The sequence below is a fragment of the Nicotiana sylvestris genome, chromosome 6 (genome assembly GCF_000393655.2).
Source record: "Nicotiana sylvestris chromosome 6, ASM39365v2, whole genome shotgun sequence".
Lineage (NCBI taxonomy): Eukaryota > Viridiplantae > Streptophyta > Magnoliopsida > Solanales > Solanaceae > Nicotiana > Nicotiana sylvestris.
This window is the reverse complement of record NC_091062.1, coordinates 163,128,199-163,200,287: the sequence shown is the minus strand read 5'-3', so window position 1 is coordinate 163,200,287 and position 72,089 is coordinate 163,128,199. Positions and strand designations below refer to the sequence as shown.

General features: G+C 39.9%; 2 protein-coding genes across 3 annotated transcripts; one reads left to right on the top strand and one right to left on the bottom strand.

The window, feature by feature from the left end:
* Positions 1-27,064: 27,064 nt before the first annotated feature.
* Positions 27,065-33,169, top strand: LOC104221930 (ubiquitin carboxyl-terminal hydrolase 3-like). 2 transcript variants are annotated; one of them, XM_009773088.2, is made up of 9 exons: positions 27,065-27,209; positions 27,762-27,893; positions 28,008-28,046; positions 28,955-29,066; positions 29,533-29,591; positions 29,678-29,752; positions 30,075-30,123; positions 30,866-30,942; positions 32,871-33,169. In XM_009773088.2, exons 1-9 carry the CDS (start codon positions 27,138-27,140, stop codon positions 32,955-32,957), a joined length of 702 nt encoding a protein of 233 aa, XP_009771390.1. In that variant the 5' UTR covers positions 27,065-27,137; the 3' UTR covers positions 32,958-33,169. The 2 variants fall into 2 exon arrangements, with proteins under 2 accessions (XP_009771390.1, XP_009771391.1); XM_009773089.2 differs by having other exon boundaries at positions 27,081-27,209; positions 28,961-29,066.
* Positions 33,170-33,793: 624 nt separating this feature from the next.
* Positions 33,794-34,198, bottom strand: LOC104221931 (oleosin 1-like). Its single transcript, XM_009773090.2, has one exon. The coding sequence runs from the start codon at positions 34,196-34,198 to the stop codon at positions 33,794-33,796; it is 405 nt and encodes a 134-aa protein (XP_009771392.1).
* Positions 34,199-72,089: the final 37,891 nt, after the last annotated feature.

Sequence of the window (72,089 nt, the reverse complement as noted above, 5' to 3'; positions counted from 1 at the left end):
GCCATTTTGCTTCCTTACAGGGACAATACTTGAAACCCATGTTGGGCATTTAACTTCACGAATAAAGCCAGCTTCGATGAGTTTGTTAACTTAGGTTTCAATCAAGGGAACCAAGTCCGGCCTAAAACGCCTTTGAGCTTGTTTAACAGGAGAGCACCATTCTTGACTGCAAGGTGATAGACTGCTACTTTCGGGTCCAAGCCAGGAATCTCTTTGTAACTCTAAGCAAAGACATCCCCAAACTCCTTGAGTAACTCAATATAAGTGCTTTTTTCATCAACTTCTAGTAAAGAACTTAGGTAGGTGGGTCTTGATTCTGCATTGGTGCCAAGGTTAATTTCTTTTAAGGCATCAACTATTGTCTTCACCCTTTCTTCAAGTTCAGGTGGAGCATCCTTTGCATCTTCATCTTCTTGAGGGTCCACATCATTGAAGGATATGTGATAACACGATGAAACATCCTCTAATTCTGCATCATCCTCCATTACAGAAGGAACATCATTCTTGCTTTGTACAGTAACATGATACAAAGAACCCACACTTTCTTCATCTTTGTTACGTTCCTTAGTTTAGACCACAGTATATGGATTTACCTTTAGTAGTTCTTTTCATAAAACCACAAGTTTTGTTTGTCGCCTCGTTCTAGAAAGAACCAAACTTGGGAAATCCTTGGATATCTTCCGGACTTATGCTTTGATAATTTCTCTATAACTTGTTCCCCTTCTTTAATGGACCCAATCACTTGAATATGGAAGTCCTCATAGTTGATTTTCCAAGTCAATCAAAGACTGAAGGTCTGTTAGAAGCAGCAGATTCATCTTCTACAGTGATTGTCACGACCCTAAAATCGACCCAATCGTGATGGCGCTTATTGTGAAACTAGGCCAGCCGACACAACTCCCGAATTAATTCTTAATCAATAAGAATCATTTTTTAAGCCTTTAATTAATCAATATATCATAATATAAGTCTAAATGAACAGTGCGGAAATAATATACAAGCCCGACATCGGGGTGTCACAAGTCACGAACACCTACTAAGGTCTGAATACAACAAAAAGTCTGAAAATATACTAAATACAGTCTAATGAAAACAAGAGGGAGAAAAGCAATGTTGCGAACGCCGGACAGCTACCTTGCTAAACTCCGATGACTTTGCTTCTGAGCAATCTCAGAAATACCTGAATCTGCACACAAGGTGCAGGGAGTAATGTGAGTACTCCAACTTAGTAAGTAATAAAGGTAAATGAAAGCTGAGCAGAAAGAAAACACGTAAACCACGTAAAAAGGCTACAATAAAGGCAAGATAGTTCCAACACAGTACAGAAATCATTTACTTTGTAAATCATGCTCAGTTACGGTAAAAACCTTTTAAAAAATATTTTCAATAGTTTCAAACGAGTGATAAAACAGTGAGTAAACATGATAGAAATGTAAGCAGCCCCTCGGGAAAAACATGTATCATAAATCGCCCATCGGGAATAATATCAACAGAACCAGCCCCTCGGGCTACCTCACAATCACCCGTTATCAGCCCCTCGGGCATAATATAAATGAAGAACCACCCCTCGGTCAATAACATGGAACAACATCAGCCCCTCGGGCTATATCACATATCACATTGGGTACCCGCGCTCAATGGAGGTGTACATACTCCGGAAGGGGCCCCTTACGGCCCAAGCGCAATATCAAGCCATCTCGTGGCATAATCAATATATCACTCACTCAGGGTACCCGCGCTTACTGGGGGTGTACAGACTCCGGAAGGGGCCCCTTACGGCCGAGCGCAATATCAAGCCACCTCATGGCATAATCAAACAGGCTCTCGGCCTCATATCAAGCCACCTCGTGGCGTAACAAATCACGCCCTCAGCCTCATAATCATAAATCGGTACCGTACTACTGCGGCGCACAGCCCGATCCTATAATATACTCACAACACATGCCCTCGGCCTCTCTCGGTCAGAAATCTCTCAAGCCACTCGGGCAACAGTAACACATAATGCTCAACCCAAAATATCATTTAAAATGTCAAAAACAAAGTAAAAATGGTTGAGTTATGAAAATAGTAGATTATAGCATGACTGAGTACAAGTATAAAGTCAAAACGGTGAGGAATAATAGTAAAATCCCCTAAGGGTCCAAAACAGTTGGCACGTGGCCCAAATATGGCATTTAGCCCCAAACATGGTAATAATTTCCAAAACACAATGATATCAAACAGTTTTCAATCAACTACGCAGTAAAACAATCATTCGGGATGGACTAAGTCTCAATCCCTAACAGTGCACGACTCCACGCTCGTCATCTAGCGTGTGTGTCACCTCAATATAGCAAAACGATGTGAAATCCAGGGTTTCATACCCTTAAGACAAACATTAACAATCATTACTTACCTCTATCCGGTCCAATTTCTAGCCTGCAGTGCCTTTGCCTCTCGAATCTGTCTCCAATTACTCCGAATCTAACCAAAATCAGTTCCACATAATTAATACACGCTAAAGGAACAAAGCCCAAGCAAAAATAATCGAATTAACTTAAAAATACTGAAATTGGCCAAACCCTCTTGGAATCCGATAAAAATCACATCAATAGAATCCCCATTCTCCCACGAGTCTATATATACCAAGAACATCAAAATCGGACCTCAAATGGCCCCTAAAATCCCCAATTTACACTCTCCAAATTCAAGCCCTAATTCCCCAATTTTAGGCTTTAATTTCCGCATTTTCATGTTTAAAAAAGTAAGAATCAACATAGGATCGAGTATTGAGTTCAAAAATCTTACCTACAAGTGTTTCTCTTCGATTCCCTCTTCAATTCTTCTCAAAAAGCTCCAAAATCACTCAAAAATGGTGAAAGTTAGACCCAAAATCGCGGACAATGGTTATTTAAACATTCTGCCCAAGCCAAAAATTCCTTCTTCGCAAATGCGGTCAAAGCCTCGCGTTCGCGAAGCACAAATAATTCACACCTCAAATTTCCTCTTACGCGAATACGAACACACCCTCGCGAACGCAATGCCTTACTCTACTTAGCCTACGCGAACACGTTACCGCAGTCGCGAACGCGATGCTCAATCGGACTCAACCTTCACGAACACGGTACCAACATAGTGAATGCGAAGGGCAACTGGCCTGCCTCACTCAACATCTATTGGCAAACGCGTGAGCCCTCACGTGAATGCGAAGAGCAAAACTCTACAATACTGATCTGAAGAAATCTGCAACATTCAAAACAAGAATTTGATCCGTTTAACCACCCGAAACTCACTCGAGGCCCTCGGGACCTCAACCAAATATGACAACATATCCCATTACCTCATTCAAACTTGTTCTAACCTTCGGAACTCTCAAAACAACATCAAAACACCAAAAACACATCGGATTCAAGCCTAAGAATTCCAAGAACTTCCAAATTCCGCTTTTAATCAAAAGTCTACCAAATCTCGTCCGAATGACCTGAAATTTTGCACACACATCACAAATGACACAACCGGCCTACTCTAACTTCTAGAATTCCATTCCGACCCCTATATCAAAATCTCACCTATCAACCGGAAAACGCCAAAATTCCAATTTCGCCAATTCAAGCCTAACTCTATTCCGGACCTTCAAAACACATTACGGCCACAATACTAAGTCCCAAATCACCTCATGGAGCTAACCAAATCATAATAACTCTAATCCGAGATCATATACTAACAAGTCAAAACTAGGTCAAACCTTTCAAATTTTAAGCTTCAAACTGAGAACTGTTCTTCTAAATTCATTCCAATTACTCGGAAAACCAAAACCAACAATTTACATAAGTCATAATACACCACACGGGACTAGTCATGCCCGAGAACTGATGAGAGAAGTGCAAAAGCTCAAAACGACCGGTCGGGTCGTTATATTTTCCCCCACTTAAACATACGTTCGTCCTCGAACGTGCCCATAGTTGTTCCAAAAGCCAACAAGTCATTGTATAACCTTACTTGCATATACCCGGGGTTGATCCCACATCACCCTATCTCATATAGGTCCGATAACACAATGTAACTGTAGTTTCACAATCCAACCTGACCCATAAACCTTATAACTACATTTCTACTTCTGAAACCATCTACAAGATCAGAATCTCACATCTATACTCTGGGTAAGCCCGAACCAGCTGTAATAACCCATACCTACAACCTCAGGTGCCATTACATGACGTACCACATAACTCAAACACTTGCAGCGATAACTTCTAATCACAGTAGTTGCTCAAAAAAATTGAATATTGATAATAAGCCTCTTATCAAATAAAGCCTCATTCCAACACTTCCGTACACTGCCAATGATAAATGAAACATGTAGCAAGTCATAACCATTCCCCTGGTCAACCATTCGTGAAGCCACTTCCCCTTTAGCAAGGACCATAGCAAATTTCTGAGCCGAACATCGATATTATCCCTCCAACACGCTGAAACCGAATCCGTTTGTATTCATTCTAGATCCCAGCAATCTCATCTAAAACCAACACAACTACTCTGGTGACATGATATATCAATACAATCTAAAGCCACAACTCGTGCAATCCGCGCACTAATAAGCAACAATCTGAATGTACTCAAATCATGAGAATGACTCAAATGAGAGAGTTGTACCGTAAGCTCACCAGTACCACCACACACAATGCTGAGAACCCATCACACATCGTAGAACTAGGACACATGAATCTAACCCCGAAGGGTCATACCTCCACATAACGTCACTGCAATACACGACCCTATCCAAACACTGGTCCACATGAAACACATCCAGTCGCTATGCTCAAACCGACAACCACATGCAATTAGATGTCTAGAACCAAAGCAAATCATCATAACCACTGTGAAGCAATTGACATAATATTACACAAACTCGAAAGGACACAACCGATATGCCATTCGCCGAGCAATACCCAATACTCCTCCCGCTCGAATTCCACTGAGAGACCCCAAATAAAACCGCACCACATGTGCCTATAACCAACAATTCCCAATGCCACGCAAACCGGAAAAGTAACTCATAGATCTCCCCAGGTCACTAATAAGCTTAATAACAATTGAATCAACACATCCCTCAACAATACAACTCGGAGTCAACCAAGCCGACTCGATGCCGAACACACATCCATATAGGTCTACCAATGAACCCCTTATTAAGGAGTCCCTGAAGCCACTCCTACAACTCCTTTAACTCCGCAGGTGTCGTACGATATAATGCCCGGCACCAAATTAATACCAAAATCAACAACCCTGTCTGACGACATGCCCGAAATCAAGAAACACATTTGGAGAATCTCTCACCACCGGATCTGAATCAATGGTAGGAGTCTCTGCACTGACATCCATCACGAAGGCCAAATAAGCAAACAACCCTTACCAGCCATCCACTGGGTTTTCAAAAATGAAACCTCCCTACTAAAAGCATAATCCGTTGAACCTCGCTACTCAATCCGCGACATCCCCGGCATAACCAATGTCGTCGTCTTAGCGCAACAACCCAGAATAACACAACACTGAGACAACCAGTCTTACCCAATATCACATCCAAAATCTAACATACCAAGCAACAAAGATCCACTCGGGTCTCCAAACCCCCAATAGTTACCACACAAGACCGATGTACGCGGTCCACAACCACGACCTAACCTGTCTATGAGAACTCCCAGTCTCCAAATCCATACAGCATGTGAATTACCATATCCGATCCGAACTCCATCGTTCAAATATACAACACACCTCTAATACCCAATCATGCCACGAGAGGTACTCTTAAAATTCTTATGTGCCATAAAGCAAACTCGAATATCAGTAGTCGATCCAATAAGAGAGTGCCACAATACTAATAAATATCATCAACTCAACCACACTGCCCTTTTTCTGAAGCGTATACCCTCATCAAGCTATACCACTTAGTAATATCATTTCCCCAATCATCTGAAACTGCTAGTGCTGTCTAAGAATTTATGACTTTTCCTTTCAGAACTGAACTGTGACCTTACACATGTAAATTTCAACCCTACACAACATACTGCATACACCATGCCATCCTATGATAAATATAAGGACTTCATAACCCCTTCCAAGCCACAAGCAGTTACGTACTCAACTAGTCAAGAACTTTCCATTTGACCCCATCTAAAAAAAATCACAATACATCGCATGCTCCTCACACTCGTAGAAAATATACATCTCTAACTGTGGTAGAAACCATCAAGAACTCTCTGACTCCCCTTTGCACAAAACCAAACCTGTTAGGACTGAATCCTTCTAACTCATCTAAGCTACGCAAGCCACTAAAACCCAAGAGCATTGCCTTAAAACACTTGTATAAACTCATTACCTCATAAGCATCCAAAGAACTAATCATATCCTTACCATGCTGATCCGGCCTACAACCAAGCTATCTTATATATCCGAGTTTCCTTTTGATTTACCTTCAACTTGATACTCCTTATTACTATAACACCATAATTCCTCAACCCAGACTCACCATACGAGACCCAAGCATAAAACCATATCGTCTAAGGCTCATAAGCCGCTGAATACTCTCTTAAATATTCCCAAAAGCACTACATTCAAAATACCTACCCTGACAAAACTTCCTGTTAATCCAAAGTCATTACCTTCGCCTTCTTGATACTGATATATAGAATTTCCTAATTGATATAGAAATACCACAAGTCTTGACACCCTCCAATGCAAACCTCAGTTTCTAACCAACTACACTACCTGAAAATCTCCAATTATTACATGTAAAATCTTGAACCCATTAGAACCATTTCCGAGAGCCCTCTACTCTAGTTAAACCGCAATTAAACTGATCAAACGGACCGGACAACTTGTGCTCCATTATCACTCCGACACTGCCGAATGTTACCTCACCTTAATGCAACCAAGCAACTTCCTGTTCTATGCACCATACACCCTTTACTTATAACAACTCAAGTCATTCTGTGATTCTTATATACCCATAAAGCATAACATAACCTTTATTGAAATTTCCTTTACTCGAGCCATCCTCGGTCTCAACCTCCTTAAGTCATAACTGATTCACTAGTACGCGTCAAATTGGAACCAACATAGCACATAACCATGCAATTAACTAATCAATAGCAGACTCCCCCAATTAGGTCAAAGTCGTAGATCAAAACACACAATAACTCATAATGCATATACTATATTACTGCCATAATACCATAGTGATATTAAACTCAATCCTTCATAAGCTCGTGAAACACAGACCATCTAGTACTTTAAATCTTCTGCAATCCTTGCCTTCACCCTCATATCAATCAAGCCCACTCTCTTAGGCAACCCAAATTCAAGTTGCAACACATATATTTCCCAGGTAACAGAGATCTTCCAATAAACGACATAAAAGATCACGCAAACTTCAGAACAATCCACAGGAGATAGCCCACCTACCTCGCCTCAAACTTACATCTCCTTATACCCTTCCACTGTCACAAACATTACACAGTTACTTAATCTTCCTGAGTCTAAACTAATATCACAATGTGAAATCCACTTCACTTCCCAACTAGGCAGCATGAAAAGGTCCTTTATCACACTCGCAACTTGGGGCTATACATCAAACCACGATGGAAATCAAACACTGGATAGTTCTTGTTATCCCAAAGAAGACCCTTCTCGTCTCATTCAATTCATCTTAACACATCTCGCAGTCATCATATTCATCACGTAACTATCCAGTCATCACTCCCACCAATAGTGACATCATCGGACATACAAATCCAAAAGCACGTGCTCACACAATCAATGCCTCAGTGCTCAAGCTATAGGCAAAACCTAGCCTGAAGTCCTCCAGACTAGCCCGACATTAATACACAAAGATAACATATCGCCCCTCGATTAGGGAATCACAAGCCATCAATGCACATCTAATACTGAGCGCTCATGCGCACATATGAACACGTGGAAGGAATTCAAAGAGTTACATTTAAAGCTGAATCAAGGACGCACGATAAGAATTCAAGAATGTGAAGTTTTCCCTAAAAGTTCTGCAGCCTCCCGAGGATAAGTACAGACGTCTCCATACCGATCCACGAGACTCTACTAAACCTGCTCATGACTCGTGAGACTTATGTAACCTAGGCTCTGATACCAACTTGTCACGACCCTAAAAGCGACCTGGTCGTGATGGCATCTATCGTGAAACTAGGCCAGCCGACACAACTCCTGAATTAACCCTTAATCAATAAGAATCCTTTTTAAGCCTTTAATTAATCAATATCTCATAATATAAGTCTAATACAGTGCAAAAATAATATACAAGCCTGACATCGCGGTCGCAAGTCACGAGCACCTACTAAGGTCTGAATACAATGAAAAGTCTGAAAATGTACCAAATACAGTCTAATGAAAACAAGAGGGAGAAAAGCAATGTTGCGAACGCTGGGCAACTACCTTGTTAAACTCCGATGACTCTGCTTCTGAGCAATCAACACTAGCTACCGGCTTTAGAAATACTTGAATCTGCACACAAGGTGCAGGGAGTAATGTGAGTACTCCAACTTAGTAAGTAATAAATGTAAATGAAAGCTGAGCAGTAAGAAACCACGTAAACCACATCAAAATGCTATAACAAAGGCAAGATAGTTCCAACACAGTATAGAAATCATTTACTTCGTAAATTATGCTCAGTTCCGGTAAAAACCTTTTAAAACAAATTTTCAATAGTTTCAAATGAGTGATAAAACAGTGAGTAAACATGATAGAAATGTAAGCAGCCCCTCGGGCAAAACATGTATAATAAATCGCCCATCGGGAATAATATCAACAGAACCTGCCCCTCGGGCTACCTCACAATCACCCGTTATCAGCCCCTCGGGCATAATATAAATGAAGAACCACCCCTCGGGCAATAACATGGAACAACATCAGCCCCTCGGGCTATATCACATATCACATTGGGTACCCGCGCTCAATGGAGGTGTACATACTCCAGGAGGGGCCCTTTACGGCCCAAGCGCAATATCAAGCCATCTCGTGGCATAATCAATATATCACTCACTCAGGGTACCCGCGCTCACTAGGGGTGTACAGACTCTGGGAGGGGCCCCTTACGGCCCAAGCGCAATATCAAGCCACCTCATGGCATAATCAAATAGGATCTCGGCCTCATATCAAGCCACCTTGTGGCATAACAAATCAGGCCCTCGGCCTCATAATCATAAATCGATACCACACTATTGCAGCATGTAGCCCGATCCCATAATATCCTCACAATATAGGCCCCCATCCTCACTCAGTCAGAAATATCTTAAGCCACTCGGGAAACAGTAACACATAATCCTCAGCCCAAAATATCATTTAAAATGTCAAAAAACGGAGTAAAAATGACTGAGTTATGAAAACAGTAGATTATAGCATGACTGAGTACAAGTATAAAGTCAAAATAGTGAGGAATAACAGTAAAATCCCCTAAGGGTCCAAAATAGTTGGCACGAGGCCCAAGTATGGCATTCAGCCCAAAACATGGTAATAAATTCCAAAACACAATGATATCAAACAGTTTTCAATCAACTACGCAGTAAAACAGTCATTCGGGATGGACTAAGTCTCAATCCCTAACAGTGCACGACCCCACGCTCGTCATCTAGTGTGTGCGTCACCTCAATATAGCACAACAATGTGAAATCCGGGGTTTCATACCCTTAGGACAAACATTTTCAATCATTACTTATCTTTATCCGATCCAAACTCTAGCCTGCGGTGCCTTTGCCTCTCGAATCAGTCTCCAATTGCTCCAAATCTAACAAAAATTAGTTCCACATCATTAATACATACTAAAAAAATAAAGCCTAAGCGAAAATAACTAAATTAACTCAAAAATCCCCAAATTGGCCAAACTCGGCCCCTCGGGATCACGTCTTGGAATTTGATAAAAATCACATCATTAGAATCCTCATCCTCCCACGTGTCTATACATACCAAGAACATCAAAATTAGACCTCAAATTCCCAACATACACTCCCCAAATTCAAGCCCTAATTCCCCAATTTTAGGCTTTAATTTCCACATATTTCATGTTTAAAAAAGTAAGAATCAACATAGGATCAAGTATTGAGTTCAAAAATCTTACATCCAAGTGTTTCCCTTTGACTCCCTCTTCAATTCTTCTTAAAAAGCTCCAAAATCGCTCAAAAATGGTGAAAGTTAGACCCAAAATCGCGGACAATGGCTATTTAAACATTCTGCCCAGGCCAAAAATTCCTTCTTCACGAATTCGGTCAAAGCCTCGCATTCGCGAAGCAAAAATAATTCACAACTCAAATTTTCTCTTACGCGAATGCGAACACACCCTTGCGAATGCGAACACACCCTCGCGAACGCGATGCCTTACTCAGCTTAGCCTACGCGAACGCATTAACTCAGTCGCGAACGCAATGCTCAATCAGAATCAACCTTCGCGAACACGAGACCAACATCGCGAATACGAAGGGCAGCTGGCCTGTCTCACTCAACATCTCTTCGCGAACGTGAAGAGCAAAACTCTACAACACTGATCTGAAGAAATATGCAACTTTCAAAACAAAAATTTGATCCGTTTAAGCACCAAAAACCCACCCGAGGACCTCGGGACCTCAACCAAACATGCCAACATATCCCATAACGTCATTAAAACTTATTATAACCTTCAGAACGCTCAAAACAACATCAAAACACCAAAATCACATCGGATTCAAGCCTAAGAATTTCAAGAACTTCCAAATTCGGCTTTCGATTAAAACGTCTACCAAACCTCGCCCGAATGACCTGAAATTTTGTACACATGTCACAAATGACACAACAGACCTACTCCAACTTCCGGAATTCCATTCCGACCCCTATATCAAAATCTCACCTATCAACCGAAAAATGCCAAAATTCCAATTTCGCCAATTCAAGCCTAACTCTATTCCGGACCTTCAAAACACATTCCGACCACGCTCCTAAGTACCAAATTACCTCACGGAGCTAACCAAATCATAAGAATTCCAATTCGAGATTATATACTAACAAGTCAAAACTTGGTCAAACCTTTCAAATTTTAAGCTTCAAACTGAGAACTGTTCTTCCAAATTCATTCCGATTACCCGAAAAACCAAAACCGACGATTTACACAAGTCAAATACACCACACAGGACTAGTCATGCCCGAGAACTGGGAGCGAAGTGCAAAAGCTCAAAACGACCAGTCGGGTCGTTATAGTGATATAATTATCGCTTGCCCTTCTTATGGAGATGCGAACTGGTGATGGTTGCTTGGACCCCAAACCTTCACGTAGTTGCCTTGTAGAAGCTTCTGATGGGAGCTTCCCTAATTTTGATGGCTCATTTGGATTGTATCCAACTTTTTCAAATAGCCTGTAAGCATTAGGATCAAAGCCTTCATCTATACCCTTCATAGGGAGTGCCACAGTTAGTGAAGGATTTTGGGCCACAAACCCTACAAGTATCGTTGAGGGCAACTTTACTGCCTCAATTTATTTGATCGGAAGAGTTAAATCCCTTAGCATATTGGTTTGGAGTTTGGCCGATTCTCCCTCATCTTTCTTCTTTTTAGGGACATAGAGAAGCGCATGAGTTACTTTCTTGCCATGAGACACAATGTTCCCTTTATAAGATTTATTTGAGCTACGGTGCACTTCCTCAGTAACATCTTTGGTTTTGTCGGCAACCACCGCAGCCTTCTCAATCGTGGACTCGTCATTCTTGCCACTCATGACATCATTGGATTTTAGCTTCTTCACAATGCGGTTCTTTAGGTAGAACTTTGCATCAGCGAAATGTGATTCAACCTCGGTGAATGGCTCGTCATCAATAACTATCTTCTTCTCGACTCTTCCCTCGTAGTATTTCAAATGTTGATGGTAGGTAGATGGAACCACTTTATTCTCATGTATCCAAGGCCTTCCTAGCAATACGTTGTATCAAGTCTTTGCATCGATTACATGTAGCCATGCACTTGATTGCATATCTTCAATGGTGATTCCCAACCTGATCGGACTTGTGGCTCTTTGCCCCCCTTGGTTGAATTCTTGGATCATCGCATGACTTTTCGAGAGTTCGTTCATGGTATTACCAGGTTCTTTCATAGTGCAAATTGGCAAGATGTTCACTAAGGATCCTCCATCAACCAAAATTCGATTTACCCTTTCATTACGCATATAGCCAGCCAGGTACAACGGGCAGTTATGAAGAGTGTCACCTAGTAGAAGATTGTCATTTGTGAATGTAACTTTTTCCTCGCACGTGTTAACTTCTTGAGGAATAGACTCGATGAGTTTTTCTGAAGTTGGTGCCAAGGGTAGTTCATCACTCTTTTCTTCCTATTTATTAGCATTGCAACAAGAGGCCTCAATACCATCATGGGAAATCTTCATGTGGAACCAACATGGTAAGAAATCCTCCAAAGTCACTGGATGTCATGGATTTTGAGGGTGGTGTACCTCCACTTTTGCTTCCTTCAAATGCCTAACTAGATTCTGTTTCATTTGTCTTTTTACCATCACCTTCCTTGTTGGTTGTTCTATCGATTCTTTTTGTGGGCTCTTTCTGTGGCGCCTACAACGAGTCACCAACGTCCAACCTTCATCATTATTAGGTTGATCTACTTCAACTTTGTTGTTCTCCAGCAATTCTTCATCTTTACTTTCTTTAAAACTACATAATTCATCCAGATTGAATGAGCCAATGGTGATAGAGACTTGGTTTGTGCTTGTTTTCTCATCTTCAAGCACGATCTTCTTTTCACGATCCAAGTCCATAACTTTGTCCTTGAAGACAAACCACTTCTCTAGAGGGTGGATCACAAGTCGATGGTATTTGCAGTAATTTGGGTCATTCGTTTTACCAGCTTCATTTGGACGCTTCATCTCCGGAAGCTCAATGAGATTTAACTCGATGACTTCTTCAAAAATTGTTGCACATTAGAATCCAGAAATGGGTACTCATTCTCTTGCATTTATTTTAGAGTCAACTTCCCACTTGATTTATCTTGAAAAGAAGTGGATTTTGTACTCTGCTTCTTGCTCACCTTCGTTGTGAACTTCATAGGTGATATGTTGACATTCATAGCTTCTTTGATTTCAGACCTCGGTACAAACTTGCTCCATTTCCTGACTTTTTGCTTGTCATTCCATGTGTGAGGCTCATAGATGGCAACCTTTCGTTTTCAGCGGAGGCAATGCTTAACTCCATGTCGTGGGCATGAGTCACAAGTTCTTCAAATGTGCTAGGCTTGATACCTTATAAGATGTAGCGAGTCCCAAATGCATGCCTCGGATGTGCATCTCTATGTCAGAAGCTTCACTAAGCCTCTCTTTGCAGTTGAGGCTTGCATTCCCCTAATGATTAATAAAGTTGATAACTGGTGACCCTTTCGTTGATGGGTATTGGTAAGTTCTATCATACTCACAGTACATCTCGTGCTATAAAAGCAATTGAGGAACTCTTGCTCTAGTTGATCCCAGCTATCAATAGATCCACCCTCGAGGTTAGTGTACCAGTCAAAATCATTTCCTTTTAGTAAGTGGACAAACTGTTTGACGAGGTAATCTCCATAAGTCCCAACATTATTGCACATCTCAACAAAGTGCGCCACATGTTGATTTGGATTACCTTTACCATCAAACTGTTGAAATTTTAGAGGCTGATAACCAGCAGACATCTTCAACATATCAACCCTTGCAGTGTAAGGCTTTGCATATGTAAGGGAGGATAGTGTAAGGCTTTGCATATGTAAGGGAGGACTTGGTAGCAACTTCATACTTGTTTTTAATGGTTCATTCAATGAACTCCTTCGGTTGGTCGATTGGAATCATCCCTTCAGATGAGACAGGGATAGCCTTAGCGGATGCTACTTGTCTTGGGGAAGAATCACTCTCTAGAACTTCTAGGAGCTTGCCAAGTGCGTGGGTAGATACTTCTTCCATCAAGATTCCTGCCCTACCTATTAGATTGTTGATTCTAGCATCTTGATTTTGCATGCACTTGGTCAAGCTAGTGATTGCTTCCGTCAAGTTTGCCAATTGCTCCTCTACAGATGAAGTATTTGTCACTATGGCTTGCATGATTATCGTGGACGATGAAGAGTAGCATGGATTTTCACACAGATTGATCCTTGATTGGCTAACTCTATATGGTATAAGTGAGGAGGATCCATCACTTAAAGCATCATCATCTTCCTTCATAGTAAACTGCTTGGACCCGGAGAGGTCAAGCAGAGCAAGAGTTTTCTTGATCTTTTCAGCAACATCGCTTCCTCCTTCAGGTGCGTTTGTGGAAGATCTTGCTCTTTTTGAGGATGAAGATCCGAAAACAGGGGTTGATACGCACGACACTTTAGGTGTTTGTTGACCTAATGAGCTTACTTTGCTCCTCATAACTAGTCCAAAGCTTCCAAAGGTAACATCGAGGATGTTTTCCATATCAGCATAGAACTTGGAATTAGCAACCTTAGTGGAAATTGAACTAGAGATGATTTTCTTTGAAGCCATTTCAATATTCTTGAACTTTGGTGATTGAAAAGTTGAGATGAGAAGTAGAGATTGTCCCATTGGGCGTGCCTGAATTTGTAGACAATAAATTTGCGTCGAGAAAATAAAATCAGGACCGACAATATTGCAACAATCATAGTATTTTATTTCAAATAATATGGATGTACAATCTCTATGGATTCTCTGATTCTTCTTTCCAATAGTAAATGAATTCAAGGGCCTTTGAGCTTGATCTTGAATCTATATTTGTTTCTACGAACGATGATCTTGGATTCAACTGGCACGAACTTTGATTTGAATTCGTACTCCTTGAATCATGATTTGTTCTTCGTTCTTGAGCTTGAACTTGATTTCTTGAACTTGAACTTGATTGCTTGAAGCTTGAAACTTGTAGAGAAACTTGCGGCGTTTGATCCACGAGCTCTCTCTTGCTTCTTGTTGTAACTTCTGGTGTCTTTTTTGGGTTATGAAGACCCCTATTTATAGTTGTGGGAGGGAAGAGTTATGATAAGAACAAACTCTTTCCAACCAATCAAATCAAAGTGTGACAAGGCCGCATTTGATTGTCTAGAATATGTCACTTGCACACGTGGCGCGATTTCATTAGCCTTTTAATGTGACTTCGCATGCCTTGTCATTTTGACACGTGACATGATCCTATTGTCTCTTCCGCTTGACTTGGCGTGCAACGTCTTATGGCACATGGCACCAAACTGAGCCTCTAGGAAGATGACATCTTGGGCTTAATGAAGTGGGCTCATCACTTTAGCCCAATGGATTAAGACTTATTTATTTAATTATAGATATATTGGACTTATATAATTAATTCAATTATATTAGCCCATAATATTTATTTGGACCAATTTATCTTGAATTTAAAATATAGTCCAAATTATTTTATGGATTTAATTTTAATAAAATTTATATGCCTACACCTTCTTCTATTGATTTCTTTGAACTAAAAATACAGAAATTTGTTCTTGAAGAAAGCACTAATTATTGAATCTGAATTCTGAAAATTGATATTCAACTGCCATGATTGTTAAAAAAACTTCGCATCCTTTTTTATTTGTGAAGAAAATATAGTTTATGCATTTGTTTTTATTTGGGTCAACTGGTAGTTACGATTCTGAAGGGATATATCGTGCAAGCGTGAAGGGTAGACAGAATCTTAAAAATCCTCCCTATATTCGAGGGGTTATAAAATCGTGGATGTTGGGAATAGGCTTGTTTACCGTAAAAATGGTAACAACAATTAAATTTGTAAATGTGATTCTAAAAATATGTGATCTATTCCCAAGCTAGTTGTTAGAGCAGTTGATGCTAATAATATGGAGTTTAAAGACTAAATACGAGCTAAAACAAAGTAATAATCGAACCAGAGGGCCTGCTGCCCAAACATAGGTCTGGTTGGTAAGGGACCTCGGGGTCGACGTCAGGGTCGAGCTCGACTATCGGGGATAGTCGCGGGTGGGATAACAGTTGAAGATATAATTAAACAAGGCTCTTTATGGCCACTATTAAGGCATATGTTGAAGAACAAATAAGAAAGCGATGGATATTAAGGTAACTTCGAGCCAGTATTAAATGGTAAACAAAGAACATGCAAGAAGATAGCAAAGCTAAATAACTTCGAGCCAGTGAGGGCAAGCGAGTTAGAGAGGAGATAGAGAGAGAAGATATTATTGCACTTTTAGTAGAATGGTTGGAGCTCTTCCCTTACAAGGTATTAGCGACTCCCCTTTTATAGAAAAAGAGGGGAGTCTAATCTTAGTACAAGATATGTTGTGTGATACAAGAAATAGGATGGGACAATCGGCTAGCTCTGTGATGCGTGCTTGGGTTGATGTCGAGCCGCTTGAATAGACCTGATCGACCCCGGATGCATTCCTCGAGGGATCCCTGCATTCGCTGGGGGTTTGGCCGACATTATCCTTGGCGGGGTACCGCTCGATCTTGAGGGAAGTGACTAGCTCGAGATCCTGGGCTTCCGGGGTCACCCTTTGAGGTATTCAATCGAGGAGAAATCGGTCTACCAGATTTCACCGTATACAGATAGTTTCCGTGTTTCTTAGAGGGAAGTGACACTACATTTCTCAATCCCCCATAATGACATCGTGTTGACGGTGCAGCCCCCCTTTTACAGGTGTCGAGGCATTTTGCCTTCCCGTTTCTCCAGGATTACCCGAAATATCGCGATTCTTCGATCTTCTGTTGATATCGGTTCAGCTTCTATTAACGCATTAATTGCGCCTACTGTTACGTTTTCCGAGGGCGGTAATAGCACCGTCAGTTACTTTGCTCTCCCTATAAATGGGGCTTTTCGTGGTTGAACTTTTATCCAAATTTCCTTTGATATCCATCTTTTCTTCCTTTCCTACTATCTTGAATTTCTACCATCTTGTCATGTTTGAGACCGTGGCCTTAAGGGTTTGCGCCGTGTGTACCGTGGCCCAACCCTCAGTCCTCTTTCGATCGGGCGGAGTTGTACCGATGTGATGCTATTGTTGTTGTTGTTGTTGTTGTTGCTACTGCTATCATTGGCCCGGGGTGATGAAGTAGGGGATCGATTTCCTCCGGCCCCGGGGGTACTTTGGATTATGTACCTCTGCTCAAGAGGGGGCTCGGATTATACACCGCTGCTCACCCTCCTCCCTCGGCTCGGCGTGTTTCACCCCGTTTGGATTCCAGGGAGGTGTATCGGCAATCTCAGTCGGCTATTGTCTTCCAGGCCTAGCCAAAATTTTCACCCAGCCACTTCTCGTGTTCTTCCGGCTTCGCCTTCGTCCTTTTGCACTTCTCTCCTGCCTTCCTTTTGAAGATGCTATTTCGGGAGGATTGGGAGGTGGTCCCCGAGGGGATCGAATTTGGAAGATTTTATCTTTGAGGTCATAAGCTTGAGAGGATGATGATGGAGACGCAACATGAATAGGCTAGATCCTTAGGCTCCTTTTGTATGCGTATCACTTCTTCACTTTTTTGTAAGGGCCCTCTGTGGGCTTTTGTAATCATATGTAATGTAACCATATGTAAGTACCCCTCGAGGGTCGTTGTAAACGAACACTTGTATAATACAAAGACATCTTCTTGATTTCTTCCTTCAACACTTGTTGTATCTCTTTATATTTTTGGCAGCTTTGAGTGAACGATCCTATTTCGCCGCCTGTGATCTTGGCTTTGAGTATTTTCCTCGGCCTTTGATCAATAAAATGGCTTCACGTGGGATCTTTTGTGATTCCTCAAATCGGACCCAAATTAAGCCAATAACCTTGGTCCATCGGGACCCTTTTCCTATGTGAAAATGCGGATGACATCTTTGGGCCTCATAATGGTCCTTGAGAAGAGGCTTTCCAGAGGACTCGCGGTCACGGGACACCAGTGACTTCCTGGAAGCGATCTCCGAATGGAGGCCTAGCCGTGTTTCGGGTCGTCTTATTCATTGCCCGGAATCTGTTTTGCATGGGCGCTTGTTAGGGACGCCCATTTCTTCGTAAACTAGCCTTCTTTGGCGGAGGCCTCTTGAGACTGATTGCCAATTTGGTGAAGGCATTGTTTTTCTGCTGGGGCACTGTCTTGCTATGGTAGAGGTCTTTGGGGTTGAGCATTACCTCGAGACTGGAGGCAGTGCTGATGGTAGGTGCCTTTGATTGGTGTCAACTCATTCCAGCCCTTTTCGTATGCAATCGTGAGGCTCCTTCCACTTCTTGGGGGTCCTTGGGATTTGCTAATTTTGTGATGACGGTAGATCACTCCCTTAGCAGTTTCTTATTTGGTGCACGGCAAAGGCCGAGCATGGTGATAGATAAGATATGTGCTTCATAATCATGAAGGAGCTTTTATCAGGGAGAGATATGCCTGCGTTCCTGAGGAGGGTGCATCATCCGAGCCTGGTGTTCCTGGAGTCCTTAGTTCTGGAGTAGCGGTTTCTTTGGGCCATCAAGGGTTGGGCCATCAGGAAGGTGCTTGATCGTCGAGTAAGTTTGTCGGCTTCACCTTGCGGTAAGTTTCAGCATTTCCCCCATATTTCACGTCTTCTCTTTCTTATAGGGTTTTCCCTTTTTAAGACTCCAACAGACCCATGCTTTGAGTTGATCCATCAAGGGGATATACTTTGGAGGGCCATGGACGAGGGTAGGCCCTTTGGGCTTCTTGGTGAAGGGAAAGAGGGATCGAGTCGGTGCACTGGCGGTTCATGAAATATCGGAGCCCGTATTACAGAAATCTTTTGGTGAGGCATAAGTCTTCTTATGGTAGGCATTTTGCCTTTTCGATATTAGGAGCAAAGTCGTTCGAGCTAGGAATACCTGAAGTATCAAATGCAGGCTTTGAGCTTCGATCTGAGTGGACGTGATTGTGAAGCTGTAACTTGATCCCCCAAAAGTTTGGATTAAGAACAACCGGTGCCCGGATTGGTATAGTACTAAGCTAGTCTGAGGATAATGAAGGAGTGGCGACTTGTTGCCAACGATTGAGTCAGGTTGGGATGAGTCTTCGAGGGAAGTGCTCGCCGTGGATCCTCGGGGCAGGCACTTTGAGGAGACCCATACTAGGGGTTCCGCCTTTTTAGCAGGATTCGTTTGAGTGAAGGTGGTCGGGCGTGATGCCCGGTTTGCTCATTGCTGATGCCACAAAGAGGGAGGCTGGGGCCGATAGGCGCAACCCTTTAGGGGTGGAGTGTAGATTTCGCCACTTTGTATTTTGCATTATGTAGAGCATGTTTGTAGGCGGAAAGCGATCTTTCGCATGTATATAAAATGAGAGAAATTTTGAATTTTTACCTTTTTTCTATCTCTTCCCGTATAGCCTTCGATTCGGCGGGCTGGCTTCCGTGTTTTGGTGGGATCCTTGCGGGTTCGGAGTAGGTTAGGCAGGCCCGGGGGCTTTCAAGTGCGATCCTTTATCCGAGCAGGTGTTGGGGCCTCTATGTGTTGCCCGGCTGTTTTAGGCTCGGTCTCTGAATCAGGCCTTTATTTGAGCTTTCCTGCCCTTAGATCTTTTGTGCTCGTGCGGGCAGATGGTGATTGTCTTCACTTTTTGCCCTTGGGTATTTCGCTATTTCAGCTATTTTGGATCCAGTCTACGAGTCGTGTTGCGATTTGAGTTTTAATTGGACTTTAAGTTCTTTCCTGCCTACATGGGCGGACAATGGTGGCCTTCATTTCTGTCCCTCGGGCGTCTTGTTGTTTCGACTATTTCGGGTCCAGTCTCCGAGTCGTATTGCAATTTGAGCTTTAGTTTGACCCTTAAGTTTTCTCTCACCTGCATGGGCTAGGGGTGTTCAAAACCGAACCGAACCCGAAGCTTAATGGCTTATTGGTATCGGGTTAACGGTTTAACGGATGGGGAACGGATTGAATTTTTTTTATTAACGGCTTATCGGTTTGGGATTGGATTATTCAATTTTCTTAACAGATAATCCGTTAACCCGTTAAGAATATATATATATATATATATATATATATATATATATATATATATATATAATTTATTTTTTATCCATATATATATATATATATTAAATAATCAAAAACCCCTCTTCCTCTAGTACTCTATCAAAGTAAATAATTTACCTCAAAACAAAAGAAAATGCATATTATGTTAGTTTTATTTTTTTTTTCACTTGTGATGAATGGGATTCAACTGATAACACATCTTAAAACCTTCAGGACAGTTCCATAAAGCAGTCAAAGACCACTCACCCAATGATTCAAGTAAGAACTCAACAGCTTTCCCCTTGTCCCAATTAAGCACATGCCTAACTTCTAAAACCTGAAGAAGGTTATAGAGCAGACAGTTAGAGGAGTTAAATATAACAAGACAGTAACTTTCCTGCTGCCATGCAAAGTGCAATGCAGAAGCAGGCTCAGATGGGTACCTTTCGGCCATGTGTCGATCACAGACGTGGCTAGTGTTTTACCAGTTCATCAACAGATTCTCCAATAATTGACCAACTATGTTATAATTTACGCAAGCACAAAACAAGAAGGGATAGAACCTTCTGACAGATAAAGAAGAGTAACATAATCTTTCACTTGGATTTTAAACCAAATTAACAATCCATACCTTCTTATCTACGTTACGATAGTGTATAGAAACACAGAATTTGTTGTTCTCAACCTTTGCTCCCGTGATGTCTTTTGTGAGCTCAACAAGATATATAAAAACCTGCTTGAGCATAAATTGAAATCACTGTTATATACCGAGTGCTGCCAAAAATATCAATAATTTTCTTTTAGCACAAAACTAACAAACCCTTCTTCCTCCAGTATATTAAATTTTATTTTATTTTGTTTGAATTAGGCCGATAAACTGCCCGATAACCACCCGATAAAATCTAAATCGATACCAATCCGCCCGATATCTTATCGGGTGGCTAGCGTATTAATACATTTAAAAGCTGATAACCGATAAGCCAAACCATTAAGAGTAAATAACCGCCCAATCCGCCCGATAAGCAGCCCTAGCGTGGGCGGTAGACGATGGCCTTTTGTGCTTCGGGTCGAATTGACCTTACTGGTGGGTGGCCCAGAGGCTCACTCGGCTGGCGATAGTGGCATTTATGCCGTGCCCTTAGGCATATTGTAGTTTAGCCATTTCGAGTCCAGTCTCCGAATCGCATTGCGATTCGAGCTTCAATTGACCCTCAAGTTCTTTCCTGCTTGCATGGGCAGATGGCGATAGTGGCATTTATGCCATGCCCTTAGGCATATTGTAGTTTAGCCATATCGGGTCCAGTCTTCGAGTCGCGTTGCGATTCAAGCTTCAATTGACCCTCAAGTTCTTTCATGGCTGCATGGGCAGATGAAGATGTCCTTTTGTGCTTCGGGTCGAAGTGACCTTATAGGTGTATGGCCCAGAGGCTCATTCAGCTGATTGACAGTGGCATTTATGCCGTGCCCTTAGGCATGTTGCAGTTTAATTATTTTGGGTCCAGTCTCCGAGTCGCATTGTGATTCGAGCTTTAATTGACCCTTAAGTTGTTAATTTTTTAGTTGGCGATAATGGCTATTATGCTATTTTGGACGTTGACGCCTTTTAGTATGTGGACCGGAGGCTGCATAGTTAACTATTTTGGATCCGGTCTCCGAATCGGGTTACGATTTGAGCTCATTTTAATCCTCAAGTTGTCAAATTTTTGCTGGCGATAATGGCTCTTACGCTGTTTGGTCGTGGAGACCTTTTAATATGTGGCCCGAAGGCTTGTTTAGCTGGCGACAATGGCTCTTATGCCGTTTTTGCCCATGGGCTTTTTGTAGGCTTTGTTTTCCGCTCGTTAAGGTCTTTTGAAAGATTTTTGCCTGACTCGTCGTTGGTTCTGGAAGAACCTCGATTTCAAGTCGTTGTCGATAATGTTTCGAGCACCTTAGAAGGTTTATAGCTCGTGAGTAGGTCAAAGCCTTGTGATTTGAAGCTGACATGGTCGAAGCTCATTTTTTGCCTGTTGAGGGAAGCTTGTTTTATCTGGTTCTTTCCAAAGTACATTCGAAGTAGTGACTTGCGATTTTTGTTTAGCGACGGCCGGGCATCCTCGAGTCGCGTTAGTATGGTTGTATCAACCGTTTTGACCGTAGTCATATGTATTTGGCCGTTGCCATTTTTTTATCCTGAGTGACAGTTTAGGCATCTACACCGAGGGTATGTCCTTTCAGGATTCTTACAAATGTGACGTATAGCCTAAACTTCGAGATTTTCATGTCTATTGAGGTCTTATAGTTTGTCATGCCTGTTGAGGTATTACAGTTTTTGTAGAATAGATCTGGTTATGCCGAATCTGCCCGCTAGGGTCTTACAGTTTCGGGTTTTCCAGCGCAAGGCGATTGGCGATGATCGACAATCTTCGAGTCATCGAATTTGTTTAAGCGTGAAGACCGCTTTTCGTGAGCTCGGAGTTGCCTTGTAGGGGATTTATGAGCCCGGAGTTCCGACCCTGGCTTCGTACGAGTGATGAATTGCTGATGCTAAGTCTCCAGCACTTCTGGATGCATTTGGCGAAGGGGTCCCTGCCAGGAACATACTGCGATTTCCCTGTTTGGAGAATGGGGCATTGGAAGACATCCTTTGATCCACCGTCGTAATATAATTTGTTGTGTTGAGTTGACCTATATCGGGTCAAAGCCGATCGCTTGGAGGTTTGTCCTACCTAAAAAATTTTGTTATTTTAGGGCCTCGATCCGGAGGCTGTTGGGGCGTTTGAACTACTGGCACCCTTTCCCGAGTTCTTCGGGGCGTTTCTAGCAAATGGATTTGTTACCCTATTCTGAGAAGGATTTCCCTTCCCCTTTTCTTTTTTGACAAAAGGTATTTTTTGATTGCTCGATACAATAGTACATGTTTTTGCCGACGGGGCCTGACTATATCAGTCGTCTGGTCCGATACATCGTTTTCCTATGGGAAACCTCATTTGGTGTTTTTCAAAACTCCTTCGAGCGGGCAGTTTTCCGGGGGGAATGCCCCTCGCCTATTCAAAAGTTGGCGCAGGGATAGTTTTGAATATTTTTTGTGGAGTTCCCCCTTAAACGGCTTGCAAACATTGCCTCGTTAAAAACCTTGCCGGTAAAATCCCTTCTTCTGGGATAAACACTCGGTCGAAAGAAAAGAGTGCAACGGGTGCGCCTTTGGGGCCTCGAGGTCTTGCAATAGCACTTTCATCCCAGCAGCTTTGATCGGGTGCCTACATGAAGGTTAATTCCGACTTTGAAATAATATTAAAAAAATGGTTGTACTTTGAAACGAGGTATGTTGGCGATGCCTCAGGATCGGTCTATTATAACGGCCCGGGGGAGGAAATGCGGCGTGGATCTTTACTCTGTTTTGTCATGTTCGACTGGGGGCGAGACATGGTTTGCTCGTTGTTTCATTCGGGGGTGGAGGCATGAGCATTGGTATTACGTCGTGTATGGCGAACATTTCCCTTGCCGAGTGTTGCTCCCCGTAAACGGTTTTGATCCCGTCCTTTGTCGGGAATTTTATCACTTGGTGGAGGGTGGATAGTACTACCCTCATGCAGTGTATCCAAGGCCGTCCAAATAAGGCGTTATACCTCATATCTCCTTCGATGACATGGAATTTGGTGTCTTGGGTTGTGCCGACCACGGTAACTAGAAGAACGATTTCTCCTTTCGTCGTTTTGCTCGCCATGTTGAATCCATTGAGGACCTGAGTGGCAGGCACGATTTGTTAGAGCAGCCCGAGTTGTTCTATCACCCTCGACCTAATGATATTGGCCAAGCTACCAGGATCCACGAGTACACGTTTTATCTGAAAAGAATTTACAATAAAGGAGATTACCAGGGCGTCGTTGTGGGGTTGAGATAGGGTCTCGGTGTCCTCTTCGCTGAACGTGAGGGCGTCTTCAGGGATATACCCCCAAGTCCGTTTTTCTCTGGTGATGGATATTTTTGTTATTCTCATTACGGGTTCCTGCGGGGCATCGCCGCCGCCCATGATCATGTGGATGATGTGTTGTGGCTCGTTTGCCTCATTTTTCTTGGTTGCCTCCCTCTCTCGGAATTGATTTTTAGCCCGATCGCTGAGGAATTCCCGAAGGTGCCCTTTGTTGAGCAGTCGAGCCACTTCCTCTCGTAGTTGATGGCAATCCTCGGTCCTATAGCCGTACGTGTTATGGAACTCGCATACTAAGTTGTAATTTCTCTGCAAAGGGTATGACTGTATTGGCTTAGGCCACTTAGCATCTCTGATCTTGCTGATAGCGAACACGATATCTGAAACATCGACGCAAAATTTGTATTCCAATAAGTGGGGCGTGTTTTTTGGCGCTATGTTTCAATCGAACCTGGTTCTGTTGACGAGCCCTCGAGGGTCCTGTCCTCGATCTTTCCTCCGATCTTTGCAAGGTAGGTTGCGCCTTGGGGCATTCCTTCTGTCTTCGAGGTACGATTGGTACCTTTCTTTGTTTGGTTTCGATTCTTTTACCAGGAATCTATTTGGGTATACTGAGCCTGAAGGGGCTCCCAGTTGGTCGTCCTCAGCCCTGATCTTTGACTGGTACCGGTTGTGGACGTCCGACCAGGTTACAACCGAATATTCGATCAGGTTCTGCTTTAGCTGTTTCGAGGCCACCGAGCTTCGTTCGTTCAGGCCTTGGGTGAAGGCTTGTACTGCCCAGTTGTCAAAGACTGGTGGCAACTCCATTCGTTCCATCTGGAAGCGGGACACAAATTCTCGCAGCAACTCGTTCTCTCTCTGCTTAATTTTGAAAACGTCAGCTACCTTGATGGCTCCAGCATGTGCCTTTATGAAGGAGTCTGCCAACATGGCGAATGAATCTATGGAGTTGGGAGCCAAGTTGTGATACCACATCATGGCCCCCTTCGAAAGTGTTTCTCCGAATTTTTTTTAGCAATACGAACTCGATCTCGTCATTCTTTATATCATTACCTTTTACTGCACAGGTATAGGTAGTAACGTGTTCGTTGGGGTCGGTGGTACCGTTGTACTTAGGGAGTTCCGACATTCTGAACTTTTTAGGAATGGGCTTTGGGGCCGCTTCCTCTGGGAACAACCTCTGTATGAACTTATTCGAATCCAAACCTTTTAGGACCGGGGGTGCTCCCGGGATTTGATCCACCCTAGAGTTGTAGGTCTCGACCTTTTTATCGTTGGTTGCAATCATCTTCTCACCTGACTCGATCCTTTTGGTGAGGTCCTTGAGTATTTTCACTATGGCGGGGTCAGCCACTGACCCATTATTGCTTGATCTTTCGGGTACTTGCTCGGTGGGGGGAGCTATCTCTGGTGCCACTACGCTGGGAGTTCTCGGATGGCTTTGCAACTGGGCAATGGCCAGTTGCTGTGCCTGCAACATTTCAAAAATAACATGAAGACTAACTTCCTATTCTTCTCGGGCCGGGGTTTTTTGAGCTTCATGTTGGTCGTTGTGCCGTATGCTCCTGTTGGTGTGAGAAGTTTCGTCGACTTGCTGTGCGTTCTGTGAGTCTGCGTCCGCTAGAATCGGTCCAGGCGCGTTATCTGGATTCTGTAGTGGTGCTCCAGTGACCGGGACAACCCTACCATTTTCCCCGTGATTCTCGAGGTTGTCGTTCTCGACTCCGTTTACCGAGCCGGACATTTTGACTTGAAATCAAAGGATCTTGGACAAGAAAAAGTGTGAAAGATAATGTGCGTTTATGTAACGAAACTAGCAAGAAAATAATCACTATTATTTTTAGCCCCACAGTGGGCGCCAAACTGTTTACCGTGAAAATGGTAACAATAAAATTTGTAAATGGAATTCTAAAAATATGTGATCTATTCCCGAGCTAGTTGTTAGAGCAGTTGATGCTAATAATATGGAGTTTAAAGACTAAATACGAGCTAAAACGAAGTAATAATCGAATCGGAGGGCCTGTTGCCCGAACATAGTTTTGGTCAGTGAGGGACCTCGGGGTCGACGTCAGGGTCGAGCTCGAGCTCGAGCTATCGGGAATAGTCGGGGGTGGGATAACAGTTGAAGATATAATTAAACAAGGCTCTTTATGGCCACTATTAAGGTATATGTCGAAGAACAAGTAAGAAAGCGATGAATATTAAGGTAACTTCGAGCGAGTATTAAGTGGTAAACAAAGAACATGCAAGAAGACAACAAAGCTAAATAACTTCGAGCCAGTGAGGGCAAGCGAGTTAGAGAGGAGAAAGAGAGAGAAGATATTATTGCACTTTTAGTAGAATGGTTGGAGCTCTGCCCTTACAAGGTATTAGCGACTCCTCTTTTATAGAAAAAGAGAGGAGTCTAATCTTAGTATAAGATATGTTGCGTGATACAAGAAATAGGATGGGACAACCGGCTAGCTCTGTGATGCGTGCGTGGGCTGATGTCGAGCCGCTTGAATAGACCTGATCGACCCCCGATGCACTCCTCGAGGGATCCTTGCATTCGCTGGGGGTTTGGCCGACATTATCCTTGGCGGGGTACCGCTCGATCTTGAGGGAAGTGACTGGGTCGAGATCTTGGGCTTCCGGGGTCACCCTTCGAGGTATTCAATTGAGGAGAAATCGGTCTCCCAGATTTCACCGTATACAAGCCTATTAATGCCCATTGTTTTGGGCTACTACTGCCAAACTAAATTTAAGGCCAATAAAATGCCAATTATAGTTTAAGCATTATTATACGGTGTCAATTTCTCTTATAAGAAATACAATCACTTTTACAAAATTACTTTATATACAATTTATTATAAATTTTTAACTTTTTAATTAAATTAGATACAACTTTTGATATGCCTAAAATATCTCATTATAGAACTTGAAAATAGAAATTATACCAACTAACACATAATCCTTAAAATTCAAAATAATCTCACAGTTCCGTGTAGACTATTAATTTTCCAATATTACATTTTATATACCATTAATATATGTAAAGAACTATATGACATATATTTTTAATTTTTAATAAATATAATATATTAGTATACTCAAATCATATACTAGTATAAAATATAAAAATTAAAAAAACAGAAAAGAAAAAGGGGTCGACATAAGAAAATGATAAAATCCCCACCATAAAGCCTTTCCCAAAACTATATATAAAGGGCACAAAGCGGTCGTAGTAGAATACAATACAGGTTTTTGTTGCAAAAACAGAGAGGAAACGAAATCCATGGCGGATAGTGATAGTGCTTGCTCTAAGAGATGGCTTCCTCTTGAAGCTAACCCTGATGTCATGAATCAGGTACCCCTTTGTTTCACTCCTTTCGCTTATTTCTTCGATTTTAAATAATATTTACAATCTTGACTGGAATGAACCTAATACACCCTCCGTACCAAAATCATGATGTACCCAATTTTTCTTAATCATAAATCGGACATTCCTTAACTTTTTAATAGTAAAAATTGCAAATTCATATTTTTTGAGTAGTTAACAGACAGTTAAACAACATACTAAAAATTGTAGTCAAAGTAGTAATACTGTCATGTAAAATGGGATCTGGGAGATTAATGGTGTAATTAGAAGTAAAAATGCAGTAAACCTCAAAATCTGATTTGTATCTGCTAATTTGATCAACCAAGTATATTTCCTATTATGTCATGAAGTGGTGAGTGCCCTTTAGCTGATGAAGTAGATTTTTTATAGTTTGGCTTCAGTATGTGAAGCAACAACGAGATGGTATTTCTTAACCCAGGCTGAGAAGCATTTAACAAAAAATTATACAAATGAGAAGGGGGAAAACCTTATAATGACATTAATGAAGTTTCTACTTTTTCTTGCTTTTTCATTGAGCAGTTTCTGTGGGGTCTTGGTGTTCCACCGGACGAGGCAGAGTGTTGTGATGTTTATGGGTTAGATGAAGAACTTCTGGAGATGGTGCCGAAGCCCGTGTTTGCTGTTTTATTTCTCTATCCTCTCACACCACAGGTTTGGTGTTATTGTCAATCTAACGTTTTTCTGTGCAAGATTTGTAGTTCAGTTTGATGTTAACTGGTATAAATGTCATGATCCTGGTCAGCTAATTAATGTCGCATTGTACAGAGTGAAGAAGAGAGAATACAAGAAAACAGCAAAACAAAGGTGATTTTAGTGACCATTACTTTATAAATTACAGCGTGTCTTTTAGTTCAATGCTTCTGTTTTAGCTTTTATTCTTCTTATGGATGAATGTTAACAGGAACTTTAGCTCATAAGTTCCTTCATGCATTGTACACTTGATGCACATCAAATTGTTTCCATGGAGTAAGATAAAACTTGATTCGGTTAGTCAAATTATGCCATGAACTCTCTTGTTTCTGAGTGCGCTACTAGCCGGTGTTGGTCAATTGTTAAAAATGTCATTTTCCCTGCTTTTACTTTAATGCAGTTTTTGATGTGAAACTTTGTATATATTCATCCTAGGAATTTCCTCCCCCCTTTTTTCTTTTTTCTTTTTTTGGTCCTCTTTTTTTTTTTCTTTTTTTTTTGGGGGTCCTCTTTTGAGTTACACCACTATGTGGGATTATACTGGGTATGTTGTTGTATTTGTTGGCCCTCTTTTGAGTTTGGGGTCCCTTATCAGTTGCCAAAGTCCTTTCTCTGTCTTGGATCTGATTATTTCCTTTGTTCCTTTTTGGTTGTTTTCGTGCTCTGTAGAACATTCTCTAGTTCTTTGAACTGTGGTTTATCTTGATTGGCTGCTCTCGTAAACCATACCACTGTGTCTAGGCAGTCCGTTAGACAGGTTGTTTGCTAAATGGGTTTTGATAGACACTGCAAGGTGATGCTTGGTGAAAACAGGATCTTTAGTTTGTATTTACACCACTCACATAAATCAATCCTCACTACAGCATCCATTTTCCCCCTCTAATTGTCCCGAGATACTTGATAATCTGTTTCTCCTCTACTTATTAGACCGAGTTGCACTGTAGCAGTTTGAGCGTATTTTACTTTTATGTCATTTATTTGGCTTCATAATTCCATAACTATTCTTGAGACGTTGCTGGCAGGTGCAGGATCCCAGTAGTACAGTTTACTTCATGAAACAAACAGTGGGAAATGCATGTGGAACAATTGGCCTTCTTCACGCTATTGGGAATATCACCTCTCAGATAAAACTTAGTAAGCCATTTGATGTTTTATATATTTCATGAACTGGTTCTTGTCATGTAGGTTTCTACTCTTTGCATTAAATAAGTGATCTTAGAGGCGGGATCCTTATGATTTTCTGGTAGTACCATAACTGGATAGATGCACAAGTTGTATAGTACTGTTTCTTAGGAGCTTGATTCGTCATGCCATAGTTGATTATAGTGTTAAGGGGAAGGCTTTTAAGTCAAACTATTAACATAGTTTGTGAAAGGCCTGACTGGGGAAAGATCTTTGAGGTTTTTAGTGGTTAGATGAAATTCTCTGAACTATGATAATTACACAAAGCTCCTTCATTATTGACATTCTTGTCAACTTATAAAGATATACTTAATTTTTTCTTCATGTTTACCGATATCTTTTTTCTCTTCCCTTTTGCTGTCCTTGTTTTTCTGTTTCTTTTTCCCTATTTTTGACATGCTTATTTTTTGTTATTTAGCCGAGGAGTCATTCTTGGATAGGTTCTTTAAATCAACTGCTAGCATGGATCCAATGCAGGTATCAGTTATGGCTTCATTGCAGTTACTGACCAGTCACATCCATCTCTTCATCCAATGCTAATACATTCGAGTATAAATTTGCAGCGTGCTTTGTTCCTTGAAAACGATAGAGAAATGGAAGTTGCTCATTCAGTGGCAGCTACTGCTGGTGAAACTGAGGTCAGAATTGAAAAATAGGTGTTTCTTGTATATCTCAAATAAACAGTTCTCATCCTAACTCCACCTATGTGAGCTCGCATAGAGGTAGGAAGTTCGATTAAAGGATTAGGGTGGTGGTAGGTTTATTACTAGTGTAACAGTAATCATATCGTAAATCCTGTAAACACAATAGATATAAAGGATTTGTATAGATGAGTCTATTGGAAGTGATAAGTCTTTTTGTCGGTTTAAAATCTTATGTATATGACATAATGCATGTCTATATTTCTTTGCGGTGTTTTTCATGTGTTATGTGCATCAATCTTGTGAGCTCTTTATGCAGGCGTCAGAGGATGTGAACACTCATTTCATCTGCTTCACGTGTGCTGATGGTATTTCCTTCTCCACCCCGTTTGTGTGTGTGTGTGTGTGTGTATATATGTATATATATATATGTATGTTTGTTTGTTTGTGTGATTCATAGAATTTTGCTTTCTGCTTTTTTAGTTAAAAAGGGAGTCATTTGTCATTGGGAGTGTAAACTAAGCGCTTGGGCATTACAAACTTTCTGCTAGACTGCTAGTCTATATTAATATGGCTTTGGTGTAGAAAGTTTTCATTTACATTTTCTTTTTTAAGTATCGTTGGGAGTCACCTGTAAGTCCTCCATTTGTAGCTGTCTGCACGATGTGTTTAAGGTGTTCCTTTGATATGAAGCACAGTAGCACCTAGAGGGTCTGGGATCTCCATCACTTTACATTTCACTAGCTGTAATTTTCTTGTAAAAATGTAGTAGAAGCTTGTATTTGTGCTAAAATAATGATTTCAACATTTCTGCTAGGCCAATTACCTCCTTTAGATAACATTCTGCCGTTCATTGATACTCACGGGAAACCTCTTCTTTACTCTGTTTAACAATAACAAATTAGGGAGCACTAGGAGCAATTTAACGTTATGGGAGATCAAACATATTGCATCATTATTTGTTTCTGGTTCTACTTGTCATAAAAATGAAGACTATGTCTTTGTCCACAACTTCAATAATAGTGATTGTTGTCTAGACCACTCAGCTTTGCTTGACCCAGCTCCTGATGGCTGAAGAGTCGAAAGTTACACAAGCTTGTCATATTGCAGGACAACTCTACGAGCTTGATGGAAGGAGGTCGGCACCTATTTCACATGGTGCATCCTCTCCAAACAACTTATTGAAGGTAAGTAAATACGTCCCTGCTCTGCTTTGAGGAGAAGGAAAATGTATTTTCATAAGCATCACATGACAGACTTCGTGATTGCTTTCTTTTTAAGTTCACCGCCTGATGATAATTTAGTCCAAATTGTTGGGGAAATCTGGTCTAATTTCCGTGTTTCATATCCAAACCTAATTCCCCTTAATTTGCCTAAAAGATGTATGGAACATTTTGAATCTTACAAAATTAATTGTGATGGAAAAATTGAAAATTAAGTGGCACTCTACCTGTTCAAAATTAAGCAGTATACTGTTTGTGGAATCTGGTGAAAAGAGGGACTTGTCAACTATGTTGCTCGGACTCTCCAAAACAGCTGCCGCACCTGTGTCGGATCCTTCAAAATACACTATATTTAGAGGATCCGACACGCACCCATCGATATTTTCGGAGAGTCCGAGCAACATAGCTTGTCAATTATGATGATTCGCGACAATATTGAATTTGTTGAATATGTCCTCGTAGATATGTAGTGGAATGAGATGGGTGCAAATGGAGTGAATGAATGTAGAGGATTCATGTTACTCTATATGTAAGCAAGTTGAGCCAGAGAACTGTCACAAAGAAAAATGGAAATGCCCTATTTTCTTCGAAAGCTAGAACTCTATATGTACTGGTATTTAGGCGTGACAATATGATAGTTTGAAAGTGATAAAATGGAAAGTAGATAGATCTAAAATCAAACTGAGTAAAGTTATCTTAGAAGATCTACAATCGTTCAAAATGAATGTAGATTTAGCTTAGAAGAGAATAGAATAGAAGCAAAAAATTCATCAATTAATTGGAATTAAGCTTTAGTTGTTGTTACTCGTACATTGAATTTAGTGTTTTTCAGAAGTCCTTTTATTTTGTATGGCTGTAGAGATTAGTGTGGTATTTTCAGAACATGTAGTTTTGGGTTGTTTCTAACTGCCTATTATCAGAAATTATAGAATTATAATCAGATGGACCTAAAGCAAGTAGATATGGAGGATTAATTCATATAGCTAATCCAAACTAACTTGAGATTAAGATTTAGTTGACTGATTGATATATGCTTTTGTTATATTCCTTTGGGAGTGTAGTGATGTAAGTTGCCAAGTTAAATGTCCTAAAATATATCCATCTTGGAGGCCTTCCATGTAGTTGAATTTTTGAACTAAAGCCCTTTGCCCTATCAAGATGGATCGGAACATGTATTCAAGCAGACTGTAAGATTTCCATTCTTGCCAATGTCTCAAGACTTGGAAGGAGATATATTTCTTTCTAACCGAACATCCTTTAATATTTTGACACAAACATTTCTGACGCGTAAAGGGAACCTTGCATAATTGTATATTATGAGCAAACCAATGATTTATAGTCCTTGTGTGAGAACAACAAATAAGCAGGCAGAATGGCACCTTGAAACAATTGGGTGCAGGTAATTGGCCGCGGAAGATTTCATAGCATTTCTTAACTCCTAATTGAGCTAGGTTGATCCGCTTAGATAGTGTTGGTGCAGCTTATTAGATTTATAGGATTATGTCACGGGTTTTACACTCTGTAAGGAAGAAAAAAAAGAAGAATCTATTCAAGGATGTGGGACAGTTCAAGAGAGAAACTACATAGCGAATGAGAATCAACTCATTCACAGACGCACTGCACTGCTTTGAGACAACCTTCATTTGAAAGATGGGTCCATTTGCTACTTTTAGTTTATTCCTTCTACTAAAGGTAGAGGAGGCTGATTTCGCAATGAATCTGGTAAACGAACAAATAGGTTCTTTTCATTTTCCATCATGTCTGGTCCCTTTCATCTGCCCATCATGTAGCTACTATGGTTGCATTAGTGCGAGGCTCACGTTACTTTAACGTACATTGACCATGTCTTTAGAAATATCGTGTTGACGTATTGCCTTACTCTTTTATTACAGGATTCAGCTAAAGTTATCCAAAAGATGATCGAGAAAAATCCAGACTCAATCAACTTCAACGTTATTGCCATTTCAAAAAGAATTTGAACAGAACAGAGAGCTTTATGGCTGAAATTTTAGCTTTGGGAGTGTAGTGTATAAGAGCTAAATACGTATTTATTTCTCACCCTTGACAACACCTTTTTCTGCTTTCTTCGTACCATGTTTCTTGCTTTTCTTGTTGGTGATGCATATATCTGCAATCAGATTACTTCCGAGAAACAAGTATGGCGTATAACTCCGCTGCATGTTTGCAGTAATTTCGCTGCTGGCCAACAATTTTTCTGCTATCACTGCCAGATGGCTTTTACTTAGGTTGGTCATACATTGCATATTTGGTTCTTACCTAGAAGTTTAAAGGTAAAACGGACATTGGCGAGGAAATGGTCCATTACTATAACGCAAATTCTTAAAAGATAATTTGTGTTATTACACAAATTTATCAACAAATCTTAAAAGATAATTTGTACTATTACTCAAATTTATCAATCGGTGCATGTTGATTTTTCCGTTCAGACAACAAATTAAAGTAAATCGGGTCAGACCCTGTAGTTTTATTTGTTTTGTCTAAAAGCATTAACCTTCTTCCGTCAAGGTTTCGTTACAACGTATGTGTTCTGAGGGGAAAATGGCGAATGTACCACGGAACTAAAAAGATTAGGGTTCAACCAAAATCAGAGACAACGAAATTTGGGTAAAACAAAGAACAGACTCATTAAGTGAAAGTAAATCTTGATACAGAACCAGTAACAGCTACCACAAAATCCAACAACATTTCCCTATCCAACAAACACGAGACTCACATTCTCACACAAAAACCGATTAACAAACAATTAAAAGGTGCACATGCATGCATAAGAAAATTAAACTCATCTAAGCCCCTCTCAACCCTTAATCTGTTGCCCTGCTTGATGTCCCAATTGCTCCGCCTTCTCCTTCACATCATATGCTGCATGCGCAATTTTATCCCTCGCATAATCAATCTTGGAAGCGCCGATCGGATGCTTCCCTGTGACGTATCTGTACATCCAGTAGAAAACAAAGGAAGCAGTGGCTCCAAAACCACCAGTAGCCAAGAACCCCGCAAGGATCAACCCAACGGTTATCACAGCTGGTACAAGAACAGGACTGAATATCACCAGCAAAGGGGTAGCCACAGCTAGGCCGATAACGGTGGCCGCCAGCGTTAAGCTGGAGAGCACCATGAGTGAGCCACCCACAGTGACAGCAGTGGTGGTCTTGGCCACCTGACGAGAGAGCTGCTGCTCAGGGCGGGGTTGAATCTGCATTCTTCTTTTCTCTTGTGAGAATTAATGAAAAGAGATAGAAATGGCTATATGGAGTTTTTAGTGGAGAGAAAACAGAGGATATAGATGAAGAGTGGGAAAGCAGAGAGGAGAGATAGAGGTAATATAGAGTGAAGAAGTAGATGGGGATTTGCATGGTTGTAACTTGACAGATAGAAGGGTGTTACGTGTTGAGTGTTTTGAATTTGCATGACAAAGAGGTGTTCGTTGATTGACACGTAACGTTTCTTCTACAGACTGAAATTGAGCTGGCTATGGCATTTTGAAATATTTGCAGGCGACTTTATCAAATAGGAAAGCTCTAATTTTTAAAATGTGGCAATATTTGTTTTGTGATAACGTTAATTCGTTTTAACATTCGGTGACACGAGCATACATTTCGAAACCAAGTGTCATGAGCTGAATTCTAATTCTCTGAGTCACTGCTGTCTATTTCAGTTTTCACACTCAAGCGCTAATTATGTGTGAAATGGTATAAATTTTTTTGCTTGAATTTAAAATGTGTTTTCCGGATCACGTTTTGCAGGAAAAAAGAAAAAAAGTACTCCATGAAATATGATAAATGGAACTATACTAACTCTCGGCCAAAAGTATTTTGAGAATTGCTCTCCTTTCAAAAAATTGTGATGGTATAAAGTAATACAATCCGCAAGAGTTAAGATTTTTACTAAAAACAAGATTGTTGCATATTATATTGTATCTTACGTTTATTTTAAATATAATATTTATTTTGATTGTTTTTTAAATTTTATTGTATCATATTGTTATATATCTGTCGTTACGTAGCGATGAAAAGCGCCACTTTATGGAACGACGAATTTGGTGTGGTAGCATCGTTACCTTGCTTTTTCTCTCATCTTGTCATTCCTTATTATTAATTAAATTATATTTTATCATTTACCCTGCTTTTTTATATAATAATTCACTTTGTACACTATTTTTTCTTAGTAATATTATAAGTTTATTCCTCATATCGTTGGTATATGATTGTAGCGCCCTATAAAAAGTTTCAAAATGTTATAAGGCCATTAAGAGGTCTGACGTGTGCTAGTTATATTTATTTGTATGCGAGTGCTAATTATATTTATTTGCCCGTGAGTTAACCAGAGTCCAGTTTCCAATTCTTCAAATCGTTCGCCATTTGGACATTCCTACAAGAAGTTATGATCAAATCACCAAAGGATGGCAGTGAAGTACTGCCATTGCGTCCGGGCATGGAGGAGGAGTGAACTGGGAACGCGAAGCCTCCGGGCCAGCGTCCGAAACCTAGAAATTTGGGCTTATAAGTACAAGGTCGGGGAGGGAAACTATTTTGAGCTTTTGGGGTTAGGGTTCTTGAGGTCAAGAGGTGATTTTAAGCTCCAATCAAGTCCAACCAACTAAGGTAAGTTGTTAATGATTTGTTGGGTTGATTCTTACTCAATATACATGAGTTCTAATATCATTCTTACATACATATACTAGATTTCATCATCAAATCTTCAAGAACAGAAAAATAACCATACTGATTTTTCAAGATTGATCTACTAGAGGTAATTCTAATGCTTCAAACACATTTATTATAAGTAGTTAGAAGTATTCGTAGCATTTGTTACAAGTTTTAATGGTTGAAAAATTGGATTATAAAACTCTAGTTTATGGCATGAATAGTACTTTTGAGAAAATGAGAGAGAAAATGAATAGTATTCTTGGAAATGAAACTGATAAATACAATGAACCTATGGAATTATTTGTTAGCAAAAGTTAGAAGTGATCAACTAAGTAATCACCCGAATTGTATATTTTGCAAGTGTTGATTAAGGAAGACAATAGTAATTTGGTGGTATTAAAAATTGATATAGTATCATTAATGACTTCGAATGGGTATTAAATTATAAGAATGAAGTTGAACAGGCTACCATGTGAATCTATTGGGTGATTTGAGTTGTTGGAGATTTGTAGCCAACTTATGATCCATAAAGGGATATTGATCAATATATTAGGTTATATTTTAATGTAATTAGGATATCTAATTGTAGATATCGACTTGTTGGTGATGTTTGAGCATTTTAATCAATAATGGAACAATGGAAGAGAAATGAAAGCTTGTAAATGTGTAATGACCCGGTCGGCCGTTTTAAGAATTAACGCCCCGATCCCCAATTAACTGCTTTTCCCGTGTTTGTTTCTGCTATTTTGAATTGTCGGGATGATTTATTTTGAGTTTCGGAATGTTTTGGGATACTTAGTCCACAAAAGAGAGTTTAAGCTTTAGAATTTGGATCATAGTCGGAGCAGTGTGAAGACGGCCTCGGAATGGAATTACGTTGGTTTCGTTAGCTCCGTTGGGTGATTTCGGGCTTAGGGGCATGTTCGGATTGTGTTTTGGAGGTTCGTAGCTTATTTAGGCTTGGAATGCCGAAAGTTGAATTCTTGAAGTTTCCGGTTCGGTAGTGAGATTTTGATATCGGGGTCGGAATAAAATTTTGAAAGTTGGAGTAGTTCCGTAAAGTTGAATGTGACGTGCGTGCAAAATTTCAGGTCATTCGGACGAGGTTTGATAGACTTTTTTATCGAAAACGGAATTTGGAAGTTTTGGGAATCCTTAGGCTTGGATTGGAGAGCGGTTCGTGGTTTTAGCGTTGTTTGATGAGATTTGGGGGTTGGACGAAGTTCATATGATGTTTTAGGATTGGTTGGTATGTTTGGTTGAGGTCCTGGGGGCCTCGAGTGAGTTTCGGGTGCTTAACGGACCTTTAGACTCAAGAGGAAAACTACAGAAATTGCAGCAGGTCTCCAGTTCTAGTTTCCTTCTTCGCGTTCGCGGGTGGGTTCTCGCGTTCGTAAAGAGGAGCTGGGGCAGGTGGAAGCTTAATGCTTCGCGTTCTTGATAGTGGTCCCGCGTTCGCGAAGTTGAGAAGTCATATGCCTATGCGTTCGCGAAAAAGGTCCCGCGTTCACGAAAAAGGTCCCGCGTTCGCGTAGGAGGGAGAGAGTTGCTACCGCGTTCGCGATAAAGGAATTCTGGGCCAATCGAAGTTATGCTTCGCGAATGTGATGGGCCTTCCGCGTTCGCGAATAAAGAATCATCTGGGCAGATTATAAAATTTCAAAATCGAGAGTTTAGCCATTTTTATCAAAACTAGAGTTTGGGAGCTCGGATTTGAACGAAATTTTGGGGGATTTTCAGAGATATCAATTGGGTAATGATTCTACACTTGATTTTGGTTATATCCCACTAATCTATCATTAATTTTATTATTTAATTTCAAATTTGGGGTGAAAAATTGGGAAAAATGGAAGAGAGTTCTTCAACTAAGAGTTTTGATTTAGAATTTGACATCGGATTTGGATAATTTTGGTAAGAGTAAACTCGTGAGTGAATGGGGGTTCATAATCCGTAACTTTTACCCAATTCCGAGACATGGGCCCGGGTACTTTTTGGGCAATTTTTTTAATTTCGCGTGTTAGCTTCGAATTAATTAGTGAAATTAGTTACTTGAAGTTATATTTATATTATGCAATTGATTTGAATAGATTTGGTCAATTTGGAGTCGAGTACTCGTTTCAAGAACGTAATTTCAAGTTGATTGAGCTGGTTCGAGGTAAGTAGCTTGTCTAACCTTGTGTGGGGGAACTCCCCTTAGGATTTGATATTATTGATATATGAAATGCCTTGTACGTGAGGTGACGAGTGCGTATATGAGCTAATTGTTGAAAATCCTGTTTTCATTATATAACTATAATTCTATTTCTCTTCCTTATTGTACATTACTTGCAATTTAAGTCTACTATTAGTTTAGGGAAGTATGTCCAAGTGATTTAATTGCCTTACTTGTTCAAACTGCTTTATTTGAATTCTGTGAAGCATGCTAGGTTAGAAATACCTATTTTATCTCGGTATGAAATTTGATTTAACTGAATATTCTTCGTGTTGCTGCTATGTGTTTACTTTGGGACTACGGGACGATATCCCGGGAGATCCCCCTGCTTGTTTACTTTGGGACTACGGATCGATATTCCGGTAGATCCCCCTGCACATTTATGATTGGGACTATGGGACAACACCTGGTAGATTCCCCATACTGAATATTTACTTTGGGACTACGGATTTGGTATTCCGGGAGTTTCCCTTGCACATTTACGTTTGGGACTACGGGACGGTATCCCGGAAGATCCGTTGTTGCTATTTTTGTGTATTGAGTTAGATTCTTTCTGTGCTTTTATTCGTTATAGACTGTCATCACTTTAATTATATTGTCGTATTCTATATTATTTTACCTTGTTTCTCATCTATAATCAGTAGGGCCCTGACTTTCCTCGTCACTACCCAACCGTGGTTAGGCTTGACACTTACTGAGTACTGTTGTGTTGTACTCATGCCCTTCCTGCGCATGTTTTTTATGTACAGATCCAGGTTCTTCGGCTCAGCCCTACCATCCTTGAGGCGATGCGATTCTTCAGAGACCTCGAGGTATATCTGCCGCGTCCATAGATCGAAGAGTCCCTCTCCATTCTCTCTTGTAGTTACAGCCCTTCTGTATTTACTTTGATTTAGACATTCTGGAGTTAGAGCACTACGTAGTATCCATAGCTTGTGATTTCATGAGATTCCGGGTTTTGGGAGATCTTTTTAGTTGAGAGTGTGTATTTGTATATGCCGAGCGACATCTTAAATGTTTTTATTATATTTATCCGCAGTTCCTATTAGTTTTTATCTGTTGTTTCCTTTTTTCGCAAATTGTTAGGCTTACCTAGTCGTAGAGACTAGGTGTCATCACGATAGTTCACGGAGGGCGAACTAGGATCGTGACAAGTTGGTATTAGAGCTCTAGGTTCATAGTAGTGATGAATCACAAGCTGGTTTATTAGAGTCTCGCGGATCGGTACAGAGACGTCTGTACTTATCTATGAGAGGCTATGTAATTGTTAGGAAAATTTCACTTCATTTGATTTCCTTATCGTGTGAGATTTTGATATCATAATTCTAAACTTCTATCTTCTATTCTCTCACAGATGGTAAGGACACGTGCTACCAGAGATGACTAGTCACCTGCGCCCCCTGCCAGATCTATCAGAGGTCGGGGCCGGGTAGAGGCCGAGGACGCGCCCGTGGTACAGCCAGAGCACCCGCGCGAGCGGCCATAGAGGAGCTACCGGCATCTCCAACCAGAGTCCAGGCACCTGATACGCCTACTACTACTACTATTCCAGCTCTTCAGGAGACTCTTGCACAGTTCGTGAGCATGTACATCACTCTAACTCAGGACGAGCCGATTCCCTTACTGCAGCCACATCCCAGGTTGGGGGAGGAGCACAAACTCCCGCTGCCCGCACTACTGAGCAATGAGTCCAGGTTGATCAGATCCTAGAGGTTATACCGGTACCGCCTATAGTTCTAGATAAGCTCGAGGACAAGGCAGTGACTTCAGAGGATGAGCAACGGAGGCTTGAGAGGTTCAAGAAGTATAAGCCTCCTGTATTCAGTGGTTTAGCATCGGATGATGCCCTGAGATTTCTAGAGGAGTGTCACCGTATCCTCCGCACTATGGGTATATCGGGATCGAGTGGGGTATATTTCACTGCCTTCTAGCTTCGAGGAGCCGCTTACCAGTAGTGGCGCACTTTTGAGTTGGACAGTCCAGTTGAGGCAGCATCCCTTACTTGGACTTAGTTTTCAGATATGTTCCTGAGAGAGTTTGTCCCTCAGAGCCTCAGGGACGAATGTCGCGTAGAGTTTGAGAATTTGCGCCAGGAAACTATGACTGTTTCGGAGTATGGTATCCGTTTAACTGACTTGGCTAGGCATGCACCAGCTTTGGTTGCTACAGTTCATGAGAGGGTTCGACGGTTTGCATTAGGTCTAGCATGGCTCGTGAGTTGGAGATGAATATTTCTTATCAACAGGTAGTGAGCATTGCTAGGAGAGTGGAGGGTATGCATTCTCAGGATAGAGAAGAGAGAGAGGCCAAGAAGTCTCGAGATTCGGGCCATTATTCTTGTGCCCGTGCTCCAACTGCAATTCGTTAGGGTAGGGGTTATATGAGTCGCTCTATTCATTCAGCTCTTCCAGCAGCCAGTGGTATTCTAGCTCCTCCTAGACCTTAGGAGCCTTATTATGCACCTCCGGTATCTAGTGTGCCTCCTACACGGGGTGCTTTTAGTAGTCAGTCCAGCAGACCTGGCCCGAGCCAGTCACAACCACCACATCCTCCTAGAGCTTGTTTTGAGTGTGGCGACACACGCCATATGGTGAGGGATTGCCCCAAACTTAGGAGGGGTGCACCTCCACAACCTCCTCAGCCAAAGCATGCCCCGGAGAGTTCCCAGGTTATGGTTCCAGCACCAGTTGCTACCCCACCTGCTCAGCCAGCTAGAGGTAGAGGTCGCCCTAGAGGGGAGGGCAGGCCAGATATTATGCCCTTCCTGCCCGTACCGAGGTTGTTGCCTCTGATTCTATCATCACAGGTATTGTCCTGGTTTATCATATAGATGCATCGGTTCTATTCGATCCATGCTCCACTTATTCTTATGTGTCTTCTTATTTTGCCCCGCATTTGGGTGTATCTCGGGATTCTTTGAGTTCCCCTGTTTATGTTTCTACTCCTGTGTGTGATCCCTTGTTGTGGACCGCGTTTATTAGTCGTGTTTGGTTGCCCTTAGTGGTTTTGAGACTAGAGCCAATTTATTATTGCTCAACATGGTAGATTTCGATGTTATCTTGGGCATGGATTGGTTGTCGCCCCATTATGCTATTCTTTATTGACATGACAAAATCGTGACGCTGGCTATGCCAGGTATACCGCGAGTAGAGTAGAGGGTTACTTTAGATCACACTCCCAATAGAGTTATTTCTTTCCTTAAAGCTCAGCGAATGGTTGAGAAGGGGTGTGACGCGTATCTGGACTATGTGAGAGATTTTAGTGTTGATACCCCTACAGTTGATTAAGTCCCAGTAGTACGGGACTTCCCTAATGTGTTTCCAGCTGGTCTTTCGGGTATGCCACCCGACAAAGATATTAATTTTGGCATTGATCTGTTGCCGGGAACTCAGCGCATTTCTATTCCTCCGTATCGTATGGCCCCTCCTGAGTTGAAGGATTAGTTGCAGGAATTGCTTGATAAGGGTTTTATTCGACTCAGTGTATCACCTTGGGGTGCTCCTGTCTTGTTTGAGAAGAAAAATAATGGTTTTATGCATATGTGCATTGATTATCGCTAGTTGAACAAAGTTACAGTGAAGAACCGGTATCTTTTGCCTCGTATTGATCTGTTTGACCAGTTATAGGGTGCACGAGTATTTTCTAAGATTGACTTGCATACAGGTTACCATCAGTTGAAAATTCGGGAGCCAGATATCCCGAAGACTGCTTTCAGGACTCGGTATGGTCATTACGAGTTCCTTGTTATGTCGTTTGGGCTGGCCAATGTGCCATCAGCATTCATGCATTTGATGCATAGTGTGTTCCAGTCATATATTGACTCGTTCATCATTGTCTTTATTGATGATATTCTGGTATACTCCCGGAGTTGGGAGGATCATGAGCAGTACCTGAGGACAGTGCTTCATACTTTGAGGGAAAATAAGTTATATGCAAAATTCTTGAAATGTGAGTTTTGGTTGGATTTTGTGCCATTCGTGTGCCACGTGGTATTGAGTGAGGGTATATAGGTGGATTCTAAGAAAGTGGAAGCAGTGCAGAGTTGGCCCAAACCATGCTCAGCTACAGAGATCCGCAGTTTTCTTAGCTTGGCGGGTTATTATCGTCGATTTGTTAATGGATTTTCATCTATTGCAGAACCTATGACCAGACTGACCCAGAAGGGTGCTATGTTCCAGTGGACAGAAGAGTGTGAGGCGAGCTTCCAGAAGCTCAAGACAGCTTTGACTACAACCCCAATTTTGAAATTGCCTAAAGTTCGGGGTCTTATATTGTCTATTATGATGCCTCGAGGATTGGCCTTGGAGCAGTATTGATGCAGGACGGTAGGGTGATTGCCTACGCATCCAGACAGTTGAAGGTACATGAGAAGAATTATCCTGTCCAGGATCTCGAGTTAGCTGCTATTGTCCACACATTAAATATCTGGGGTCATTATTTGTACGGTGCTCCTTGTGAGATCTATACTGATCACCGGAGTTTGCAGCACATGTTCAATCAAAAGGACCATAATTTGTGCTAGAGGAGGTGGTTAGAGCTGCTGAGGGACTATGATATCACTATCTTGTATCACCCGGGCAAGGCCAATGTGGTGGCAGATACGTCGAGTCCCCGGGCAGAGAGTTTGACTTATTTACAGCAGTGGAAAGGCCCATGGCAATGGATGTTCAGGCCTTAGCCAGCCAGTTTGTGAGATTGGATCTTTCGTAGGCCGGTCGGGTTCTAGCTTGCGTGGTCTCTCGGTCTTCCTTATTTGATCGTATCAGGGAGCGTCAGTATGATGACCCTCATTTGCTCGTCCTCAAAGAAAAGGTTCTGCACGGTGATGCCAGAGATGTGACTATTGGTGATGATGGGGTATTGAGGATGCATGGTCGGTTATGTTTACCCAATGTTGATGGGCTTTGGGAGTTGATTCTATAGGAGGCCCATAGTTTGCGGTATTCCATTCATTCGGGTGCCGTGAAGATATACCGGGATTTAAGGTAACACTATAGGTGGAGGCGGATGAAGAAGGATATAGTTGGGTTTGTAGCTCGGTGTCTCAATTGTCAGCAGGTAAAGTATGAGACCAGAGACCGGGTGGGTTGCTTCAGCAGATAGAGATTTTGAAGTGGAAGTGGGAGCGGATCAGCAATTATACAAAGGGGTTAAGGGTTTTGGGAATACATTGTGTGAAGCATATGACCCCAGAAAGGGTCAGGTTTGGTCATGCACAGAAATAGATGATGCTGGCATGCCCACAAACTAGCCAGAGAACACAAACATATAGTGGGGATGTGGGGTTTGGAATTCATACACATTGGAGAGCATTAATTTAAAAGGGGAATGGAACACATTTCAACATGCTAGTAATGTAACTTGATTGCAGAAACATAAGCAAAAGTAGACAAGCATGAGAAGTTGGAACAATTAAAGAAACATGTTGTTGTTGATTCTTGAAAATTAACTAGGACATACCAGTAGAGAAACAAAGTGCAGAAAGGTAAAGCAGGCAAGATTCCACAGTCTAGCTTTGGCTTTCAGCCGGCTAGACAAAGCAATAGCACAAGTAATAGTAAAGAAAGAGAGAGTTTTTGAGTGTGAGTGTGTGTTTTTAACTCAAATTATTCGTGTCTTTGAAAGAAGAGGGGTGAGTATTTATAGTTTTGAAAATGAGTGAAAAATAAGGTAATAAGTAAAGTTTTAACACAAACATGGAAACAATCACAAGTCAGAATCAATTACCACAAGTGATTCCCATTAATTAAGGAATCACTGTTCAACGGGTAGTAGCAGGTTTAATTAAGGAAAGAAATCAATTTGGGGATAGATTCCTTATTGCCATATAAGGGGGCAGTAAAAGTATGAAATAAATAATCAAGTCTAATTACAAAATAGGCTTATTTTTGGAAAGGATTCAACAAGGTAAAACATAAGAGTAAAGGAAAGGAATTAATTAATTTAAACAAGTGAGTGAGATTAGGGCTCATAAAAGAAAAGCTTTTGCAATCAGTCACAAGATCAAGGTCAATCAAGGAAGAAACATGATTCTGTACTTCAGTATATAAATAATAGAAGCATCAGACATGCGAGGCCAAACACCTTGGCAAAAGAGATAACACAGGCATACAGTAGCAACAGGGTAAGCTAGGATTCAACAGTAAGAAAATATTCGGAGCACAGTAGTCACATAGGTCAAGTAGTCACGTAGAATCAACAGTGAAGAAAACATAACAACAGGTAAAGAGAATCAGAAACAAATAAAGGTCTCACAGTATCAAGTGAGGAAAACCTTTTAAGAAATTAGGGCTTCGACAGTAATCAAGTTTTACAGATGATAAGAACTCAAAATCAAACAAGTTAAACAAGGAAAAGAGAGTCAGGAACAAAGAACAAGTACACATTTAAACAAACCGTTTCAGAACTCGAATAAGACTAAAAGGAACTAGGGTTTTTTAACATGCTGAAATAGATATAAGAACAACATGAGCAAATCGTTTTAAACATAGCAAAATCACAAGCAATATTAAAATCAGAGAAGAAATCTTTTTGAAAAACTTAAAGGAAAATCCTAATCGCCGAAGAATGAAGAGTAGTTTTGAAAGAAAAGTTGAAGAACATTTGAGAAAACACTTAAGAAATTCATAGTAAGTACAGATCTAAGGTAGATATGAAAGAAAATCTAGAAGATTAGGGTTTCGGAAAACCTAAAAAAGGTGAAAAAGAACTTGAAAGTTACCGATCTAACTAGGAAAGTCAAGGATCTGCCTTGAAAGGCCAAGAATGGCCGGAGAGAGGTCATGGATGGCTGGAGAAAGACCATGAACAAAAGTCGAGCAAGGATTGGACCAGATCCCTTCGAGGTCTATCCATGAAACAACAGAAACAAACACCCAGGAGCCATAAGAGGCTGATACACATCTTCAATAGCCACGAGAGGCCATGGATTAGGCAGGGGTTAAGGCGGATTAGGGTGGGATGAGATGGTGGCAGCTAGGGTTCATGTGAGGTTTCAGAGAGAATTGAGAGAAGAGGGGATTCAGAGGCGGCGTTTGGTGAAAAATGAAGTACGGTAAGAGGTCTTTTGGGTTTAATTATGGAAAGGGAGGACAGTGGTCGTTGATCTAAATGATCAACGGTTAGGATTAAAATGGTTAGGTGGGAAATCCAGGTTGGGTCATTTAAATTGGGTTAGGGGTGGGGTTTAAAATGGAATTGGGCCGGGAAATTGGGTTTAATTTGGGGTCAGATTTAGGCTACAATTGAAATGCAATTGGGCTATTATTTAAATAGCTAATTTTTCCTTTTTAAAATTATAAAGGATAGTAAATTAATTTTTGGAAACAAATTAAAAGAACTAAAATGTTTTATAATATATAATTAACAATTTAAAAATACATGACTTAATTTTGTGAATATAGAACACAATTGAATCTTAAAAGGGCTAGTATTGCAATTATATACAATTTAGCTTAAAAATACTAAATAAATTTGTAAAAATATGCAAAAATTACATTAGCTATATTTTAGCATAAATATAAAAGTCAATTAAATGAATTACCAAAATAATAATTTTGAAAATAATTATTGGGTTTTTATGGATAAAAAAGGGAAATAAATTGGTTTAAAAACCATTAAAAATTATGGAAAAATAATAAAACACTTGGATATGCTTAAATATGCATATATATGATATTTTGAAGTTATTTTTCATATTGAAAATATATAAGGAAAAATTGGGTATCAACAGCTCCCACGGACTTTGAGAAAGTTCGATGCCATTTGGGTGATTGTGGATCAACTGATCAAGTCTGTGCACTTCATTCCTATGTGTACTACCTATTCTTCAGAGCGGTTGGCAGAGACTTATATCCGAGAAATTGTTCGCCTACATGGTATTCCAGTTTCCATTATTTCAAACAGAGGTACTCAGTTCACATCACGGTTCTGGAGGGCCGTACAACATGAGTTAGGTACCCGGGTGGAGTTGAGCACAACATTTCATCCTAAGACGGACGGAGAATCCGAGCGCACTATTCAGATTCTTGAGGATATGCTCCATGCGTGTGTGATGGAGTTTGGAGGTTCTTCGGATTAGTTCTTTCCACTGGCGGAGTTTACCTACAACAACAACAATCAGTCCAGCATTCAGACAGCACCGTATGAGGCCTTGTATGGTAGGAGATGTAGATCCCCAGTGGATTAGTTTGAGCCAGGTGAGGCTAGATTATTGGGCACAGACTTGGTTCAGGATGCGTTGGAGAAGGTTAAGGTAATTCAGGATAGACTCCATACAGCCCAGTCCAGACAGAAGAGTTACGCAGACTGGAAGGTTCGTGATGTTTTCTATATGGTTGGAGAGCGGGTTCTACTTCGAGTTTTGCCTATGAAGGGCGTTATAAGATTTGGGAAGAAAGGAAAGTTGAGTCTGAGGTTTATTGGTCCTTTTGAGATATTGAGACGTGTTGGGGAGGTTGCTAATGAGCTTGCCTTACCTCCCAGCTTGGCAGGAGTTCATCCGATATTTCATGTTTCGATGCTCCGGAAGTATCACGGCGATCCGTCATACGTTTTAGATTTTAGTTCAGTCCAGCTGGACAAGGATCTATCTTATGTTGAGGAGCCAGTTGCAATATTGGACAGACAGGTTCGGAAGCTGAGGTCAAAGAATATTGCATCAGTGAAGGTTTAGTGGCGGGGATAACCAGTCAAGGAGGCGACCTGAGAGACCGAGCAGGATATGCGCAGCCGTTACCCTCATCTTTTCACCACTTCAGGTATGTATCTATGCTCGTTCGAAGACGAACGAATGTTTTAAGAGGGGAAAGATCTAACGACTCGGCCGGTTGTTTTAAGAATTAATGCTCCGATCCCCTATTAACTACTTTCTCCGTGTTTGTTTCTGTTATTTTGAATTTCCGAGATGATTTGTTTTGAGTTTCAGAGTGTTTTGGGACACTTAGTCCCTAAAAGAGAGTTTAACCTTTAAAATTTGGACTGTAGTCGGAGCAGTGTGAAGACAGCCTCGGAATGGAATTCAATCGGTTCCGTTTACTCCATGGGTGATTTTGGGCTTAGAGGCGTGTTCAGATTGTGTTTTGGAGGTCCATAGCTTATTTAGTCTTGAAATGCCGAAAGTTGAATTCTTGAAGTTTTCGGTTCGGTAGTAAAATTTTGATATCGGGGTCAGAATAAAATTCCGGAAGTTGGAGTAGCTCTATAGTGTTGATTGTGACATGCGTGCAAATTTCAGGTCATTCGGACGAGGTTTGATAGACTTTTTGATCGAAAATGGAATTTGGATGTTTTGGGAATCCTTAGGCTTGGATTGGAGAGCGATTCGTGGTTTTAGCATTGTTTGATGTGATTTGGGGGTTGGACTAAGTTCATATGATGTTTTAGGATTGGTTGGTGAGTTTGAATAAGGTCCCGGGGGGCTCAGGTGAGTTTCAGGTGGTTAACGGACCTTTAGACTCAAGAGGAAAATTGCAGAAATTGCAGCAGGTCTCCAGTTCTGGTCTCCTTCTTCACGTTCGCGAAGAGGATCTGGGGCAGGTGGAAGCTTAATGCTTCGTGTTCGCGATGTTGGTCCCGCATTCACAAAGCTGAGAAGTCATATGCCTACGCGTTCGCGAAGAAGGTCCCGCGTTCGCGTAGGAGGGAGAGAGTTGCTACCGCATTCGCGATAAAGGAATTCTGGGCCAATCGAAGTTATGCTTCGCGAATGTGATGGGCCTTCCGCGTTCGCGAATAAAGAATCATCTGGGCAGATTATAAAATTTCAAAATCGAGAGTTTAGCCATTTTTATCAAAACTAGAGTTTGGGAGCTCGGATTTGAACGAAATTTTGGGGGATTTTCAGAGATATCAATTGGGTAATGATTCTACACTTGATTTTGGTTATATCCCACTAATCTATCATTAATTTTATTATTTAATTTCAAATTTGGGGTGAAAAATTGGGAAAAATGGAAGAGAGTTCTTCAACTAAGAGTTTTGATTTAGAATTTGACATCGGATTTGGATAATTTTGGTAAGAGTAAACTCGTGAGTGAATGGGGGTTCATAATCTGTAACTTTTACCCGATTCCGAGACATGGGCCCGGGGGACTTTTTGGGCAATTTTTTAAATTTCGCGTGTTAGCTTCGAATTAATTAGTGGAATTATTTACTTGAAGTTATATTTACATTATGCAATTGATTTGAACAGATTTGGGCCATTTGGAGTCGAGTACTCGTGGCAAGAATGTGATTTCGAGTTGATTGAGCTGGTTCGAGGTAAGTAGCTTGCCTAACCTTGTGTGGGGGAACCCCCCTTAGGATTTGGTATTATTGATATATGAAATGCCTTGTACGTGAGGTAACGAGTGCGTACATGAGCTAATTGTTGAAAATTCTGTTTTCATTAAGTAACTATAATTGTGTTTCTCTTCCTTGTTGTACATTACCTGCAATTTAACCCTACTCTTAGTTTAGGGAAGCATGTCCAAGTGATTTAATTGCCTTACTTGTTCAAACTGCTTTATTTGAATTTTGTGTAGCATGCTAGGTTAGAAATACCTATTTTACCTCGGTATGAAATTTGATTTAACTGAATATTTTTCGTGTTGCTGTTGTGTGTTTACTTTGGGTCTACGGGACGATATCCCGGGAGATCCCCCTGCTTGTTTACTTTGGGACTACGGATCGGTATTCCGGTAGATCCCCCTACACATTTATGATTGGGAAAACGGGATAACACCTGGTAGATTCCCCGTACTGGATATTTACTTTGGGACTACGGATTTGGTATTCCGGGAGTTTCCCTTGCACATTTATGTTTGGGACTACGGGATGGTATCACGAGAGATCCCCTGTTGTTATTTTTGTGTACTGAGTTAGATTCTTTCTTTGTATTTATTCGTTATAGACTGTCATCACTTTAATTATATTGTTGTATTCTATACTATTTTACCTTGTTTCTCATCTATAATCAGTAGGGCCTTGACTTTACTCGTCACTACCCGACCAAGGTTAGGCTTGGCACTTACTGAATACCGTTGTGGTATACTCATGCCCTTCCTGCGCATGTTTTTCATGTGTAGATCCAGATTCTTCGGCTCAGCCCTACAATCCTTGAGGCGAAGCGATTCTTCAGAGACTTCGAGATATATCTACCGCGTTCGCAGACCGAGGAGTCCCTCTCCATTCTCTCTTATAGTTACAGCCCTTCTGTATTTACTTTGATTTAGACATTCTGGAGCTAGAGCACTATGTAGTATCCATAGCTTGTGATTTCATGAGATTCTGGATTTTGGAAGATGTTTTTAGTTGAGAGTGTGTATTTGTATATGACGAGCGGCATCTTAAACATTTTTATTATGTTTATCCGTAGTTCCTATTAGTTATTACCTGTTGTTTCCTTTTCCCGTAAATTGTTAGGCTTACCTAGTCGTAGAGACTAGGTGCTGTCACGATAGTTCACGAAGGGCGAACTGGGGTCGTGACAAAATGTTAATAAAGAGAAAGCAAGGTAAGTTGATTAGAACTTACTCTTCTTGAGGGATTTTCTCAAAAAGCATGTTTCAAGTTAATGCTTAAGTTGTTTGCAAATGTGCTTTCGTGTTTGGGGTGACAAACAAGTGCGGATGTCTCCATGTACTAAAATATTTTATTGATATGTAGTGTCATGTTGTTTTATAAAATTTTATTTTAAATGTTGTTGGCAAAATAATACTTAAGGTAAATGTTATAAGTTTTTATCAAAATTTATGTATTGATAAGAGTATATATATTTGAGTGCTAAAGATAAGTTCATTTGAAAGTATTTCTTTTGAAAATTGATAAATAGAATCGCACTTGTGGTATCCTTTTAAAGATTGATGTTAACTTGCTAAAGACTTTAACATGTAAAAGGTTGTTTATTTAATTTTTGAATTAGATTTTTTATTAATGCTATGATAAAAATAGATCCTTTGAGGCTACTATGCTATGAATCTATTTTTGGAATGTCAAATATTTTGGTAGTTACTAGTGGAGACCACCGAGATTGGTTCGAATGTTAAGTTTGTTACCATAAAACGACACGTGCCAGTGTAGGGACACATTCTAAGGGTAAGGCAAGGTTTGTGGGATAAGTCCCCTAAGTGGGGCAAATGTGCTATATTAGCATAGCTGAGTCGATTTGTGAGGCACTACGATGAGACGACCTGAGCAAGTAGAGTATATGATACTTGCCGTTAGTTGATCACCTACTTGACCTTATTCTTAGGTCAGTGTCGGTATAGTGCTCTTAATGAAAAGTAAAGAGTAATTTTGTTATGTTTAGGCCTAAGAAGCCGAAAGTAATTTCAATGACTTAATGCAAATGAAATGATTTTGTATGATTTTATTCAAAAACTTAAATGGATATAAATGTTTTAAAAGTTTATATCGTGAGTTATATTTCACTTTCCTTTTATTTTAAAATGATAAAGATCATGAATGGATGAAATTACTTACCATTTTAAATATTGGTACATTATTTTTATAAAGTTTGTCCCAAGAACTTAAGTTAGTGAGAGTCTATGAGACTTATTGAGTATCATGGTAGTGTACTTAGCCCTTAGGGGGCGCTCTTTAGGGTCCCGCTTTCTTTATGTATTTCAGGATGAGGTATGACATGTAATGTGTAGACATGGTTAGGATGATTCTCTTTCTGAGGTATGATGAAGATATTTGTATTGGATTGTAAAAATAGGATTTTGGGCGTCATACATAAAGAAATAATTATTTAATTTGATTATATCATTTATATGAAAATTTTCATGTATGATTTTGGAAATGAGAAATATTTTGTGACTTGATTTGAAAATATACAAGACTTTCAATTGGCCTCCGCAATTAAACTTGGTATTGACATATGGGTTGGTTCGCTTGGGTCGGGTAGTGTGCCGAGTGTCGATCATGTACATTTGGGTCATGGGAAACTTGGTATCAGAGCACTAGGTTCTAAGTCGAGTCCTAGGAAGTCTATGGACCCGTGTCAAGTAGAGTCCCTCTTATCATTGTGTTGCTGACCACACTTATATTGAGGAAGTTACAATGACATATAGGGAGTTTCACTTTCTTCTCACTCTAGATCTTGCGGTTGTACCCGAAGTGAGAGTCAGTATTCTCGATCGTATCAATTACCTATCGTGGATGATATAGAAGTGACGAGCACAAAACTCAAGGTTCAAGTTTTAATACAAACTATTGGCAAGTAGCCAAAAAGTGCCGGATTGTCCAAAGTGAACTAAGGTTGAGAACATATTGAAACTGATACAACCAGGACATATAACTATGGTGAATAAGAATAATCGGTTGAATACTAATGGCTCGTTAAAAGAAATACTATAAATGAAGAGGCTGTATCTTAAATTATTATGACAAGATATAGAAAAGTGATATAGACCTAATTGAAGTGAATGTGAATCAGTCAAGTTTGTGGCGAACATAGTATGACTCATAAGAAGGAGTGCATAGTTAAGACAGTGTCAATAATGACTAAAGACATCTTCCAAGGAAAAAAATCTTTCTTGATCATCAGAAAAGGAAATGTTACATGACGAGACAGATGACCCTTAATTCTACTAGAGACCGGGTTGCCCCTAAGCATTATAGGTTTTCGTCATGATGGTGTCATATGTAATAGAAGTGATAAAAAATGCCATGTGTGTGTACGAGTTGAGGATAGATGAAGCAAGCCATATGTAAAAGATGGACATGACAACCTTGAGTTCCTCTAGATGATGAATGTGATACAAATAAAATTCAATCTCTAATGATGAATACCAAGGTATGCGAGGATAAAGTATGTGAACATAAGTGGGTAAGTCTGAAAATATTAAGGCATGAGATGCACAAAAGACGTAATCTTGGATGTTATAAGAAGCAATATAGTTTGTTAGAAAAAAATGAAGTGGAATGATAACCTTGAGTTTGTCTAGTCGAGGTATGTCTTATTTTGTTCTTTTGAAATGATGAAAATTGAGAATTTCCAAGAATGAGCTCAAAGCAACTCTATATGAGCCCAAAAAAAAGAGAACAGTTAACTTATGATTGAATGGATCCTTATGATGTAAGAAGAATAAATATTGAAATGGCATATGGGCTAAGTTAAAGCTTTTGGAAAGTTATACATATAATGTGTACGATTTAAGGCTAAAAAAAATAAAAATGGTTTGTTACACCCCATATTTTCATACGTGAAAGTACACCATAAGTAAATTGATGGAAGCTCGGAAATGAGATGTTACATCTCGCATTTTTGTATGTTAAAGTTTCGTCGTAAGTTAATCGACGTAAGTTCGGGAATGAGATTATTTTGAGATTATAAGCATTATGCTATTTCAAACAAGTGATGAGCAAATTCGTGAAATTGAGAGGGTAAGCAAATCGAAGGAAATGAGTTTTATTGAAGTTTGACATTTTGAGATGAAATACGGTCCAAGCTATAATACCCCGTTTATGGACTAGTGACATACAAGGTACCACATGACCATGATGGTAAGATGTATAAAGTGTGTTAAAAGTGAGTAGCATGTGAGGCTTAGTCATCAAATTCATATATAGGTGGCACATATATGGCTTAGTCATCTAGTATGTGAGGCCCACATCCACTAAGCTTTAAAACATCTTTAATTCATTTTAAGAGATGATATCTTTATCATATGAGAAGGGAAGGCTTCAACCAACTCAAACAACAATTTGCATCTTAGAATTTTTATGTAACGTGATTTTTTAAACAAAATTCAAGTGAGATCTCTTAGCATCTTAGCAACGTGAGATGTTGCAATTTTAAGGGAGTACGGTGCAATCTTTCTCAAGAATATTAAATGAATTTTTCCTTACTCTGATCCGCAGTTACGTATTTTGTCGCAATTGACGTATGTTAGATGGATTGTCAATAAAATTGGCTCAGGTATGTTAAGGTTATCCCTTCTTTTCTTTTGGCATGATCCATACGATACAAACGAAACGAGCAAATGCACAACTTCCATAAATGACTCTAATTCATAGAAATGCTAGAGATGCTTATATTCTTGATTTCCCATGTGTCCTATTATTCTATCATCTGTTCATGGGTCTTAGAAAATACGTAAGTTGATAAATTTCATATCATGATATTAATCAGAGGCATAATGGTCTTATGACGTTCCGAGAGATTTTATTGATGTACTTGTCATGCATTGTATTCGTTTATATATGTACATTGACACATGACTAGATGGTATTATATACGCATATATATATATATATATATATATATATATATATATATATATATATATATATATATATATATATATGTATATGGGATATGAAAAAATGTTACGGCGTTATATACGTACCACTACCTGATCAGCCGGTATACGTTGATGATTTGCCCACAATGGCCGAGATGATATGATAGGATGCCCTCAGAGGCTTGATGATGTTATGAACGCTTATACCCATTCATGGTACGACATTTATACACATGCATGATATTATAAAATTAAATGATTCACAGAGCTATTCAGATATACATGTTGAGTCTTTTACTCCATGTTTCTCTCATGTCTATTGTTTACTGATTTTTATTCCTTACATACTCGGTATATTATTTGTACTAACGTCTATTTTGCCTAAGGATGCTGCATTTCATGCCCGCAGGTCCTGATAGATAGGTTGAGAGTCCTCCAATTAGGCTACCAGCTCAGCGGAAGATGTTGGTGTGTCATTTGCTCAAGAGTTGCTTATTTGGTTAGTATGATTTAGACATGTATTGATTGGTATGTCGGGGCCCTGTCCCGACCTTATGATGTTTATGTACTCTTAGAGACTTGTAGACATATGTCAGGTACGTAAAAGTTTGTATAGCCTTGTCGTCCTATATTCAGTGTACGAGTGGAAGATTTGATCTTATATGCCTGTATGTCTTATGTATAAGTTGGTATTACATGTTTTATTCTAGTTATACTACGACAATATCTCCGTCTTATTTACCTATGATAGCATGATACAAAAAGATACGTTATGTTGGTACTTGGTTGAGTAAGATACCGGGTGCCCGTCGCGGCCCATTAGTTTGGATCGTGACAAAAGTGGTATCAGAGCAATTCTGTCCTAGGGAGTCTACAAGCCATGTCTAGTAGAGTCTTGTCCATGGGTGTGTTATGCACCACATTTATACGCAGGAGGCTACATGGCATTTAGGACTGTCATTCTTTCTTCTTACTCAAGATCGTGTGGTAGAGCTCAGTATAAGAATTCAATTTCCTAAAATCTTTCTTATTCATAATACGACGATGCCTACATCTAGAAAGACGGTTGGTAAGGGATTGAATGCGGCTGTGGAAGAGTTGAGTCAAAGGAACTCGATTTTGCATCATGCTTATGATGAATAAATGTAAGGTCTCCAACAGATCATGTGTGTACTTAGACGTGTGAGCTTTTGGAAAGAATCCCTAAGGCATGAATATCTATCCACCCATATGGTAAAAAGCAATGAGAAAATAAGAAGTAGATACAAGTTTCAACAAGTAAAAGAAGCAAGATTAAAAAGGGTACGAGGTACTCAGCTAGTGAAGATTATCATTACTTACCACTTAGGAAGGGAGATATATGCATTTTGAGTTACCTTCAACAGTAACAGAGGTATGTATAATTGGCCACACCCATCTCAGTTATGCCCTTTGGGGCCTAAGAGGTGTAGTTTAAGAGAAGAACGGGATATCAAGATCCGACTGGGCTTAGAGTAACCCAAAATGGTGAATGGATTGTTTGCGTTAGTTGACACTTTCGAAGGATATTGCAAACGTGCTAATAGATGGTGCACTCTAAAATAATATAGCTAGATATGAGTATTACAAATATAGGCACTGGAATCCTAGAAGGGATAAATATTACCTTAGTGTGGCTCCCGTTCCTAGTAAAGAGAGAATATTAGGCAACCCGAAGAGCCAGTGGATGGAGCAAGACGGAGCTAAAAGCAAAAGAATGTCATGTTGGAGTTTTTGGAATAAAGTGATAGACATAAATGTTAGCACGAAAATAAGAAGAGAGTTAATAAAGTATTATGAGTAAGATGTGATACATGGATGATCGAATGGATGGCAGAATTAGGGACTGGGTGATTTGATAATAGTCGACATCATGAGAATTTCATATTGCGTTCCGGAGATAATCGAATGGATGGCAGAAGAATAACCTTTAACGTTCATTCAGGAAGACGCTTTCCTAAAGCAAGAAATGTGAGCAAAGTTAAGCTTAAGGGACTGTGTGTGCCAATTACACTAGGTGTCTCCCTCGTGAGTAAAGAATTTTATTATCCTTGGTACAGAAGGATTTCCTCAAGGCGAGTAAGGGTCATCGATGATGTGAAAAGATGCCAAAGCTGAAGAGGTAAAACATCTATAGGTAGATCGTCGTAGCTCTAAATCTTAGTTCTCCCCTAAAGGGGAAAATATGGAGTGATGTGGCTTAAGTCAAAATTAAGTGGTTCTAGTAACTATGAAATGGTAAAGAAAGAATGCGATAAAAATGAGAAAGAGATTAGATTGCACTTACTCAAATCCTACTGATATGCTACGATTCTAGAACATTATGCAAACACGACATCAAGGAGAGGAAGGGTTCCTGGCCAAGATGTTATTGATAGATAAGGAGCCACTGCGGGACATAAGTTAAGACAAGGAAATAACCCAAGAAATATTACACAGACTATTGATATGAGATTTTGGCCAATAGGTAGTTAGTAGTTGATTCAGGAAGGGCCTAGTTATGGCTAGACAAGAGGATACACACAAATCAACAGATCGTGCAAGATAAACATAGTAAAATCTAATATAGTGAATTCAGCCTCGCAGTTATGACATTGTGATCCCTGAGAAATATTCAGATAGGAGTTGGAGAGTAAAAAGGTACTGTATGAGGGTTATGGAAATAAAAGAGAATGCCACTAGGAAGACAGTCAAAATATCAGTTCAGAAGCAACTCTACAAGCACAAGGGCATGGAGGTAAGTAACTACGGATAATTATAAGCGAGGAAGGACATAAAAAATTCCATCAAGTATGTGATGTAATAAGCTCGCAGCTTTACAAGAGTCACAGGGTCCTCCCTAAGTACTACAATGAAAGACTAGCTAAGGAAATAAGAAAGAAAGCTTCAACCTAAGCACAGTGACCGAAAGAGAAAATGGTTTTGTAACAACAGCATTACAACAACATCGTATTCACTCCATAAGAAAGTGGCACCTACTATGGCTAATGAACGGGAAGTAAAATCAAAAGTAATCTTCGAGATCATATGAGTTGCACGAAAATTCTGGCATGTGTGGGAACTAAGATAAGCTAAGTATGCAGGCAACAAGGGGGTAGAAAGACTAGGAAAAGTAATAGCTTACATTTAAAGAAAGTTGAGAAGGAACGAAAAGAATTATTCGATTAATGATCTATAGTTAGTTACGTTGTGAATGCACTTAAAAGTTCGGAGTATTATCCATGCAGCATATATGTTGACAATTATATAGCCGTAGAAGATTCCGGTATAAGTTAAAAGAAAGAATTGAGCCTAGGTCATAGACAAATGATTGAATTGTTAGAAAATTGTATCATGGATATTCCATAGCGTCCATAAAGGGATAAGGTAATAACTAATACCATAAGTCGCAGATTGAAAGGTAGCTTAATCCTACATAAAGGTTGATCAGAGGGAAGAAAAAACTAAAGGATACATTAACTAAGTAAATCAGGAGTCCGATTATTAGATATAGAAAATTGTAGACCTCATGATTGAGAACATTACAGAATCACTCTTAATATCAAAGGTACAAGAGAGATAGTACAATAGTCATACTCAATAACGTCTTTACGATAAAGCCAGTTAGAAAAGAAACAACCTCATAAGAAGTCAGTATGAAGCTCCCACCAGATTGTGTCTGCACCAAAGGGGAAAGTATTATAATAGAGCTTCAAGTTGTGGATATGAATTATACCCATGTGGAAGGGAGGTCATGAAAGAGATAGAAGATGTGATGAGAGATTTTAAGGTAAGGCAACGTACGAGATAATAAGGTGCAGAAGTTGTGAATAATCCATACTTTAGATAGAAGGCTAGAAGCATTGGGATTCAGTATCCAGGAAGGATAGCGGTGTCATTAGTGGCATATCTTCTAGACTATGGTTTCTAGGTACTGAGAGATCTAGCCAAGAGAGTAAAGAAGAGTTAGAGACGATGTGATGTCTCACTTGATGCTCCAGAATAACATAAGGAAATCTATGGTGCAAGAAAGTTGAAGGAAGGTTGTGAGTAGTATAAATAGATATGTATAGGACGCAAGCTAAAGTATAGTAAAGCAACAAGGTTTTATGACAGGAGTAATGATAAGAAAGGGCTAGTGAGAAGGTGATGAGAATGGATAAGTCCTCTGGATTAAGCCCATGAAAACAATAGAGCTGATGGTTCCTCTAAATTATAGAAAGCTTAGTATATCCAGAACGAACTCAAAAGAGTCTAAGACTAATAGCATTTAGGAGATACGGAATGCTGCCTTGGTAGTAGAATAAGGGTATAATCATGATAAATAAATGATGACGTTTGGGCCTTCGACTAAGTAATAATTTCATGAATTGTACAAGATTAAAATACCCACGTAATGTGAATCACATTAGGATGCTATGAAATATGGTTATGGAAGTATAGTATCACCCCAGACGGATCAGAAAAATCACTTCTAATGTTCCTTGATGCGACGTGAACCCTAGAGGCAGTGTTACATAAAAGGTTAAGTTATCAGTTGTAGATTATAGATCAATATTGAAGTGAATCAACAATGGATGGCTAAAAGTTATGAAGTATGAGATGAGATTAAGCCATCATTCCTAAGAAGAACAATAAGTAGGAAGCATTAAAGGACTTAGACTTATACATATATGATACGCAGTGAAAGAGTAACTTGGAATTTGATAGCAGACCTCAGTAACAATAAATCGAAGTAAGCGTTATGGTATAGTATGACCTACCTACATGCAGTAAATTTATACGGATGAATAACTGGTCCTATGAAATACGATATAGCAATATTTGTAAGTTCGACAAAGTACCGAGAAAAGAACTTCAGTATACTTACAGATGCCTAGAGGGATATCTTATCAAACTCTATATATGTTTACAAAGTGAGGCCTAGAGATTGTCTAAAAGCTGGAGGAAAAAGGAGAGAAAGTCACATAGGCACATTTACAAGGTCGGAGTCGTATAGGCTGCATGATAGAAGGTAGCAACAATTACGAGATTGGAAGGATTCCGATCACAAGTCGTGGTGTAAGAAAGAAGCCTAAAAAGGGGAATGCCCTATCCTTTGGAATTATTTATAGAACAATTACCTAGATGTCAAGGAGAGTACTAAAGTTTTTGTGAAGACATAAGTTAAGAAAATGATATGTGCATCAGTCAACATTCGAGGACGAATGTTCCAAAGGGGGGAATGATGTTACACCACATGTTTTCATATGTGAAAGTACGCCATAAGTAAATTAATGGAAGCTCAGAAATGAGATGTTACATCCTGCATTTTTGTATATTAATGTTTCGTCATAAGTTAATCTACGTAAGTTCGGGAATGAGATTATTTTGAGATTATAAGCACTATGCTATTTCAAACAAGTGATGAGTAATTCGTGAAGGTGAGAGAGTAAGCAAATTGAAGGAAATGAGTTTTGTCGAAGTTTGATATTTTGATGTAAAATATGGTCCAATATATAACACCTCGTATTTATGGACTAGTGCCATACAAGGTACCACATGACCATGATGGAAAGATATATAAAGAGTGTTAAAAGTAAATAGTATTTTAAGTACTTTGAGATAATGCTTAATTATGTGAATAATTGGTTAATGGGGAAATTAACAAGTTAATTTATAATTAGTGGATGATTAATTAGGATCTTGGATAAAGCCTAAAACGCCTTAACGAGGCAGCCAAGACAGCCAAGGATTTTGACTCATTAAGTCCATATATAGGTGTCACATAAGTGGCTTTGTCATCTAGCATGTGGGGCCTACATCCACCAAGCTTTAAAACATCTTTAATTCATTTTAAGAGATGATATCTTTATCATATGAGAAGGAAGGCTTCAGCCAACTCAAATAACAATTTGCATCTTAGTATCTTTATGTAACGTGATTTTTGAAACAAAATTCAAGCAAGATCTCTTAGTATCTTAGCAACGTGAGATGTTGCAATTTTAAGGGAGTACAGTGCATCTTTCTCAAGAATAACATACAGATTTTTTCTACTTCGATCTGTAGTTACATGTTGTCGTAATTGGTGTATATTAGAGGGATTGTCAAGAAAATTGGCTCAGGTATGTTAAAGCTATCCTTTCTTTTCTTTTGGCATGATCCATACGATACAAATGAAACGAGCAAATGCACAACTTCTATAAATGACTCTATTCATAGAAATTCTAGAGTTGCTTATATTCTTGATTCCCCATGTGTCCTATTATTCTATCATTTATTCATGGGTCTGAGAAAATATGTAATTTGATAAAGTTCATTTCATGATATTAATCAGAGGCATAATGGTCTTATGATGTTCAGAGAGATTTTATTGATGTATTTGTCATGATTGCATTCATTTATACATGTATATTGACCCATTTCCAGATGGCATTATATACGCATGTATATATATATATATGGGATATGGGAAAAGGTTACGGTGATATATACGCACCACCACTTGATTAGCTGGTATAAATTAATGATTTGTCCACCGTGGCCGAGATGATATGATAGGATGCCCTAAGAGGCTTGATTATGTAATGAACGCATATACCCATGCATGGTATGACACTTATATGCATATGCATGACATTACATAATTAAATGATTCACAGAGCTATTCAGATATGCATGTTGAGTCTTTTACTTTATGTTTCTCTCATGTTTATTGTTTACTGCTTTTCATTCTTTACATACTCAGTACATTATTTGTACTGATGTCCTTTTTGTCTGGGGACACTGTGTTTCATACCCGAAGGCCCCGATAGACAGGTTGAGCATCCTCCAAGTAGGCTATCAACTCAGCGGAAGATGTTGGTATGTTCTATTTTCTCCGGAGTTACTTATTTGGTCATTATAATTTAGACATGTATTGATTGGTATGTGGGGGTCCTGTCCCAGCCTTATGGCATTTATGTACTCTTAGAGGCTTGTATACATATGTCATGTACGTAAAAGTTTGTATGGCCTTGTTGGCCTATGTTCAGTGTACGAGTGGTCATTTTGATCTTATAGGCCTGCATGTCTTATGTATAAGTTGTTATTACATGTTTTATTCTAGTTATCCTACGATAGTCTCTACGTCTCATTTACCTATGATAGCATGATACGAAAAGATACGTTATGTTAGTACTCGGTTGAGTAAGGTACCGGGTTTCCGTCGCGGCTTATTGGTTTGGGTCGTGACACGGTTATGGTACGGATTTAAAATTGAGAAGTTACAAAAATTCTAAGGCTACATGATAATGTGTCACAAATACCTAATATATATATATATATATATATATATATATATGTGTGTGTGTGTGTGTGTGTGTGTGTGTGTGTATGTGTGTGTGTGTGTGATACCTTAGAGATACTAAAGTAATTACCATGAGAATGATCGTGTACCCATAGACTAGATTCTATGAAGAGTGGGAAAATATGCAAGTATATATTTATAATATGAAATATATTGATGTAAATATGTGGTATTAGCTATGTCCAGAAGAGTTCTCATTATAATGAAGACATGAGATAATAAGACCCTACATGCATGACATCTTTATCAGAAGTATTAGCCTACCAGGTAGGATACCATCAAAATAAGGTTTTCTGAAAGGATTTAAGAGCAAAAAAATATAATTTCAGAGATATATACTACAGAATCTCATATATATATATATATATATATATATGTGTGTGTGTGTGTGTGTGTGTGTGTGTGTGTGTGTGTGTGTGTGCGCGCGCGCGCGCGTGTGTGTGTGGCTTGAGAACATGATGGTGGCATAAAGATAAATTGCGTGTTTCTTACATTTAACATTGTAAAGATGGTATATATTGTGAAAAGTTGTATAATGATATGGGGATTTATCCTGAGGAAGTCGCACTTGTTCAAGACATTTAAACATGAGATGAGAGGCGCAAGGTAGTCGTACTTGCTAGAAATGTATTAGAGCATGGATTGAATGGTAAAATGTTAGAAGAGTTTTCAATTATAGAGTGAACATGAAAGAGTAAAGTGCTAATTATAATAATGTCGTAAGGGAAGGGAACTAATGGCACTCAGCAATATATGTTGCAGCTAGTAGTGATGTGATATTTGGTTATGAAAATGACGAAACAAAATTCTTATGAGTCTAACAAATCTATCATATTGTCAGAATAATGATCATATGTCACGTACCTAAAACTGGTTGGTCGTGATGGCACCTATCATGAAACTAGGCCAGTCGACACAATTCTCGAATTTAACCATTTTTCAATAAAAGTCACTTTTAAGCCTTTAATTAATCAAATATCTCATAATGTAAGTCTAAATAAGCATTGCGGAATAAATACACAAGCCCGACATCGGGGTGTCACAAATCACGAGCATCTACTAAGGTCTGAATACAACGAAGAGTCTAAAAATATACTAAAAATAATCTAAGAAAGACAAGAGGGAGAAGAGCAGGGCTGCGAACGTCGGGCAGCTACCTTGCTAACTCCGATGACTCTGCCACCGAGCAATCAACACCCACTACCAGATTAGGAAATACCTGAATCTGCACATAAGGTGCAGGGAGTAATGTGAGTACGCCAACTCAGTAAGTATAAAAGTAAATGAAAGCTGAGCAGTAAGAAAATACGTAAACCACATAATAATGCTACAGCAAATGTAGTACATTTCCAAAACAACACAGAAATTATTTACTTCGTAAATCAAGCCCAGTTTCAGTAAAAACTTTTAAAACAACTTTCAATAGTTTCAAACGAGTGATAAAACAGTGAGTAAAAATGATAGAACCATAAACAACCCATCAGGCAAAACATGTACAATAAACCGCCCCTCGGGCAAAATATCAACAGAACCAGCCCCTCAGGCTACCTCACTATCACTCGTAATCAGCCCCTCGGGCATAACATTAATCAAGAACTGCCCCTCGGGAAAAATATGGATCAAGGATAGCCCATCGGGCAACAACACGAAACAACAATAACCCCTCGGGCTACATCATATCACTTACACTGGGTACCCGTGCTCCGGAGGGGCTACTACAACCCAAGTGCTATAACAAGCTATCTCGTGGCATAATCAAACTGGCCTTCGGCCTCATAACAAGCCACCTCATGGCGTAACAAATCAGGCCCTCGGCCTCATAATCATGAATCAGTACAACACTGCTGCGGCACGCAGCCCAATCCTATAATATCCTCACAACACAGGCCCTCAGCTTCACTTAGTCAGAAATCTCTCAAGCCACTCAGGCAACAGTAAAACATGATGCTCAGCCCAAAATATCATTTAAAATATCAAAATAGAGTAAATATGGCTAAGTTTTGAAAACAGTAGAATACAGGATGACTGAGTACAAATATGAAGTCAAAATAATGAGGAATAGTAGTAAAAATCCCCTAAGGGTCCAAAATAGTTGGCACGAGGCCCAAATATGGCATTCAGCCCAAAACATGGTAATAATTTCCAAAACACAATGATATCAAACAAGTTTTAATAAAGAACGCAACTTAACAGTCATACGGGACGAACTAAGTCACAATCCCCAACAGTGCACAACCTCTCGCTCGCCATCTAGCATGTGTGTCACCTCAAAGTAGCACAACGATGTGAAATCCGGGGCTTCATACCCTCAGGACAATATTTACAATCATTACTTACCTTAATCTGGTCCAACTCTATCCCGTGATGCCTTTGCCTCTCGACTCGGCCTCCAAATGCTCCAAATCTAACCAAAACCAAATTCATACCATTAAATATGCTAAGAGAACAAATCCCACTCGAAAATAACCACTTTACATCATAAATCCTGACATTGGCCAAACCCGACCCCCCGGGCCCACATCTCAGAATCTGATAAAAATCACATCATAGAATCCTTATCCTCCCGCGAGTCCATACATACCAAGAACATCAAAATCGGACCTCAAATGGCCCCTCAAATCCCCAATTTAGACTCTCCAATTTCAAGTCCTAATTCCCCAATTTAGGCTTTAAATCTCACTAATTTCATGTTTAAACAAGTAAGAATCAACATAGGATCGAGTATTGAGTTCAAAAATCTTACCTCCAAGTGTTTACCTTCGATTCCTTCTTCAATCCTTCTCAAAAAGCTCCAAAATCGCTCAACAATGGAGGAAATAGACCAAAAATCGTGAAAACCACTTTTAAAACATCCTGCCCAGGGATTATTTTCCTTCTTCGCGAACGAGGCTTTAACCGCGTTCGCGAAGCACAAAAAATCTTTGACCAAATATTCCTCTTTCACGATCGTTACTTCCTTCACGCGAACGTGAAGCCTCCGCTGACCAAACCATCGTGAACACGACCATATCTACGCGAACGAGATGCACAAACCCATGGGATCCCAGCTGCTCCGCTTTACCCTACGCGAACGCGGCTCCTCTCACGCGTTCGCGATTCACTGGAAATCAAACCTACGTGAATGCCACCCTAGACTCGCGAATGAGAAGAAAATATTCTTCTCCAGACCTAGATCCTCTTCGCGAATGCGGGACAATCTTCGCTAAAGCGAAGAACAAATTCTTCTGCAACAAAAACCAGCAAAATCTCAAACTTTTCAAACCAAGAATTGGTCCGTTAACCACCCGAAACTCACCCAAGGCCTTCGGGACCTCAACCAAACATGCCAACAAACCCCATATCAACATTCAAACTTGTTCCAACCTTCGGAACCCTCAAAACAACATCAAAACGTCAAATCAACCACGGATTCAAGCCTAAGAACTCCAAAAACTTCCAAATTCCGATTTTGATAAAAAAATCTATCAAACCTCATCCGAATGACCTGAAAATTTGCACATTTGTCACAAATGACATAACAGACCTACTTCAATTTCCAGAATTCCATTTTGATTCTGATATCAGAATTTCCACTACTGACCGGGAAATGCCAAATTTCCAATTTCGTCAATTTAAGCTTAAATCTACCACGGACCTCTAAAATACATTCCGGACGCGCTCCAAAGTCCAAAATTATCTAAAGAAGTTAACCAAATCATAAAAATCTAAATCCGATATCGAATACTAAAAAGTCAAAACTTGGTCAAAACTTTCAAATTTAAAGCCTCAAATAGAGAACTATTCTTTCAAATCCATTCTGATTAACCTGAAAACCAAAACCGACGATTTACATCAGTCGTAATACATCATACGGGGCTAGTCATGCTCGAGAACTGACGAGCTAAGTTCAAAAGCTCAAAACGAACGGTCGAGTCGTTACATCATATCAGCGTAATGATGAAATAAAAGTCAAGGTACGATGGAAGATTGAAGCAGTAAAATAGAGATTTCTAATTGGGGAATAAAGAGCCTATAGTAGTGGGTGAGCATGTAGGTGATAACAGGAAGTTTCCTGTAAGATGACAATTTAATAAAGACTTCGAGCGGCAGGTAAGAGTTTATATTGGATTTACTCTTAAGTGGGGGAGCATTGGAATATGAAGAGTTCCCCTTAAAGGTGATGGTTTGGGAAATAAGATTTCTAATTATCTAAGAGTCAAGATGGAGATGAAATTTTCAGTAACTTCATGATGAAATCAGTACAAATATCATAAAATATTTGTAGGGAATCAAAGACTCATTACAAGCAATAGTCAGGATATTTTGCATCAAAGATGTTAAAAAGTTATGTATGATATTCACATATTTAATGGGAAACTCAAATGTATTCTTACCACATAGAGGCATGTGTGATTTGAATTAAATTCAAGTGTTGGTGGAAAATGAGAGAGTACTTTGAATTATGCGTCGAATTTTATGGAATAGGGAAGTACTTTAAATATGTACACGCTTTACAAGGAATAAAATAGAAAAGGATAATGCAATGCATATTCTTAAATGAGAAATGACTCTTGTATACCAAAACGAAGTATGTCAGTAAAAAATATGGGTTTAAAGAAGAGCACTAATCTTAAAATGTGTAAGTGTCATCGTGATAGCATTGATACGCCAGTGTTGGAACCTTACGAGCTATGGTAGTATGCTTATGGTTCACCCAGAAGCAGATAAAATCACAATTTTTTTGTTAGAGAAACATCATAAGGAACTCAATAGAGTTAAGGAGTTGGCTAAAGGTTAAAAAATGAAAACTTGAGCCCTAGTATTCGAGAATGGATGGCAAACTTGTGAGCAATAATAGTTATAAAATTGGGTTCTTGGGGAACTCTAAAGTCACAAGTAAAAGTGGGCGTATTAATTTCCATGTGATGGATGAAAATATGACAAATATCTTATTAGTCTTTGGAGGGAACATAAGAACATTCCAGAATAATTTTAACGATTAGAGAACATCAAGAGTCCTAAGTGGGCAAATCATGCTTGGTAACAAGAATCGTGAAAGAACCTAGACTTAATTGAGAGCTCTATTTATGAAAGAATTTCAAGTCTACGAGTCAAAATGTACAAGTTTTACATGTATCAAGTGGGCAATATAACCTTGCTCTTATAAAAAAAAATGAGCTATAGCCTCGAGCAAGTTAAGAAATTAAGGCAACATGAAAATTAGTTATTCTTTATCTCATTTTTTTTATGAAAGTGCAATTACAGAGAGATTTTTGGTTCATTTAAAGATACTTTTCAGGTATAACTTGACGTATGCATGACTACAAAAAATGCAGGCATGTATAATAGTGATATGTAATCTATGTATAGCAGCTAATATTGATATTGAATGGTATTCATTTATGTTACTACTTAAAAATTTCAAAGGTTTACATTTGATACACTTGTCATATATGCACGGCCAAGTGGGGCCAAGATGGTACATTATATTGTATATTATTGGTGGTTGAGCTATGTTGTTGTTGATGCCCGCGCGAGAGAGTATTCTTGACAGGTTAGAATTTTTGGATAGTCTCAATTACAAGGGAAACTCTGCCAAATTTTCTAAGAATTTGAAGGGTTAGCTAAATTTTGAAGTTGTAAAGAAGTTGAGACTTTGGAGAAGAATAACAAGATCAATATGAAGCGACGAATGCTTAAGGATGTTGATTTAAGCAAAGAGGAGGATAACTACTCGCATAAGAATAACTTATGAAGCATTCGAGGAGGAATGTTCTTAAGTGGGGGAGAATGTAGCACCCCGAAAAAAGTTTGGAAATGGTATAAGGCCATTAAGAGGTTTGTCGTGTGCTAATTATATTTATTTGTATGCGAGTGTTAATTACTAATATGAAAGATATCCCATGAATATAATAACAAGTGTACGAGGTGTATTTGAAGTAATATAGGATCTAATGAGAGCCCTTGGGACAAGTCAAATTGGAAATTACATGATAGACTAAAGTTTCAAATAAGCATGCATAAGACCTAAAATTAGACGAGCATATATCGATATATGTATGGATTTATGTAGTGAACAACCTATCAGATCTCTTCGAGTCTAGTTTTCAACGCTTTAAACCATTTGTCATTCGGACATTCCTATAAGAAGTTATGATCAAATTACCAAAGGCTGGCAGTGAAGTAATACCATAGCATCCGGGCTTGGACGAGGAGTGAACATAGGAAGCGAAGCATCTGGGGCAGCGTCCGAAATCCAGAAATTTGGGCCTATAAGTACAAGGTCGTGGAGAGAAACTATTTTGAGCTTTTGGGGTTAGGGTTCTTGAGGTCAAGAGGTGATTTTAAGCTCAAATCAAGTCCAACCAACTAGGTAAGTTGTTAATGATATGTATGGTTGATTCTTACTCAATATACATGAGTTCTAATATCATTCTTATATACAAATACTAGATTTCATCATTAAATCCTCAAGAACACAAAAATATCAAAGTTGTAATTTTTCAAGATTGATCTACTAGAGGTAATTTTAATGCTTCAAACTCGTTTATTGAGTAGTTAGAAGTATTTGTAACATTTGTTACAAGTTTTAATGTGTATACGGGTAAAATTGGGGATAATGCATACCCTAATTTCCCGGTGAAGAAAACAGAAGAAGGAATGGATGCACGAGATTGAAATCGAGGCTGGGAGCCCTTCGTATCGAGATCCATGAAAGGTGAATAATGTGTTCATCATTGGGCATGATAAAGCGATGCTCCCCAGACCCAAAACAAGTTCTAAGGCCTCGGGAAACACGGTAAACAGTTACACACGACGAATAGAGGATCGTGATATTCGTACCTAATCGGATGTCACGGCACAGATCTCGCTCAATGTTGGTTACAGATCGGTAATTAATGAGAAAGTAAGATCTTTCCCTTTTTTAGACTTGTACTAGGGATGAAACTCTCATGCTATATAAAAGGGAAGTTTTTCTTTTATAACACACATTGTAACACGCAAATCAAAGCAATTCAAGTTCATTTTTCTGCTACTGTTAAAGTTCTTATTTGATTGAACTATTCTCCATTCTTAACTGGGCTCGAGTCAAGGGTCCAATCGAGGACGAGGTTACTGTTCAACTTAGGTTTGGGCTAGGCCATAACATTACAACTGCTTTGATAGTTTATTTTATCTTTAACTTATCTCTAATATTCTTGATTATTTGTGTTGAATCAAATCACATATCCTTAAAACTACATACAAATTTAATTATTATCCGATTTAAGGGTAAATAGTTTGGTGCCCACTATTGGGCTATGGATATTAGTGGTGATTTGATACGAATCTCCATAACACACCCTATTTTACGCTTGTTCTTTAAAGGCTTAATTTCAAGTCAGCTCAAAAATGTCGAATTCTCAGTCTGCCCACTGGAACGTTTATGCTGAGTCTGGCCATCATGGAGAAAATAATAATTTGGTGCCTAGTAATGAGGTGCCTCCTACTGATCCCAACGGTGTCCCAGTTGCCGATCTGGTTGATGCTAACTCAGAGGTGGCCATAAACGTCAATTTGCCAACTGATCTCGAAAACAACATTCGTGGGGGACCCCGACCAACAACTCGAGAAATGCCCGAAGGCGAAGATAATGGGTAAGACTATGGCTAATCTTTGAAATTTTTAAAGCTCAACAGGCAGCAATAGCGCAGTTGCAGAATCAAAGCCACGCCCCCAATAGGGTCGAGCCCGAAATATCCTAGGAAAGTACCCGAAGAAACGAACAAATCACCGAGAGACCGGGTTAAATCAAGATCGGGGTCAATCCCGAGTTAATGAAAATGCTTGAAACATTAACGAATTGGTTAGAGTCAAGTGAGAAGAAAATTGAGGCTAATGACAAGAAGGTGGAAACATACAATTCCAGGGTCAATCAAATCCCGGGAGCACCTTTGATATTAAATGGGCCGGATTCCAAGAAATTTATCTAGAAGCCTTTACCTCCAAGCGCAACGAAGACGATTCCAAAGAGGTTTTGGATGCCCGATATCCCCAAATATAACATAACCACAGATCTAAATGAGCATGTGACCTCCTATACATGCGTAATCAAGGGGAATGACTTGGAAGACAAGGAAATCGAGGTGGTGTTACTAAAGAAGTTTGGGGAGACTTTGTCCAAATGAGCAATGATATGGCATCACAACTTACCCCCAAATTCCATTGACTCATTTGTGATGCTTGTAGATGCTTTCGTAAAAGCCCATGCTGGGGCCATCAAGGTCGAGACCAGAAAGTCAGAACTTTTCAAGGTTAAACAAAGAGACAACGAGATGCTTAAGGAGTTTGTGTCAAGGTTCTAGATGAAACGGATGAACTTGACTCTGGTTGCATATGATTGGGTCATTCAGGCATTCACCAGGGGCTTAACCCCCGAAGTTCCTTGGCCTCTCAACAAATAAAACAAAATTTGGTAGAATACCTAGCGGTAACCTGGACCAATATCCATAACAGGTATCAATCGATGATTAGGGTCGAGGATGATCATTTTGAGGCCCCTTCCGAATTTATTTACCCTATCATGTCCGATGACAGATATAAGAGAGCAATTGATCAAGAGACAAGACCGGCCCGAGATCGGTATTAGCCATAAAGTGTACCAAATAGGAAACGGATCTGTGCGTCATCCCCCAAGGAACAAGAAGAAAAGCGATCATGGGACCCGTGGTCGAGGCCTGGTGAGAAAAAATGGGTTCGATAGGCCGCTTGGGAGTAGGGAAGCACCGAGATTGTCAGAATACAACTTCAACATGGAAGCCGCCAGCATCGTGTCAGCCATAGGGTGCATCAAAGAGACCAAATGGCCCGACCATTATAGTTTGACCCTTCCTAGAGGGATCCTAACTTGATGCGCAAATACCATGACACCCATGTTCATAGGACCGAGGACAACAGACAATTGAGAGAAGAAGTTTCCTGATTATTCAACAACAGGCACCACCAAGAATTCTTGAGTGATCGAGCCAAAAACAACTTCAGGAACAAGGATGCCAACAAACAAGCTGAATAAGAGAAACCTCAACATGTAATCAACATGATCATCGGAGGTGTCGATGTCCTCCAAGAGCCAGTGATCAAACGTATTAAAGTATCCATCATGAGGGAAAATGCACTCGGGATTATGTTACAGAGGGAGCCATTTTGTTCAGCGACGAAGATGATGAGGGCATCGTACAACCTCACAATGATGCACTGGTAATATCCTTACTTATCAATAAATCTCTAGTTAAACATGTATTGATTGATCCAGGTAGCTCAGCCAACATCATCAGATCGAGGGTCGTAAAGCAATTAGGGTTACAAGAACAAATTGTGCCAGCAGTCCGAGTGTTGAACGGATTTAACATATCATGTGAGACTACTAAAAGGGAAATAACCTTGCAAGTGAACACCGTCGGGACAATCCAAGAAAAAAAGTTCTACATAATCGAGGGGGACATAAGGTATAACGCCCTATTTGGAAGGCCATGGGTTCACAATATGAGGGTGGTACCTTCAACCTTGCACCAGGCATTGAAATTCCCCATACCGGGTGGAGTCAAGACGGTATAAGAAGAACAATCGGCCATGAAGGAGATGTTCGCTATAGACGAGGTAATCCCGGTGCTTGCAATTTTGACATCAAGGAATGCGGAGCCAAAGAGGAAATAAAATAGCAATCACTGATGCCCGCCTCGGCCGAACCGAAGGAACGAGGAGCAGACGAGGAGGATGATTGCGGTGTCCCGAGATCATTCATAGCTCCTAATGAAACCGACTCCACCAAATCAACAGTTGAATCTTAGTAGAAAGTCATATTAATCGAACACCTACCAGATCAAAAGGTATACCTGGGCATAGGGTTAACCCCTAAGCTTAGGGAAAAACTTATTAATTTTCTTAAAGCTAAAGCAAACTGTTTTGCTTGATCTTATCTTGATATGACAGGGATCCCACCAGAGGTAACAACTCATAAGCTGAGTTTGGACCCGAAGTTCCATCCAGTCAAGCAGAAGAGGAGGCCACAATTAGAGGTCAAACATGCATTTATAAAGGATGAGGTAACCAAACATCTTAAAATAGGATCTATTCAGGAAGTTACAGACTGGTCAGCTAACATAGTGGCAGTGCCTAAAAAGGGAATAAGCTAAGATTATGTGTAGATTACAAAAACCTAAACAAAGAATGCCCCAAGGATTCTTTCCCTTCGCCTAACATCGATCGAATGATCGACGCAATGACCGGGCACGAGATAGTCAGTTTTCTCGATGTGTATTTCGGGTACAACCAAATTCGGATGGACCCGAACAACCAAGAAAATACTTCTTTCATCACTAAATTCCGCACCTACTGTTATAACATAATGTCGTTTGGATTAAAGAACGCCGGCGCCACCTACCAATTCCTAGTGAACCAAATATTCAAAGAACAAACAGGGAAATCGATGGAAGTTTATATTGACGATATGTTGGTCAAGTCCCTACAAGCAGAGGACTATTTGAAACTTTTGCAGGAGACCTTCAACATACTGAGGAGATACAATATGAAGCTGAACCCGGAGAAGTGCGCATTTGGGGTCGGATCGGGTATATTCCTTGGTTTCATGGTATCCAATTGAGGGATCGAGATCAACCCCAACAAAATAAAAGCCATAGAGGACACCACAATGATGGACAACGTCAAGGCCATTCAAAGACTGACCGGGCATATAGCTTTGGGTCAGTTTATATCGAGGTCCTCAGACAAGAGCCATTGATTCTTCTTATAGTTAGAGAAGAAGAAGAATTTTTCCTGGACCTCGAAATGCCAACAAGCTTTGGAGGAACTCAAACGGTACCTATCGAGTCCACCCTTGTTCCACATTCTGAAGGCAGACGAACAACTCTACCTCTACTTGGCGGTTTTCGAGGTAACGGTATGTGGTGTGTTAGTTTGGGAGGAAGACATACACAATTTCTTATTTACTACGTTAGCAGAACTCTAGGCGAGGCCGAATCAAGGTATCCTCACCTGAAAAAATTGGCGCTCACTTTCTTAAGCGCTTTTAGGAAACTAAAATCATATTTTCAATACCACCCCATATATGTCGTGACCTCTTGCCGCTAAGAAATAGCATGCACGAGACTTGTTTTAAGGCCTTGAAAACCTCATTTAGAATCACCATGATTTGCGTGTACAGTTTGGGCGTGTAGCCGGAAAGCTTAAATATGATAATCTGTAAAAAATGAAAAGTTTTGATTTTAAAATGAGCTAATTTGACTTCGGTCAATGTTTTGGGTAAACGGACCTGGACCCCTGATTTGATAGTCCCGGAGGGTCTGTAGGAAAATATGGGACTCTAGAATCGAATACCGAGGTCCTAAGCCCGAGAAATGAATTTCTAAAGGAAAGTATTTTCTAGAATTGTTTAAAGAAATTTGAAATGAAATTTGATTAGAACATGATGGTATCGGGCCCGTATTTTGGTTCCGGCGCCCGGTACAAGTCTTATATATGATTTAAGACATTTCGGTGGAATTTGGTGAAAAATGGATGTCATGTGACGTGATTCGGACTTAAATCGCAAAATTTATGTTTAAAGAAGTTTTAGGAAAATTTCATTGATCTCGAGACTTAATTTGATATTCATGATGTTATTTTGATGATTTGATTACACGAGTAGGTCCATATGATGTTTT

Coding starts and splice junctions, on each gene's coding strand:
- LOC104221931 (XM_009773090.2), bottom strand. CDS start 34,198: ATGCAGATTCAACCCCGCCCTGAGCAGCAGCTCTCTCGTCAGGTGGCC.
- LOC104221930 (XM_009773088.2), top strand. CDS start 27,138: ATGGCGGATAGTGATAGTGCTTGCTCTAAGAGATGGCTTCCTCTTGAA. Junction 28,047..28,954: donor AAGAAAACAGCAAAACAAAG/GTGATTTTAGTG, acceptor CGTTGCTGGCAG/GTGCAGGATCCCAGTAGTAC. Junction 30,943..32,870: donor CTCCAAACAACTTATTGAAG/GTAAGTAAATAC, acceptor CTTTTATTACAG/GATTCAGCTAAAGTTATCCA.